Source organism: Mus caroli, unplaced genomic scaffold (assembly GCF_978045245.1).
Source record: "Mus caroli unplaced genomic scaffold, Mus_caroli_1 scaffold_11, whole genome shotgun sequence".
NCBI classification, from domain to species: Eukaryota; Metazoa; Chordata; class Mammalia; order Rodentia; family Muridae; genus Mus; species Mus caroli.
Window position 1 is genome coordinate 110,119,555 of NW_028227266.1, and position 71,859 is coordinate 110,191,413.

At 46.3% G+C, this 71,859-nt stretch overlaps 1 protein-coding gene across 1 annotated transcript; it reads left to right on the forward strand.

Annotated features, from left to right (window-relative positions):
• Positions 1–567: 567 nt before the first annotated feature.
• On the forward strand, positions 568–59,693 carry Dclk3 (doublecortin like kinase 3). Its single transcript, XM_021173300.3, has 5 exons — positions 568–844; positions 36,193–38,030; positions 52,590–52,722; positions 54,853–55,020; positions 58,622–59,693. Exons 1-5 carry the CDS (start codon positions 757–759, stop codon positions 58,765–58,767), a joined length of 2,373 nt encoding a protein of 790 aa, XP_021028959.1. The 5' UTR covers positions 568–756; the 3' UTR covers positions 58,768–59,693.
• Positions 59,694–71,859: the final 12,166 nt, after the last annotated feature.

The window sequence follows — 71,859 nt, forward strand, 5'->3', positions numbered from 1 at the left end:
CCATCAGGTGTTGCTTGACTTCTGTCAGACAAGGTAGAAGATTCATCATCTGATCTCTAAAGCTCCGTCTATTTGACTCTCTTCCCCTGTGTCCTAACTTTGACTCTGGGTGCAAAAAGAACGTTTTGGTGGCGTACCTACAGTTTGGCCTCTGTGCTGCAGGGAGAGGCAGGGTTGCTGGGGTTCCAGGCCTCCTTGACTTAGGAGTCACCCACTGAGAGCGCTGTAGAGCCTCAAGTCAAAACCAGTCCCCTAGTCCCTTGACTGGAACAGCCTTGGCAGAGGGAATAGGGGAAGGAAGGAGGGAAGGAAGGAGAGAGAAGGGAGGTGGGAAGGAAAGGAGATATATGAGAGAGAGAGAGAGAGAGAGAGAGAGAGAGAGAGAGAGAGAGAGAGAGAGAGAGAGAGAGAGAGAGAGAGTTAGTTATATCTTGTGGGGTACTGGCTGTCCAGCTAGCTCTCCTGGAGCGCCCTGCTTGCTCAAGTTCACTGCCAACTCCACCGCCCCCGGGTGGCCTAGGGCGAGGCGGGGCGAGGCGGGGCGGGGAGGGGCGGGGCGGGGCGGCGGCGGCGGCAGCAGCAGCGCGGTTGTCAAGCTCGCGCTGAGGAGACCGTCCTTGCGCCGCCAGCAGCAACCTAAAGGAAGAGGAGACCTGAGTCGCTCTGTGCAGCGAGTAGTCCCAGCGCCTTCCTGCGCCCGCTTGGCCGCCGTCGGGCCACGTCCAAGAGCTGCCACCTGCAGCCAGGCCGCCAACCATGCCAGCCGCGCCGGTCCTGCGCCCGCCGCCGCCGCCCGCGACCCCCGCCCCGCCGGCACCCAGTCGCCCTGCGCCTCCCATTCCGGGTAAGTGCTCTCGGTGACTGTCGGGAACCCCACTCTGAGCGATGGGGCAACAGAGGCAGACCCTACGGGGATGCACTGTGCAGGCATGTGTGCAGGCTTGCGATTTGAATGCATGTGTGCTCTGCGTGTGTTGTGTGCATGTGTGTACTTGTGCAATCCCTCTACACAACGGGAAACTTGCTAGGGGGTGACACCAGCTTGAGCGGTTCCCCTCTGGGCAATCAGAAAGCCATTCCTGAAAAAAAAAACATACTGGGCAGGTACAGGAGGCTGCAGGAAGAGTCACCACAGAGGGAGCTGTCATTGATTAATCTTCATGGGGGAGGCACTAGTCACCTAGAGACCTCCCTCATTCCATCCTTTTCTGAAAGAATCTCTGTTTTGAAGCTCTAGAGCTACCTCCTTGTCAAAGGTCACCCAAGAGTTGTGGAGAGGTTTACTGAACCCTGCTTTCCAGAGCGCTGTTTCTAGCCAGAGAGTCACAGAAGAACAAAGGGGGGTTAGAAAGAAACAGTACAGGCAGAGTGTTTGGGAATTAGCAGGCTAGATCAGAGCGGGAGAAATAGAACCATCAATTCATTTCAAATATAGCCCCACGTTTTCACTCCTTTCCACGTCTGGCTCTGGGGGCGAGGTGTGGTGGAGAAAGGATGAGGCAGCTCCCGGGCTGGGCAGAGGCGTCTGGGGACACCTTCCCAGAGTATGTGCCTGCTGGGAGTGGGGCTGAGAAGCTGTGGAGGGAATTAGGTTGTTACTTGCTCCATACCGTGAGTCATTTCTCTGCCTCACTCCTTCTGAGTCCAGACCATTCTCTGTCCTCTACTTGATGGTTGATAGCCGTCCAGTGGGAGCTAGGTCCCACTCTCAACCGCTCTTATAACATATGCTGGCATTAAGGAGACTGTTTTGGGGCCTGCGGGGGGTGGGTCTGTTGGCTTTTACAGGGGTGATCGATCTATTAGGGCTAGTGTTGGGCTAAGGATCACAGAGAAGCGAGATTCCCAGAGCTCTAGGGAGGGACACGTTATTCCTTGGGGAGCAGAAAGCAGATCCCCAGGGAGGAAACAGGGCTGTGGAGTGCTGGTTTGTCTACTCCCAACTTCAGCAAAGCAAGTTCTCTGTGATAGTATTGTTAGCGTGATGCCACGGGAGGAAGGGCAAAGGGAGGCAGCTGTGATTTCTGAGTTATACTGTCCAGCTCTCTCTCCACAGTCCTATTGTGGCGCATTAGAGCCCCGAGTACTTGGCTCTGAGCTGTAAGTCACCCCCTACCTTCATTGGAGGCTGACCTTTGCGCTGCTCAGCTGCTACATGTTCAGAGCAAGGACTGGCTGTAAGTGCACATCTCTCTGGGGCGGCCCCTGACTGACAACTAATGGGTCTTGAGGACAACATTAGTTAGGTCACCTCCTAGGCTCCTCACTAGGACACTGAGTGAGGCGCAATGTTCTTTGTTTATCATTAAGTTTCTTTGTCATTACATGGTTAACTCCCAAGAATCTTTGAGGGTCTTGCTTCCCTCACTTGGCTTGCTTTTGGGTCTTAGCTGGCTTCTGCAGTTCCCAACCACTCTTTCCTGTGAACAACAACGAATACACTCACACCCTGTCATAGGGATTCCTCCTTGGGGTCTGATTCTGAGAAACAACAGCAAAACCAACCAACCAACCAACCAACCAACCAACCAACCAACCAACTAACCAGCCAACCAACCAACCAACCAACCAACCAACCAACCAACCAACCAACCAAGGAAACAAACCCCAGAACATGGAGTCATTTCCCTCCTGTTCTAGTTTGCTCTTCTTTGCTGTCATAAACACCATGGCCAGAAGCAGCTTGGGAAGGAAAGGGTCTATTTTAGCTTACAGGTTACAGTCCGCCATGACAGGGAATCAGGACAGGAATTCAGGGCAAGAACCTGTAGACAAGCAGAAGCAGGGGTCACGGAGGAATGCTGTTAGTGGTTTGTCCCCATGTCTTGGTCTTATATAACCCAGGCTGACTTGTCCAGAGGTGGCACTGCCCACGTTGAGCTGGGCCCTCCTACGTTAATCATTAATCAAGAAAATGCCCACAGACTTACTATTAGTCTTATGGAGGCATTTTCTCAATTGAAGGTCCCTTTTCCCAAATGACCCTGGTTTGTGTCAACTTGACCAAAATAACTAACCAGCACATGTCGTCGTCACCCCCCCTTCCCTCCCTCCCTGCTTTCTTTCCATGTTTGTTTTTGGAAGGAGGATCTCATGTAAACTAGGCTGAGTTTGAACTATATATGTCCCGGAGGCTGGCCTTGAACTCATGATCCTTCTGCCTCCACCTCTCGAGTGCTGGGATTACAGATATGTGCCACCATGTCTGAGAGCCTTCTCACTCTTCGTGTGCTTCCTCCTCCCACTGTTCCTTACCAGCAGCATTGGTAGCAGCAGCAGTGGAAAGCTTGCTTCTTCTAAGTCGCCTTTGGGTGAATTCACAGTGCCTCATCTTGGCTCATGGTCTTGGTGGCCCAGACCCAGGACTGGCAAACCTCAGCACCATGGCCTCATCAGTGTGCCTTTGGCACAGTGCTCAGAGTTCTGGGTGGGACAGCCCTTGGACTTGGTACTCAGAGAAGCAAAAATAAAGTGGAGAGTTGTTCTGTTGTCCCAAGCTCTTATATCTCTGTGTGTGCATATGCATGTTTGTATGTGTGTGTATGCATATGTTTGTGTGTATGTGCATGCATGTGCCTATGTGTGTGCATGTATATGTATGTATACGTGTGTGAATGTGTATGCATGTTTGTATGTGTATGTATCTATGTATGTGTTCATGTGTGTGTGTCTATGTGTATATGCCTGTGTGTATGTATGAATGCGTATGCATGTTTGTGTTTGTCTGTGTGTATGCATCTGTGTATGTATGTGTGCCTGTGTGTGGGTCTATGTGTGTGCTTGTGTGTGTGTGTATGCATCTATCTATGTGTGTATACCTGTGTGTGCATGTATATGTATGTGTGTTTGTGTGTGTGTGTGTGTATAAAATCTTTCCATTGCCCAGTTAAGGGGAAATTTTTCCTTTCATGTTTCCCATAATGTTTCAGGCAAAAATAGTTTGCTTTTCTCGTTTATACGAGCCTTAGTGTCTTCCTAAATGCAGCAAAGGAAAGGTGCCTTGTGAACCTCCTACTCACAGGCTGCAGTGGTGCCTCACCAGGCTGAGTGACCTAGTGTCCTCCAGCTTGGTCTTGGAGCCCCTTAGGGGCCTTTTCCACAGCAGGTCTCTGTAGCTGAGAGGGCCGCTTTCCTCAGAGGCCTTTGGTTGATAGGAGTTCCCTTATTGGGGTCCAGGGGCTTGCTCTATCTGTTTGTGCCCAGGTTTCCCCATATTCTCAGGTTGCTGCCTGTTAACATCTAAATTTGTTCCATCTTGTGGCAGGCCCTTCTAAAAGTATCTGTGGAGGAGTAACTTGAAAGAGATGTTTCCATGCACTGCCTGGCGGTGTAGGTCAGAAGTGGGAAATCCAGGAAGGTGGAGCAAGAAGACGAAGGCATCTGTCCTGGGAACTGGGGAGGGGCTTTAGGTTCCAATTCTAGGTGTGTGAGGCCTCCCAGAGACCCCAGGCAAGACTTTGAACTTCCCTGGGAATCTTAGAGTCTTCACCTTCCTTTCCTTAATGATAGCCATTCACCTGACCTCATATTGTTTGATGATTAAAGGGGAAATATTTTCATGAACTCATCAAATAGTTATTGAGCAAGCTTATAAAGTGCTTACCTCGGGATGAGAGGCCATCTCCTGGGAACAGTGGCATGTGTGGAGACACCATCGTGTGGGTAGTAAGAGAGAAGAGAGATTAATTCCGGGTCAGTGGAACACGAAGGGTCAAGAAGTCTCTAAAGTACCGGCATTAATCTCAAAAGCTAAGTATTATCAGACGTTTGCGCATGGCAGGTCCCAGTCTGTATGGCTATGGAGTGAGGGCTTTGGAGCCTTTCAGACCTGTCTGGAAATCCTGACTCTGAAATTTCAAAGTCACATGATCCTGTGACCCGCCCACTCTGAGCTTGTTTCCTTTATTGCTAAGATGGGTATGTTCCAGCTGTTCTGAGGAGACAGTGATGTACAACTCTTACCAGATGCTCCAATGGAAGACGACTGAGCTTACTAACATGGTTAGGCAGAAGAGATTCTTTGACTGTACCAAACTTTTAAATAGCTTTGGGTAATTTAACCATCTGGTGAAATAGGTAAAAATGGAGACTTGGATTCAGAATGTCTTGGAACTCAAGATTCCTCTTTTCTTACTGGCACCTAAGTTCTTGGAGGTGTTTCTTGTTTGGGGACCGCACTTTGAATGCAAGGTCCTTAGTCATTTCTTCCCAGGGAAATTCTGAACCCTCATGGAGGCTGAGCAGTGTGTGGGATGACAGTAGGTCAATTCAGGACTCTGGGAAGGATCTGGCTAGGACCTGAGCTGAAGACAGCCAAGGGATGCTGTTATTAGAATGTTGTCTTTGGTGGGTGTTGGATCTAATCCAGCTGCTTTCAGATGTCCTAGAATCAGCCCTCCTGAGTCAGTTCCTTCCCACCAAATGGCCAATACAGCTTCTCTCTCATTCTGGCCTTGCGAATTCAGGAACACACAGGTTATTGGTCCTATCACAGTGTGGTGGGCCTGGGATGATCTGATGTTGACATGGATAATTCTAACCTAGGGAGAAAAGCTAATGGGCAATGAGGGTGCACACTGAGATTCTAGGTCACTCCAGTCAGAACGTTTGTCTTCCAGAAAACAAATAACAGATGTTGGTGGGGGTGGGGGACAACCTTTATGCACTGTAGATGGGATTATAAATCAGTCAAGCACTATGGAAATCAATATGGAAGGTCTTAAAAACAAACAACCCTGAAAATACCACAAACACGTGATCCACTTATACTGCTCATAAATATGTAACCAAAGTCAATAATCAAAATCAGTACATAGTAGAAATATAATATTGGATGCCTGTGTTTATTGTAGTGCTATTCACAATAATCAGGGTATGGGATCTGCATGTCCATCAAGGGTGAACAGATAATGGAAACAGGGTGTGTCTACAAATGTGTCTACAATGTGTCTATAGTGAATTCAACACAAAGAAAGATGAAACGGAAACAAATTAAACTGGGCGTTATCATGCTCAGCAAAAATAAGTCAAGGAGAGAGAGGGAGGGAGAGGAAGGGATGGAGGGAGGGTGGGAAAGGGAGAGAGAGAATATACTGGGTTGGTATGATGGCTCAGTGAAGGCACTTTACAGCAAAACTGATAACCTGAGTCCAAATCCTAGAACTCACAACTGAAGGAGAGAACCAATTCGCACACGTGTACACACACAAATAAACAAAGTAATAATCTTTTCAAAACAGACAATTTATGTTTTATTTCATCCATGGAATTCTTCCTCTCTCTATTTATTAAATAATCACTTCTTTTTATTTTATGTGTATGGGTGTTTCTCTTGTATGTATGACTGTGTCCTCTATGCCTGATGCAGTGGAAACCAGAAGAGGACATTAGCTCCCCTGGTACTGGAGCTACAGATGGCTGTGAGCTGGCGACTGGATGCTGGCAAGTGAACCCAGGCCCTCTGTAAGAGCTGCCAGTATCCTTAACCACTGAACCACCCCTCCAGCCTCTGCAATTTATACTTTTAAAAGAGTCATGAAGTTAGAAGGGAAGGTATTTGGAAAGAGGAAGTAGACTAGTAAGGAACAAGAGATGGCAATGAGGAGGGGGTTAAATGTAATCACTACATTACATTACACACACACATGGCAGCATCCCAAAGAAACCTACTCTTCGGCATAACTGGTATGTGCTGATTGCAAAGAGAGAGGGTTAGGAAATAGAGGACAACTTCCTGGTGCGATTGGATCTGAACCAGCTTCTTGAAGCTGAGTTACAGTGGCCAGGGAGGTGGAGGAGAAGGCAAATGGAAAGTGGTATTGTAGGATAAGGGAACCGCACATTTAATGGGAGGGTGCGGTGGAACAGTGTGGAGTGTCTTCATTGAGCTGGGAGTCACTTGGGAGATGGAGTGTGGGGAGAAGGGCTCGGTAGGAATAGAGCTCTGCCTACGAAGCGGCATCAGGAAGGATGGGCTGAGTGGTGCTGAAGTTTTCTTAAAAGCCGAGGTAAGAACGGCACAACTCTCTCACACTCTCTGCCTCTCACAGGCCCGGCGGGGACAGTTTCTCCAGCTTACCACCGGGAACACATATGTGGCTGTGGAGTCACCAGTGTTGACAGAGCATGAGAGTCCTGCCCTCTGGCTCCTGTGCAGTAGATGTATTGGTGGTTTTGTCTATAGCCTATTTGCCAGAAGTACAATGAGTCAGTGGCTTATGAATTGCTCAGCTCTTGGAGTTTGCAGCCCCATAGGAGGAACAACAATATCAACCATCCGGACCCACTATAGCTCCCAGGGACTAAACCACCAACCAAATAGTACACATGGAGGGACCCATGGCTCCAGCCGCATATGTAGCAGAGGATGGCCTTGTGGACATCAATGGGAGGAGAGGCCCTTGGTCCTGTGAAGGCTGCATGCCTCAGTGTAGGGGAATGCCACAAACGGGAAGTGGGAGTGGGTGGGTGGGTGGATGGGGGAACACCCTCATAGAAGCAAAAATTAAAAATAAACAAATAAGTAAATAAATAGAAGAATTGCTCAGCTCCTTCCACATTTGTCTGAGGCTAGAGTGTCTCCAATGGGAGCAACCCACTGATCTCTTTAAAGGAAGAAAGAAAATGATTTGGTTTCCTAGTGTGGCTTACATTGTTATCATTATAACGCGGCTCACACTCATGGTGGCGCTCAACAGTCTTGATGCTTAGTGCTATTCTGTGACTATAAACCCAACTCAAACATCTACGGACACCATCACGGTAGCTATAAATTGAATAAGTTCAGGACCTGAGTTTGATCTGATGGGCACTGTTTTTGTTGAAACAGCCTCTGGTTCTGTCTCTGAAAGCCCCTTGCAGGGCCTTATGAGTGTGGTGTGCTGTGTATCCTGCCCACGGCCTATGTGATGACTCAATTCTCTCTTCAGTTCAATCTCTCCACATTACCATTTTTCTTTGTTATTTTTTTTTACTAGATAACTATTTTAGTGACTTTTGTGGGAGAAGGCTCAGTTGTAAAGTACTTGCCAAACAGGCAAAAGGACCTGAGTTCAATTTTCAGCACCTATCTTCATAAAATTAAGCAAAATTGGGAGAGGTGGTGCACACCCGTGACCCCAGAGTTGGGAAGGCAGGGCCTGGGGAGGCCAGACAGGCTAGCCTAAAAGGCAAGCTCTGGATTCAATGAAATAGTGGTTGAGAAAGACACAGAGTATTGACCCCTGACCTCCACGAGTATGTGCAAACAAGCACACACATACATAAATACACATGCACATAAGTAAAAATTAAAACCATTATTTTCTCTTGGAAATCAGAGGCAGGGGGATCTCTGTGAGTTCAAAGCTAGGCCATGGTACATAATGAGTCCCAGAAAAGTCAGATCTACATAGAGGGGTCATGTCTCAAATACACACAACACACACACACACACACACACACACACACACACACACACACACGCACGCACGCACACACACACACATGCACACATGCACACACACATACAAACACATTTCCTTAAGCAAATTACATTGATAGTTCAAGAATACATATGGGGGAAATATATATGGCAAAACTTGACCAGAACACAGTCACGTGAATGATTCATAATATTTTTTAAAGGGCATAATGAAAATCAAAGTACAAAGTTAGGGCAGTGTTTGAGGACCTGTGGTTCCTAGTAAGTCAGGCTTTCCTGGGAATCACTACAACTCTAAGCTAAACTCTCAGCTCTGTGGTTGAGAGACATTGCTTTGCCAAGGGCTGGTCGGAGCAGGAAGCAAGGCTGAAGAGACCAGGCTGGGGTAGGTCTGCAATAGGATGAGGTTGGATGTGATGGGGTGGGTGCTGAGGTCGGATGTGATGAGCAGGAGTGATGAGTAGGTGCTGAAGCAGTTGCTATGGGAACGGGGAGGAAGAGGCATCAAATTTAGGAGACTGTCTGGTGCTACAGCAACAGGACTTGGAGACTTACTGCATGTGGGGATTGATGGAAAGGATGAGATTGGGGTGGTTGGTGCTGCTGCTGCTGCTGGAGATGAGAACTACAGGTATCCATGGTGATGATACAGGACTTTAATGAGGACCACAGGTATCCATGGAGAGGATACAGGACTCAAATGGAGGATGAGAACCGCAGGTACCCAACAGCATTTACCATCTATCTTCTCTGACGTGAAATTTCTGAAACCAGTCATTGAAATCCTTGTGCATCTTGTGTCTGTTCTTTTCTTCCTGGATGGATCTGGTAGAGTTACTATCCTGTCTTTTGTGTCTGCTGCTTCTGACTTGTTGGGTCTGAAACACTTTGCCTAATTAGGACTACATTTTTTTTTTTTTTGGGTCTCCTACATTTTTAAGGAAAGTGAAAAGAAGTTGAGAAAATTATGGATGGTTTTGACATAGAAGCTGTCATATCAATGCTGTGAGATTCATTATCTGGCTTCAACTTTAAGAGCCCAGTAAACTTTCCACTCAGTATCTTAAGGCAGAGAGGCTTAAAATTCTTGTGGGGAGTGGCAGATGGAAACTCTACACACTGAGGAAGGGAAAAGAAAGGACAGGAAACATAGAGATAAAATGTCATAAAACAAACCTGTGTGTGACTTCTAGAGAAAAGTCTTATGGTAACTGAGATGTTCAGTATGAAATATTAGGGCTGGTGAGGTAGGTGGCTTAGTGGGTAAATGCACTTGCAACCAAATCTTATGAAGTTGCCCGGCCAATGGCATCTGCCTGGTGAAAGGACAGAACCAACTCCAGCAAGGTGTCCTCTGACTACCACACATGTGCTAGCGTGCGTGTGCATGCACACACACACACACAAACACTGAGAGAGAATAAATTAGAAAATAAAAAAGGAAAATGTTTTTAAACATAGTCCTGTGTTTTCTTTCTCTATAATGGCTAACCTAAAATACCAGCTGAAGGAAGCACCATGCGCCAGCATGCCCAAGTGCCTTTTTCTTTCCTCTTTTCACCAGGGTTGGACTTTCAGCCTCATTGACTTGGGGAGGAGAATCAAAGCAGAATTGCTGAAACTCCCATGAAAGCACGGAGCTCTTTCCTCTGCTTCTGCTGGGATTGGTGCTGGGGATCTTGTGACTGGGCCAGACTGTTTAGCTGAAAGTGACCTCTGTCTGGCTTGAGGGAGGGAATGTGTCAAAAAGGAAAAGAAAAAAACCAGGAAGCAAGTGCATGGGGAAACACCCAATATCACCCTCTGGCTTCCACAAGAGCATGTATGCATATGCATACACACGCACATGCACACAACAGACACACAGACAGACACACATACCCACACACAGACACACAGACACACAGACACACAGACACACACACACACACACACACAGAGAAAAGTCCTGAGATCAAGTGCATACCTGCCTCTCCCCCAAACTGTACACTCCTTAAGAACAGGATCCTTGCACCTTATGTAGCCCACCTCTACCATAGCACCTCTCCAAGGGAGCAGACCCCACAGGCACTGCTCCTGTAGGACTCTACAGGAAGTGTCTTTGGGCTTCAAGGTTGACAGGGTTTTAGGAGTGGCTGTGCAGATGGCTTAGGTGAAGCTGGTAGAGAGTCTCTCTCTCTCTCTCTCTCTCTCTCTCTCTCTCTCTCTCTCTCTCTCTCTCTCTCTCTCTCTCTTTCTCTGTGTGTGTGTGTACTGACTTCAGGTGTGTGCAGCTAGAGCACCCTGGAGCTTCAGTTTCTGTGTGGCAGAGAGAGTTGGGTCTTGCCAGATACCCAAGATATCCTTTCTCAGCTGACACCATGGTTCCTGTCCAGGTCCCTAATCACACCACCTCTCCTGTCTTTTGCTAGCCATCTTGACCCTGTTAGAGGGCTTTCTCTGGTTGCAGGGGCATGGCTTGTCCATGTTTGGTGAAGATCAGAGGAGCTGAGCAGTTTAGAGTATTGAAGCAGCACTCAGCTGCCAAGAGGATGCAGATAGGCATCAGTGTTCCTCTCCTCTAGGCAGGACAGCCATGAGTAGGGGCGTGTCTGCACTTTCCAGAGATTCTCAGCAGATTGAGCCAAATCGATTTAGATCCTTGGGTGGGAATGCTCTGTGTCATCTCTTATGCGAGGCAGCTAAAGGTCAGGCACTACCTCCACTCTGCTCTGTTGCTCTGGCCATCTTGGGGACCGAGTTCCTCAGATGGAGGAGCTGATATGGAAGAAGCTTCGTGATCACCCAGCGACTCATTAGAGAAAAAGCCTACTGTGGTGACCCGCTGGGTTCTGGACATTTATTATCCTAGGCAGTTGCTTGTCTGGCTGAACATCAGGCGGATCCCCTAAGGACTCTGGGGATCTATGACCCACACTTTCACTTTTTACTTTATTTTAATGTTTTATCTATTCATTTAATTTTTTTTTTGAGACATGATCTCATGTATTGCAGACTGGCTGCCCACCAGCTAATAAGGTGACTTTGAACTTCTGATCCTCCTCATAAGTGCTGGGGATGGAGGAGAGTGCCACCCCCCCACTCCCTGAGCTTTGGATGTTCCAGGCAAACCTCTCTGAACTGAATTACATCCCCATCCCTGGCCACTCCTCATCTTTAAAGTGCTCTTTTTTTTGGGGGGGGGGCTAATATTAAAGTAAATGTGAATGATTTTCTGTGTCGCCTGTAATTCCTCCAGAAGACACTTTGGTGTTATTCACAGAATGAAAATTCAGATTCACTCTACTTCCAAATCATTATTAGCCCTTTGTCCTAATATTGAGTTAAGAACGATTCCAGCTTGCCTGCTTGGGATGCAACCAGCTTCGATTCTGTATTAAATTATAGTATGAAGTGGCGGTTAGTTGGAGGTGGTAGTTTTGTGATTTCCTTGAGTCTCTGAAGCAGAACCGTTTTGATCATCTCTCTGCAGTGAGATATGAGAATCTGCATTACAGATTCTTAGAGAGTGCGTGTCAACCCACACAGGGTTGTGTAACTGAATGGGGGGGGGGCGGGTCACAAAACAGTTGGCAACAGAAAGGTTTCTGAACATACAACTAAAAATTAATTCAAAAGCAAACAGGTGACAAACCTGAGGTGTTTCTGGCCGTGTCTGTGGCTGTTTCCTAATGTGATGTCACTGCAGGGTTGGCTCCTAATACAAACCATGTACACTTTGCCCTTCGCGTGCTGCCGTGACCTTTAACCTTGACACACCTTGAGTAAAACACTGTGGCTCTGATTCAAGACTATTATGCTTTATGAATTGTAGTGCTTTTTTTTTTTTACATTAAAGCTTTTCTGCTTTTATGAAAGCACACAATTCAATTACAAAAACCTAAAGGCTTTTTAATTTTTTCATGTTGCTGTTACTCAACATCAAGTATAAAATTAGTAATATTTGTAATGTTTTGGAATGATTGACTTTAAGAACGGTTTAAATTGCTGGCTCGAGTATCATAAAGAATAATTCAGTGAAATTTGACTTGGGATTGGGACAGAATTTCTAACAGTTTCTGAAACGACCCCCAAATACAGTGTTGCCATTTTTCTATGTATTTATGCAAAAATAGCATCCTGGGTATTGATGATTATAAAATCAGGACATCTGTCAACTATTTTTTTTTCCGGGACAGGGTTTCTCCGTATAGTCCTGGTTGTCCTGGAACTCCCTTTGTAGACCAGGCTGGCTTCGAACTCAGAAATCCGCTTGTCTCTGCCTCCCAAGTGCTGGGATTAAAGGCGTGCACCACCACCACCTGGCACATCTGTCAACTCTCGAGAGACACCGGGGAAGCCTGTGTCCTACACAATCAATGCTGGTAGCAGGATTCTTGTGACTGGGCTAGAGAGATGGCCCTGTTGGTAAAATGCTTGCTGTGTAAGTCTGAGTACCTGAGTTTGGTTCCCTGGCAGCCATGAAAGAAGCTGTGTGTGCACACGTTGGTAATCTCAGCTCTGGGGGGATGCTCACAGAAGGAGCCCAGGGGGGTGGAGGGGCTCCCTGGCCAGCCATTTTAGCTGATACTGAGCTCCAGCTTTGGTAAGTGACAGTCTCAAAAAGAAAATAAGATGGAAAAGACTTGAGGAACATACCTGATGCCAACCTCTGGCTTCCACATCTACACAGATATGCCTTCTCACCACATGAACGTGTGTGCACATAAATATACACACATGTATGCACATGCACACATAAACACACACACACACACACACACACACACACACACACACACACACACACACACCCTGTGATCAAGGGCACACCTGCCTCCTGAGAGACTGTTAACTCCCTGAAGACTGGCACCGTGCCCCTCATCTAGAGTCTCCATTTGTGGAACATGTTCCAAGAAGCAGCTCCCACTGGCATGTGCCACAGGAAGACTGGAAGAAGTTTAAGAAACCCGTGTTCTACTAGCCTCTCTCCTTGTTCTCCCTGGAAACTTACATTAATTAGTGTTAAATAGCCTCACACCTACCAGTTACAATGGGGAAGAACTAGGAGCTGTTTAGAGCAGCCTTGACTTCTTATGGTATTACCGTCTGCAGTGGATGGCCTTTCTTGCGACTCTTCCAGTACCTCTCACGGCGTGCCTGGGTGTGTGCATGTGTGAGTGCGTGTGTGCGTGTGTGTATGTGTGTGTGTGTATTTGAGTTTATACTAGAGGACAACCTTGATGCTTATTCCACGGTAGCAACTTATTTTCGAGACACTGTTTCTCATTTGTCTTGGAACTGGACAGTTAGGCTAGACTGGTGAACAGTGGGCCCGAGGATCTGCCTTCATCTGTCTCCCCAAGTGCTGGAGTTACAAGAGGTACCACTGTGCCCAGCTTCTTACATCGGAGCTGGGGATCGAACTCAGGTCCTCAGACTTGTGCAGAAAGCACTTTGCCAATCAAGCCTCTAGGCCCCTCTTCTCACGGCTGTGTGCTGTTCCTTACATTGATCAGATACTAAGAATTTTTAAATGTTGAAAAAAAAACCCAGCTTATTGAAGTTTCTGAAGGAAAGCTGGTATGTGTATAAACTTTCCAAAATACATTAAAATTAATGTATAAGAAAAATGTTATTAAATATTTTTGCCTTATAGCTGACTATTTTTAGATTGAATTTTGTAGTAAAGACATATAATAAAATGATTTTGTGAGCTCAAGTTGTTTTTCTAGGTAGTTCAGAATCAATAAATAGGCGTGTCCTAGAATTAAAGTGAATCTGTAGAGGAGAGAGGGAGCGAGGAGACCACAGAGGATCTGAGCATGACAGGGTCCTGTTCTCACAGCCAGGCAGAGTTATAGGTGCCGTGAAGACAAACAGCTTGGATCCAGCATTTCATTTCTCTTTGAAACATAACCTCTCACACATATAAAATCCATCAGTGTCTGGTCAGAGAGAGACTCCGGTAGTCCACACATCAAAGGTTTCTTGAAGACAATTGACAGTTTTCAGTAATAGCATTGCCTGTGTAACAGCAGATGATGCCAGGGGTAGCCGCCCCCTCACTGATGCTAAAAAAACGGGCCCGGCAGGCCAGACCGGTTAACATGAAAGCAAGCGTCAGGACCTCATACTCCAAGTTGTGTTCTTAACCTGTGTGCATGTTGAGAAAACCAAAATGACAGGTTATACTTTAAAAATAAAAAGGAATCCGAAAGAAGTTGGTGTACACGCATCAGCTCCCTCTGTATTTTGGGACCTTGGGGTCACCTGAAGCCCCAGGATTGCAGAGTCTCAGACTTAAGAGAAAGTTTCGGTCTGTGGGTGGAAGTGTGCTGTGTATTGGCTATGGAAGCTCTTTTGTGCGCTTCCTTGAGCATTGCTTTAAGTTAGATGTCTGGTGATTTGATTGTTTTATGCATGGATTGGACAGCTGAAGACGTTTCCCTGCTCTTGAAGAGGGTGTTTTATAGACAGACACATTGACACCATGAAAGGAAGACATTTGCCACACTCACAAGGAGAGAGTCTGGTAACTAGTTGACAGTCCCAGGATCCTATGTCCCCAGGCCTCTATGTAGGTTACTTCCTGTTTTCTAAACCATTTGGTCTGTTACAAAGCCCAAACTCCATGGATGCTGGGTTCTCTGTTTAGTTATTTTTGCTTCCTTCGTGGCCAGTGCCGAGCAGTGAAGGATGCTGGTAGAGGTGCAAGGAATGGGTATAGAAGCAGACTGAGCCTCCTCCCCTGAGCCCCAGAGTGCTGTCTGGGACAGTGTGTGGGTTTTCAAATGCTCCTAAGGAGTGCGGTAACAATTAGGGAGAAAAAGAAGGCTCAGCTGGTAAAGTGCTTGCCGTGCACGAGGCTCTGAGTTTGGCTCTCCAGTTCCCATCTGAGAAGTCATATATAACACCAGCTCTTAGTCGCTGTGCTGGGCTGGGGAGAAGGACAGGAGGCACTCTGGGACCTGTTGGCCAGCTAGTCTCACCAGTGAGTTCTAGGCACAGTAAGAGATGCTGTCCCCAAAAATAAGATGAAGGGGCTGCTGAGAAGGCTTGTCCTGAAGAGATACTTCCATCTTGAGCCTGGTGACCTGAGTTTGATTCCCCAGAACCCACATAAAAGTGAAAGAGAGGGTCAACTTCACAACATTTTCTGACCTCCATACTCACACCATGGCATGAGAGTACACTTGTGCATGCACACACACACACACACAAACACACATACACACACGTGCTTGTGCACACTACTACTACCAAATAACAAAGTGGAGGATGGCTAAGGAAGACATTGGTTCTCTCTCTCTCACACACACACACATGCACACACACACAGTAATAGTAACAAATAACGAAGTAGAGGATGATTAAGGAAGACACTGGCTCTCACACACCCAGACACACACACACACATACACACCCCACACACATATCATGAGTGATGGACTTTTACTTGGAAGGATGGAATAGAACATTAAATATCTGTTTCCATTTTATATGGAAAAAAAGGAAAGCTTTGCATTTGCCTAATGTAACTGTCAGAAACTTGGCCTTTCTGGTGTACAAATAGTCTCCATCTGGATGTTAGCATTGAATTTCTTTAACCTACAATTAGTTACCTTCCTCTATAACCCAGCCGGTAATAGGCATATTCTTCCTTCCTTTACTATTTTTTTCATACATGTTTTCCATTCTTCCCCTAATCTTGCCAGTATCTGTTTTAGTGTAATCGCTTTAAAATCAGGTACTAAAGCAATCACCGATGATCACTGTGAACGAGCCACTCATTCATTCACGTGTTTATTGAGACTCTACTACGTGCCACCATGTTAGACACGGTGACATCATAGTAGCTGTGGTATTAGAGCTGGAGGGCCTTGGACAGAGGTGAAAGCATATCATTAATTCCTCTGTTGGGGCTGTACAGTGGGGTGGTACTGAGAGAGCAGATTGGGTCCTCAGCAGATGGGTCAGAGTAGGACATGGGGTCTGTAGCAGGCGTGAGCGAAGAAAAGGTGTATGAGAGAAGCCTCCGAACAGCACACCAGGGAGGTCTGGAGAATCATCCACTTGTGTGTTTATAAACTTGTCTCTAGAGGGGCACATATGGATGTGAGAGTCTCTGGAGAACTCCAGTGCATGCCTGGCACCTTGGAATGTTCACTTGGGGCAGCTATCTGTCTGTCTGTCAGTCATCTATGGTCAAGCCCGGTGTAAATATAGAGCAGGTGTGGGACTCATGGGGTGAATGGAGCAAGTTCAGGCAGCAGAAGATAATCCATGGGAGAACTGGGCATGGAGGGGTCCCCAGGGCCAAGACAGCAAGAGCAGTGGTTAGAGGCCACTCAGTCGCCTGCTGGGTCTGAGGGGCACTGGCACCAGCCAGAGGTATGTTGTGTTGGACCTGCAGGAAGCTGACTGGGGAGCTTTAGATAGCACGTGGGGCAGAATAGCGGGATATGAAGGCCCACACCTGTAGAAGTGACTTTTACTCTCCTGTAGTAATTGTTGTCTTGGAGGCTTACTGTCTCAGTCAGCTAACCTAGGACTAGTCCTGGAAGCCTTCCTACAATCTTATCTAGGCCTAGAATGTTTTCAGCCTCTGAGACTTAATGCTAAATAGGCTCACCCCCCACCCCCAGCCCCTTTTTTTCTTTCTGAGCTCTGGCGGGCTGGTTCAGTTCAGTTGTTCTGGCTCAAAACTTCTCTCCCCACTGTCTGATTCAATCTGGCTTCTCTCTCACTGCCTCTCCTGAAGTGCTCTGCTTGGCCTCATAATTACTTTGGCAATTTGCTCTAATCTTCTGGCTCCTTCTCATTCTCTGACTTGTTCTATCTTCACCTATGCCTACCTTGTTCTCTCTTCAGTCTGTCTCTGTAAAACTCTCCTGGTAAAACTGCCTCTTCATCTCTCTGCACTGCCCCTCAAGTAGCTTCCCTTTCCTCTCTCTTCTTGTGAGAGTTGGGCATAGCTTATTATGTCAGATCTTTCTTTGATTCATCACTTTGTCTGCCACTCAATTATACATCACTTTCAAACATGGATGCTTCCTTCTACAAACTAACTTGACCTTCCTTGTTTGGAATTAAAGGTGCGTCCTAAGGACTGAGCCACACCACAACTAGAAACAGATATTTTCAGTAAATAACACAACTTCAGGGTTCACAATGTGATCAAATATCTTACAATACACATCTTTAACTGCAGCACTTGGGAGGCAGAGGCAGAAAGATCTCTCTGAGTTTGGGTCCAATCTGGTGTACATAGCAAGCTGCAGGATAGCCAGAACTACACAGAGAGACCCTGCCTCAAAAGAAAGAGAAGGGGAAAGAAGAGGAAGAAAGGAGGGAAGGAAGGGAGTGCAGTGAAACAAGAAGAGAAAATCCCATGTCTATGGGTGGCGTGCTCGCCCAGCACATGACAAGTTGTTTTCCTCAATACCACTTACAGCTTCTCTCACATAAAGCCATTTGCTACCAGCCTACCTCGGCCATGGCTACAACTTGATATGCTTGGAATCTTCCCAAGCAAATCCATTTATTTAGTAGACTCCACTGCTGCAAGCCATGGTTCTGCAAAGAAACAGTATTGTTTTGCCTCCCCACCCAAAATCTTTCTTACTCTTCACTCCCCAGGGAAGCCAGGAGCTGCCAGGGGCAACTGGAAGTTCTGAGGTCATCTGTATTTGATGCCCTCAGAAAGCGGAGTGGGCTTTGTGGGGAGTTGTTCTTGCAGGGAAGCCAGCCTGCCTCAGTTGCACTGTAGTCACAGTGTGGTGAGTGTTTCCTGCACACAGCAGAACTTATGGCTGGCACCTTGCTACCATATTTACAGGGTGTGGGAGGCACCATCGAGGGAGGATGCTGGACTCAGCCAGCAACTGTGATGATATCCTGGCCTCTGCTTCTCTGAGTGGGTACTGGGATGGTTCCCAGAGCTCCGAGGACACCTGTGGTGTCTTTCCAACCACACCTTTCCTACTTTTAGAAGAAAACCAAACCCAGTTTGAGTCCCGAGATGGAAGAAGTGGTCGCACCTTAATCTGCTCTATGCCAATATTCTTCTTTGTTCGCTTTAGAGAGTTTGTTTTTTAGATCACGCTGTCTGCAGGGACTTCGGGGGAAGCTCACCTGTTTAATATGAGCTCTGGGAACACAGTGTGACTGTACTTCACCCAGTGGGCTGCCAGCTGGCTTTACAACTAGGGCAAGGCTGTCTTGCTAGGCGTTGATGCCCACTGCTGGGCCTGGTGTCTGTTCTGTTTTCTCTGCAGACCCTAAAAGTTTGCTTTATGTTGTGGTTACAAAGGACAAGCTAAATGTGCCAGTGCTCTTGTGCCAAAGAACTCAGGATCCAGGAAAAGTCGTTTTCGTGCCTACTGCTGACCTGTGTGGTAATTGCTGAGTGTTCATTTTCTGTATAGATAGTTGTATATTTATTAGGGGTTGCTTGCCTATTGGTAGGTGTTTTCATATACAAATATTTGTATTCAGACAGCCTTTGCACTTGGCACAGTCCTCCTGAGATTGGATCTGTGACTTTACTTTTGTTTACAAAGGATTTCTGTTTCAATGCAAGCTGTTCTTGAGAGGTTTTATCGGGAAGTCAAGTAGATCACACCATCAGCCACGATGCTGATGAATATTTATGAGAAGTGTCTTGTCAGTTAGGTGTACCGAAGACTCAGATAACAGCACAGTGAAGTCAGACAATATTTGTTGTCCATGGAATGAATGCATTTCATTTATATTAGTTATGGGCACAAAATCATTCAAAATATTTCTCTGTTACTTATCTTATATAGTCAACCCCACTATGTCCCATATTCATTTCTTGTGAATATGAATAATTTTAAAAATTATTATATTTTAAATATATTATAAATAAAAATATTTATTTTTAATTAATGTGTGTATGTGTTTATGTGTGTGTATGTGTGTATGCATGTGTGTACATGTATGTGTGTGTTTGTGTATATGTGTGTGTATGTGTGTATATGTGTGTGTATATGTGTGTATGTGTGTATATGTGTGTATATGTGTGTATGTGTGTGTATGTGTGTGTGTGTGTATGTGTGTGAGCACATGAGTGTAAGCCTCTGTAGGTGAAGAAGAGGGCATTGGATCCCCTGGAACTGGAGTTTACCTTGTTTGTGAGCAGCAGATTGGGTGCTTGGACCTGAACTCTGGGCCCTTTCCAAGTCTATCAAGTGTTCTTAACCACTGAGCCGGCTTTCCATCCCCCTAAAGCTGTGTATTTCTGAACTACCTTTCTTAACATCACTTTAATTGCTCACTATTTAGTTATTTGGGGCTCACAGAAGTGGTCTTACTAATTATTACTTAAAACTTAGAATTACTTTTTTTGGGAGGGGAAACAAGGTTTTGAACTTAGAAAGTCAGAATGGCTTTCAACTCCTGGCAATCCTCCTGCCCCGATCTCTCCTGCGTACTGTGACCACAGGTGCACACCACCACACTCAACTCTTAAAAATGACCATTTAAGGACTCTGCAGGCGGTGTCACTCTTCTGTCTTATACAGTGGCAGATGAGGAATTCTCACCTGCCCAGATACACATACGACAAATGGGAAATCCGAGCTGCAGAGGCTGAAAGAGGGTTCACGTGTCCTCACATGCATCTAACTCCATCCAAACAGAACAGTGGAGATACAGAAATGAGCAAAGGAAGACATGTGAGTTTGCTCTTAAAACCTGGGATGCTGTGGATAGACTCAGGCACACTAGGCAGGTGCTCATGGAGCCGACGACCCAGCAACCCACAGCCCAGCCCTGGTAGTCTGCCTTCCTCCTGTTCTCTCTAGCCTCACCTATAGGGAACGCATTTGTTCCTTTTCTTTTTTCTTTTTCTTTTTCTTTTTCTTTTTCTTTTTCTTTTTCTTTTTCTTTTTTCTTTTTCTTTCTCTCTCTCTCTCTCTTTCTCTTTCTTTCTTTCTCTCTCTCTCTCTCTCTCTCTCTCTCTCTCTCTCTCTCTCTCTTTCTTCTTTTGGTTTTTCTTTTTTTTTTTAATATTTTTATTACATATTTTCCTCAATTACATTTCCAATACTATCCCAAAAGTCCCCCATAGCGCCCCCCACTTCCCTACCCACCCATTCCCATTCTTTTGGCCCTGGCATTCCCCTATATTGGGGCATATAAAGTTTGCAAGTCCAATGGGCCTCTCTTTCCATTGATGGCCGACTAGGCCATCTTTCGATACATATGCAGCTAGAGACAAGAGCTCCGGGGTTCTGGTTAGTACATCATGTTGTTCCAACAATAGGGTTGCAGATCCCTTTAGCTCCTTGGGTACTTTCTCTAGCTTCTCCATTGGGAGCCCTGTGATACATCCAATAGCTGACTGTGAACATCCACTCCTGTGTTTGCTAGGCCCCGGCATCGTCTCACAAGAGACAGCTATATTTGGGTCCTTTCAGCAAAATCTTGCTAGTGTATGCAATGGTGTCAGCGTTTAGAAGCTGATTATGGGACGGATCCCTGGATACAGCAGTCTCTAAATGGTCCATCCTTTCATCACAGCTACGAACTTTGTCTCTGTAACTCCTTCCCTGGGTGTTTTGTTCCCAATTCTAAGAAGGTGCACAGTGTCCACACTTTGGTCTTCATTCTTCTTGAGTTTCATGCGTTTATCAAATTGTATCTTATATCTTGGGTATCCTAAGTTTTGGGCTAATATCCACTTATCAATGAATACATATTGTGTGAGTTCTTTTGTGATTGTGTTACTTCACTCAAGATGATGCCCTCCAGGTCCATCCATTTGGCTAGGAATTTCATAAATTCATTCTTTTTAATAGCTGAGTAGTACTCCATTGTGTAAATGTACCATAATTTCTGTATCCATTCCTCTGTTGAGGGACATCTGGGTTCTTTCCAGCTTCTGGCTATTATAAATAGGGCTGCTATGAACATAGTGGAGCATGTGTCCTTTTTACCGGTTGGGACATCTTCTGGATATATGCCCAGGAGAGGTATTGCTGGATCCTCCGGTAGTACTATGTCCAATTTTCTGAGGAACCGCCAGACTGATTTCCAGAGTGGTTGTACAAGCTTGCAATCACACCAACAATGGAGGAGTGTTCCTCTTTCTCCACATCCTCGCCAGCATCTGCTGTCACCTGAATTTTTGATCTTAGCCATTCTGATTGGTGTGAGGTGGAATCTCAGGGTTGTTTTGATTTGCATTTCCCTGATGATTAAGGATGTTGAACATTTTTTCAGGTGTTTCTCTGCCATTCGGTATTCCTCAGGTGAGAATTCTTTGTTCAGTTCTGAGCCCCATTTTTTAATGGGGTTATTTGACTTTCTGGAGTCCACCTTCTTGAGTTCTTTATATATATTGGATATTAGTCCCTTATCTGATTTAGGATAGGTGAAGATCCTTTCCCAATCTGTTGGTGGTTTTTTTGTCTTATTGATGGTGTCTTTAGCCTTGCAGAAGCTTTGTAGTTTCATGAGGTCCCACTTGTCAATTCTCGATCTTACAGCACAAGCCATTACTGTTCTATTCAGGAAATTTTCCCCTGTGCCCATATCTTCAAGGCTTTTCCCCACTTTCTCCTCTATAAGTTTCAGTGTCTCTGGTTTTATGTGAAGTTCCTTGATCCACTTAGACTTGACCTTAGTACAAGGAGATAGGAATGGATCGATTCGCATTCTTCTACATGTTAACAACCAGTTGTGCCAGCACCATTTGTTGAAAATGCTGTCTTTCTTCCACTGGATGTTTTTAGCTCCCATGTCGAAGATCAAGTGACCATAGGTGTGTGGGTTCATTTCTGGGTCTTCAATTCTATTCCATTGGTCTATTTGTCTGTCACTATACCAGTACCATGCAGTTTTTAATCACAATTGCTCTGTAGTAGAGCTTTAGGTCCGGCATGGTGATTCCACCAGAGGTTCTTTTATCCTTGAGAAGAGTTTTTGCTATCCTAGGATTTTTGTTATTCCAGATGAATTTGCAGATTGCACTTTCTAATTCGTTGAAGAATTGATTTGGAATTTTGATGGGGATTGCATTGAATCTGTAGATTGCTTTTGGCAAGATAGCCATTTTTACAATGTTGATCCTGCCAATCCATGAGCATGGGAGATCTTTCCATCTTCTGAGATCTTCTATAATTTCTTTCTTCAGAGACTTGAAGTTTTTATTATACAGATCTTTCACTTCCTTAGTTAGAGTCACGCCAAGATATTTTATATTATTTGTGACTATTGAGAAGGGTGTTGTTTCCCTAATTTCTTTCTCAGCCTGTTTATTCTTTGTGTAGAGAAAGGCCATTGATTTGTTTGAGTTAATTTTATATCCAGCTACTTCACCGAAGCTGTTTATCAGGCTTAGGAGTTCTCTGGTGGAATTTTTAGGGTCACTTATATATACTATCATATCATCTGCAAAAAGTGATATTTTGACTTCATCTTTTCCAATTTGTATCCCTTTGATCTCCTTTTGTTGTCGAATTGCTCTGGCTAGGACTTCAAGTACAATGTTGAATAGGTATGGAGAAAGTGGACAGCCTTGTCTAGTCCCTGATTTTAGAGGGATTGCTTCAAGCTTCTCACCATTTACTTTGATGTTGGCTACTGGTTTGCTGTAGATTGCTTTTATCATGTTTAGGTATGGGCCTTGAATTCCTGATCTTTCCAAGACTTTTATCATGAATGGGTGTTGGATCTTGTCAAATGCTTTTTCCGCATCTAACGAGATGACCATGTGGTTTTTGTCTTTGAGTTTGTTTATATACTGGATTACGTTGATGGATTTCCGTATATTGAACCATCCCTGCATCCCTGGGATGAAACCTACTTGGTCAGGATGGATGATTGTTTTGATGTGTTCTTGGATTCGGTTAGCAAGAACTTTATTGAGGATTTTTGCATCAATATTCATAAGGGATATTGGTCTGAAGTTTTCTATCTTTGTTGGGTCTTTTTGTGGTTTAGGTATCAGAGTAATTGTGGCTTCATAGAATGAGTTGGGTAGAGTACCTTCTGTTTCTATTTTGTGGAATAGTTTGTGAAGAACTGGGATTAGATCTTCTTTGAAGGTCTGATAGAACTCTGCACTAAACCCATCTGGTCCTGGGCTTTTTTTAGTTGGGAGACTATTAATGACTGCTTCTATTTCTTTGGGGGATATAGGGCTGTTTAGATCATTAACCTGATCTTGATTCAACTTTGGTACCTGGTATCTGTCTAGGAACTTCTCCATTTCATCCAGGTTCTCCAGTTTTGTTGAGTATAGCCTTTGGTAGAAGGATCTGATGGTGTTTTGGATGTCTTCAGGATCTGTTGTTATGTCTCCTTTTTCATTTCTGATTTTGTTAATTAGGATGCTTTCCCTGTGCCCTCTAGTGAGTCTGGCTAAGGGTTTATCTATCTTGTTGATTTTCTCAAAGAACCAGCTCCTTGATTGGTTGATTCTTTGAATAGTTTTTCTTGTTTCCACTTGGTTGATTTCACCCCTGAGTTTGATTATTTCCTGCCGTCTACTCCTCTTGGGTGAATTTGCTTCCTTTTGTTCTAGTGCTTTTAGGTGTGTTGTCAAGCTGCTAATGTGTGCTCTCTCTAGTTTCCTTTTGGAGGCACTCAGAGCTATGAGTTTTCCTCTTAGAAATGCTTTCATTGCGTCCCATAAGTTTGGGTATGTTGTGGCTTCATTTTCATTGAACTCTAAAAAGTCCTTAATTTCTTTCTTTATTCCTTCCTTGACCAAGGTATCATTGAGAAGAGTGTTGTTCAGTTTCCACGTGAAGGTTGGCTTTCTATTATTTATTTTGTTATTGAAGATCAGCCTTAGTCCATGGTGATCTGATAGGATGCATGGGACAATTTCAATATTTTTATATCTGTTGAGGCCTGCTTTTTGACCAATTATGTGGTCAATTTTGGAGAAGGTACCATGAGGTGCTGAGAAGAAGGTGTATCCTTTTGTTTTAGGATAGAATGTTCTGTAGATATCTGCCAGATCCATTTGATTCATAATTTCTCTTAGTTTCACTGTGTCCCTGTTTAGTTTCTGTTTCCATGATCTGTCCTTTGGTGAAAGTGGTGTGTTGAAGTCTCCCACTATTATTGTATGAGGTGCAATGTGTGCTTTGAGCGTTACTAAAGTTTCTTTAATGAATGTGGCTGCCTTTGTATTTGGAGCATAGATATTCAGGATTGATAGTTCCTCTTGGAGGATTTTACCTTTGATGAGTATGAAGTGTCCCTCCCTGTCTTTTTTAATGACTTTGGGTTGGAAGTCAATCTTATCAGATATTAGAATGGCTACTCCAGCTTGTTTCTTCATGCCATTTGCTTGGAAAATTGTTTTCCAGCCTTTCATTCTGAGGTACTGTCTATCCTTTTCTCTGAGACGAGTTTCCTGTAAGCAGCAAAATGTTGGGTCTTGTTTGTGTAGCCAGTTTGTTAGTCTATGTCTTTTTATCGGGGAGTTGAGTCCATTGATATTAAGAGATATTAAGGAAAAGTAATTGTTGTTTCCTGTTATTTTTGTTGTTAAAGTTGGCATTTTGTTCTTGTGGCTGTCTTCTTTTAGGTTTGTTGAGGGATTACCTTCTTGTTGTTTCTAGGGCGTGGTTCCTGTCCTTGTATTGGTTTTTTTCTGTTATTATCCTTTGAAGGGCTGGATTCGTGGAGAGATAATGTGTGAATTTGGTTTTGTCGTGGAATACTTTGGTTTCTCCATCTATGTTAATTGAGAGTTTGGCTGGGTATAGTAGCCTGGGCTGGAATTTGTGTTCTTTTAGTGTCTGTATAACATCCGTCCAGGATCTTCTGGCTTTCATAGTCTCTGGTGAAAAATCTGGTGTAATTCTGATAGGCTTGCCTTTATATGTTACTTGGCCTTTTTCTCTTACTGCTTTTAGTATTCTATCTTTATTTAGAGCATTTGTTGCTCTGATTATTATGTGTCGGGAGGTATTTCTTTTCTGGTCCAGTCTATTTGGAGTTCTGTAGGCTTCTTGTATGTTCATGGGCATCTCTTTCTTTAGATTTGGGAAGTTTTCTTCTATAATTTTGTTGAAGATGTTTGCTGGTCCTTTGAGTTGAAAATCTTCATTCTCATCCACTCCTATTATCCGTAGGTTTGGTCTTCTCATTGTGTCCTGTATTTCTTGGATGTTTTGAGTTAGGATCTTTTTGTATTTTACATTTTCCTTGATTGTTGTGCCGATGTTCTCTATGGAATCTTCTGCACCTGAGATTCTCTCTTCCATCTCTTGTATTCTGTTGCTGATGCTCGTATCTATGGTTCCAGATTTCTTTCCTAGGGTTTCTATCTCCAGTGTTGCCTCATTTTGGGTTTTCTTTATTGTGTCTACTTCCCTTTTTAGGTCTAGTATGGTTTTGTTCATTTCCATCATCTGTTTGGATGTGTTTTCCTGTTTTTCTGTAAGGACTTCTACCTGTTTGATTATGTTATCGTGTTTTTCTTTAAGGATTTGTAACTCTTTAGCAGTGTTCTCCTGCAATTCTTTAAGGGATTTTTGTGCTTCCTCTTTATTGTCTTCTGCCTGTTTAGCAGTGTTCTCCTGCATTTCTTTAAGTGTGTTATTAAAGTCCTTCTTGAAGTCCTCTATCATCATCAGGAGATATGCTTTTAAATCCGTGTCTAGCTTTTCCGGTGTGTTGGGGTGCCCTGGACTGGGCGAAGTGGGGGTGCTGGGTTCTGATGATGGTGAGTGGTCTTGGTTTCTGTTAGTAAGATTATTACGTTTACCTTTCGCCATCTGGTAATCTCTGGGGTTAGTTGTTATCGTTGTCACTGTTTAAAGATTGGAGCAGAAGCTGTGTTCCACTCACCAGCAGTCTCTAAATCCTGCGGCCGGGGTCGTGGGTAGCTGACGGTACCCCGGTGCTGGTCCAGCCGGAAGAGGCCTGTGGTCCTACTCAGGCCGTTTTTTCTGCTTCCCTAACTAATGCAGTCTCTGGTCCCGTGTGCAATTGGATTGGAGCAGAAGCTGTGTTCCACTCTCCAGAAGTCTTAAGATCCTGTGGTGGGTGTTGTGGGTAGCTGGTGAGTGTCAGCCGACCCTGCGCCCCAGCTGCCCAGGTGCTTTTCTGACCGGAAGAGGGTTGTGGCCCTATGTAGGCCGGATTTCTCTCTCCCCAACCAGAGCAGTCTCAGGTCTCGCGTGATTGGACTGGAGCAGAAGCTGTGTTCCACTCACCAGCAGTCCCAAAATCCTGTGGCGGGGGTCGTGGGTAGCTGGCGGGTGTCAGGCAACCCTGCGCTCCCGCTACCCCTGCGCTGATCCGGCCGGATGAGGCCTGTGGCCCTACTCAGGCCGGTTTCTGCTTCCCTAACTAATGCAGTCTCAGGTCCCGCGCAATTGGATTGGAGCAGAAGCTGTGTTCCACTCACCAGCAGTCCCAAAATCCTGCGGAGGGGGTCGTGGGTAGCTGGCGGGTGTCAGGCAACCCTGCGCTCCCGCTACCCCGGCGCTGATCCAGCCGGATGAGGCCTGTGGTCCTACTCAGGCCGGTTTCTGCTTCCCTAACTAATGCAGTCTCAGGTCCCGCGCAATTGGATTGGAGCAGAAGCTGTGTTCCACTCACCAGCAGTCCCAAAATCCTGCGGAGGGGGTCGTGGGTAGCTGGCGGGTGTCAGGCAACCCTGCGCTCCCGCTACCCCGGCGCTGATCCAGCCGGATGAGGCCTGTGGTCCTACTCAGGCCGGTTTCTGCTTCCCTAACTAATGCAGTCTCAGGTCCCGCGCAATTGGATTGGAGCAGAAGCTGTGCTCCACTCACCAGAAGTCTTAAGATCCTGTGGCGGGTGTTGTGGGTAGCTGGCGAGTGTCAGCCGACCCTGCGCCCCAGCTGCCCCGGTGCTTTTCTGACCGGAAGAGGCTTGTGGCCCTATGTAGGCCGGATTTCTCTCTCCCCAACCAGAGCAGTCTCAGGTCCTGCGTGATTGGACTGGAACAGAAGCTGTGTTCCACTCACCAGCAGTTCCAAAATCCTGTGGCGGGGGTCGTGGGTAGCTGGCGGGTGTCAGGCAACCCTGCGCTCCTGCTACCCCGGTGCTGATCCGGCGGATCTCTTTTGGTTTTTCGAGACAGGGTTTCTCTGTGCAGCCCTGGCTGTCCTGGAACTCACTTTGTAGACCAGGCTGGCCTCGAACTCAGAAATCTGCCTGCCTCTGCCTCCCGAGTGCTGGGTGATGCCATAAAACATCTGACAGGGAGCAACTTTAGGAAGCAAACATTTGAGTTGCCTCACGGCTTGAGCAGATACCATCCATTGTGGCAGAGAAGGCCTGGGGGCAGATGACCCCTTGACAGCAGGAGCAGGTGGCAGCCTCTTGCTTACATCTAAGCAGAACAGGCGCAGGCAGGGCCTCTCAGAGATCTACTTCCTCCAGTGGGGTCCACCTCCCCACCTCCCAGAGGTTCTGCAACTTTCCCAAACAGAATCTAGCTTAAACAGAATCTGTGTTTAAACAAATTGTTTAAAGAATCCATGGTGCATGTCTGTCTTGTCTTTAACCCCTTCGGAGGAAGTGTGTTAAAGCTCCATTTGGCTTGGTGTGTTTGAAGTGCTGTATGGCACTGGCCAGTGGGCTGGAGAATCTGGAGTCACTAGATGGGACAAGTCTTAGCATGTGGGTGGCTGGAGGGGCATGCAGAAGGCAGGGTGAGGGCTTCCAATAAGACCCCCATCAAAGAGACCCCCTTATCTAGCACTCAGCCCGAGGCAAGGCTGCCGGAGAACTTCCTCTGCCAGCATTGGGTTTAACAATTCAGGTCAGGAGAGACAGTAGCTGGGCCTGGAAACTGCACCCTTCTGTGATTTCACTGAGTAGGTGGCAGAGCCTTGGGGATGAAGTCGTAGGCGAACTGGGAGGAAACATTAAACCCAGGGGCAGGAAGGAACGGCCAGCCGTCCCCAGGGAGAGCTGCTGGAGGCTCAAAACAGGCCAGCTTCCTCAAGTGTCCTAGAGAGAGACCTCGTGAAGGCAGGGTAGATTGGCATGAAATGATGCTGACAGGTCTGTTCAAGAAAAGAGTTCGGGCCACTTCGGAACCAATGCGAGGGAAGAGGGGCTGGGGAGTACGTGCCAGGCAGTGGCTGGAATGCCCATCGAGAGGCAAGGGAGCCAGAGGGAAGCATCACCATTACAGTCAGTTCTGGGAGTAAGTGGGGCCATGTTAACATCAATGCTCAGTGCACTGGGTCCCGGCTGCCCTATGGCTCACACAGGCCCTCCACCTACGACCGACCTACCGCAGTCCACAGGGCATTGGGTAGCTTAGGTTTGATGTGGCTCCTCCTCTTCCCCCAGTTGCTATGCAACCTCTGTCCCCTCCTCCCTCTGTTGTCCTCTGGCTGTCTCCATCTCAGAGGCTTCAGCTGAGCCGGAGCAGGGCAGCAGGCAGGGTGGTTCTTCCTGATCAGGCTTATACAGGATCACCTGGGGCCCAGAGGTCACTCAGGCTTTGGGAACGTAGCCCCTTCCCACTTCCCTTCTCCCCGTAGCTCAGAGGTTCTTGAACCAACTCTCTAGGACTTGTGAACAGGGTCGAGCGAGCGCCGAGATGTTCCCCTTTCTCTTTCCTTTCTCTCTTTCCTTCCTTCCTTCCTTCCTTCCTTCCTTCCTTCCTTCCTTCCTTCCTTCCTTCCTTCCTTCCTTTCTTTCTTTCTTTCTTTCTTTCTTTCTTTCTTTCTTTCTTTCTTTCTTTCTTTCTTTCTTTCTTTCTTTCTTCTTGAGACAGGGTTTCTCTGTGTAATCCTGGCTGTCCTGGCACTCACTTTGCAGACCAGGCTGGCCTTGAACTCAGAAATCTATCTGCCTCTGCCTCCCAGTATGAGTACACAGTAGCTGTCTTCAGACACACCAGAAGAGGGCATCAGATCCTATTACAGATGGTTGTGAGTCACCATGTGGTTGCTGGGAATTGAACTCAGGACCTCTGGAAGAGCAGTCAGAGAGCAGTCAATGCTCTTAACCACTGAGTCATCTCTCTAGCCCTTGTTCCCTTTTCTTCCTTTGAGTCAAGGTCTCAAGCTGTCTGTAAACTTGCTATGTGCTGGAGGATACCACCAAGTTTTGCATTCTCCAGTCTCCATTTCTCAAATACTGGTTTTACAGATGTGCAACCCCCTTCACTCAGCTTATGCTGTGCTGGGGTAGAACCCAGGGCTTTGTGAATGCTAGGGAAGCACTCTTCCAGCTTAGCGACACCCCAGTTTCTGTTCCCTCTTCAGGCATTCAGCTGGCTATCTTCTCCCAGGATCTCTGGAGCCTGTGTGCAGTAACGCCTTCCCTGGTAATCCCTAGCCCTCTTGCTCTTCTGGTAACTGGTGCCAATAGAGGTGTACACTCAGGTCTGTGCCTGCTTGCTGTTCCCCGTGGAAGGGAATCACACGTGTCCCTCATCACTGTTCTGGGTACCATGTTTTTGTTCCTCATTATAAAATTAGACACTTGCAGACAAGCCACAGTCCCAGGAGACCCTGGGTTTGAGTTTGTCCTTGCTTCTCGGAGTGTGTGACAGGGACCAGTAACATCAATTATGAGAAATGCAAATCCCGGGGCCCAACCCCCAGAAGATTGACTGGACACCCATGTATGTTTAACAAACTTTATGCGATTCCTGTGTACTCTGATATTCAGGAAGGCCTGCACTACAGAATGCAGCAAATTGGAAATTAATCAGCAAGCTGCTGGCTTAACCATTAACATAGTCACTCAAAGAGGCAGTGGGTACTGCCGGGGGAGAGTTCAGAGCCTGCTTGTCAGTCTTTTGTTTTTGTTTAGGGTTGGTTCTTCTTCCCCCTCCCATTCCCCCCCTTTTCCTCTCCCCTTGCTGTCTTGGTGGTGACTCTAGCTGAGACTCCTAGCAGTGGGTGGTATGGATCCTGAAGTGGCCACTTCTTGCAGACAGGCAGGACACCCAGTGCAGGGACAAGTGCAGCACCCCACCTCCAAAACTGTCAACCCCAAATGTGTCATACCTGTAAGATGTGCAGGGACGAAGGTGGGACAGAGAGATCCTGTCCTTAGAGAAGGTCCCCAGGAACACTGGAGGCAATACAGGAGTCACATTAGTTCTACCACGGCTGTTCTGAGCAGCTTAGGAAGACGTATCTGCCAACAGTCAGGCAGAACAGGCTAAGGACTGGCAGGTGTCACTCTCAGGGACAGCGAGGTGCTTCTGTGCTTGGAGGCACCTAGGGAACCGGTGACCAGATCAGCAGATAAAACCAATGCAAAACTGAGGCACTTCTAAGATAAGAGCAGAAAAACAAATTTAATCTCCCTCAGGGTGGCTCAGTTAATGTCATGATATAAAGACTTGGTAAAGACTGAGGTGGTAGACTGAGGTGTCACCAGTGTTGAGAACATAAAGCAACAAGGCACTCTGGCTTCCTTTCTCGTCAATGCTTCCAGCTTCCATGATGGGAACTCCGGGTGGGCTTCCAAGGTACAGAACGGCAGCATCTCTGCCATGTTCCCAGATTTTAATTCATTTAGAAAACTCTCCTTGGGATGTTTGCATTACCAGAAGGGGACTGCACAGATGTTTCTCTGGTCTCATAGCCACAAGTGAGCAGAATGTGTTTGTTCCCAAATGGCGCCTGGAAAACACCCAGAACAAACGACTCAGTCAAAAGGGAAATTTCTCCCAGTCCTGCTTGCCCCCCCTCACACACACCCCAACCTCCCACCCCGGCCTCTTAAGTGAATAGTCTCAGTATCAAGTCTGGAGGCAACTGCAATTAATCCAGGGGAATCACCAGGAACAGAGAGGCTGATAACACGGAAAATAGTTCAGGGGGGAATTTCCCTGCTAGGGAGAGCAAGTTAATGATGCTGTGTTAGATGTGGTAATTTTAAAATTTTTATGTATTTATTTTCTATTGGATGTTATAGGATCTTTTTAAGACACCAATTTTCATTTTTTTTCCCCCACATAGCCTTTAAAGGCGTCAGAAACAATCAGGCATTGTTTGTGCCCTGTAGCAACTGGTTGTAACTCTCTTCTTTTCTTAATAAAAAAATTAAAATTTTGTGTGTATGGTTGTCTTGCTTGCATGTATGAATGAGACACTATGGCTGTTTGGCAGTGTCTGACTTTTCTTTCTATTGCCATGATACACACCATGACCAAAAGCAACTTGGGGAGGAGAGGGCTTCTTTGGCTTACCTACCCTGAATCACGGTTCATCTTTGAGGGAAATCAAGTCAGAAGTTCAAACAAGAGCAGAGGCAGGGACCATGGAAGAACGCTGTTGACTGGCTTGCTCCTTGGCTCACGATCAGCCCTTTTTCTTACACATCCCAGGCCCATCCACAAGGGATGGCACCTTCCACAGTGGGCCTGGGCCCTCCCACTTAGACAACAATCAAAAGAATGCCAGCAGATGTGCCTATGGGCATTTCCTCAGTGAACTTTTCTCTTCCGAAATGACAAAGTGACTGACAGACAGAGAAACAGAAACTCAGAAGGATCCTAGGGTGTCCCTGAATGCACTCAGATAATGAGACTAAGGATTTAATGGCGGCCTTCTGATTCTACATTCAATGTTCAGCTGCAAGGTGAAGTTCTCTCAAACTCTGAGCAAATGGACCACTCTTGCTTGGTTGTCCATTACACACTTTCCTTGGTGGTTTTCCCTGTGGAAGACAAATGTCTGTGATCACAAGTTTGCCCTTCTGTTTCAGCCCATTCAGTGGTTCCATCAGTGATGATACCTGGTGCACAAAACAGCAACGTTGTTGTTTGTGGCAAAAGGTGTGCAGCTGTTGATCTCGATTGTCAACTTAACAGGGTCTAGAATCACCTAGGAGTCAAATCTATGAGTGTGTTCTGGAAGACGTTTCCAGGTCAGGATCACTGGGATGGACCGATCAACGTAACCGTGGGTGGAACCATTCCGTGGGCTGCAGTGCTGGGCTGAACAAAAAGAGCAAATTGAAACACCAGCCTTTCATCTCTCTCTGTTTTCTGACGATGGATGGAAAGTAACCAGCTTCCTCACCCTCCTGCTTCTGTGACTTTCCCCACCATAGTGGGCTGTATTCCTTGAACCCAAATAAACCTTTCCTCCCTTGAGTTGATTCTGTCAAGTGTCTTGTCACAGTTATAAGAAAAGCAACAAACACAGTAACTAACACAGCTGCATTTTTCCTAGGGCTCCCTCATTCCTTGATGTACTTAGAACTCTGTAGGGCCATGTTGCTAGGACGGTAGGGGGCTGAGTTCTCTGTCTTCTTTCAGACTATGGAGCTTCCAATCAATGATCTGGGTGTCTAGGTAGTGCACTGAACAGAAAAGATGCTCTGTGGTGGAAACGGAACTGCTCTGTCTATACCTTCTTCCACTTGACTGTGTCCTGGGTTGTCTCCTCAGTATATTGTTATATATTCAGAGATGACAGTGCCATCAGCTTGTTCTCCTTACTTCCAGGGATCCATGAAAGCTTTGGGCAGAGTCTTCTGCAAATGTCTCAGTAGAGCATCCTGACAATCCACCCTCTTCTTTCCTCCAGGCTTGGGTACCTTGGGGTCAAGCTGCCCATCAGAAGATCTGTATCATGGCCTTTCAATGTCTGTGCTTGTGAGGTTGCAGGTCCCACTATGGCTCACATCTCCCTAGGTTGCTCTCCAGTGTGGAGGGCATCCAGCCTTGGTCCTCTTTCATGAGCATTGCTCTATACCACCCTGATGCACCATCTAAGACCTCTCTCTCTCCGGGGTCTTCCCAAGCCTCCTTCCATGCTAAGTATCCATTGCCACCAATGCGTTTGTTGTTTCTTTGCCTGGCTGTCAGGACTTTCCTCTCCTCTTACTTGCATTAGAGGATGCTTCCCTTCCAAAACCCATGGCTTTTGAAGGCAGGGCTAGGAATTTAGCTTCTCATGGCTGCCACAGAGCTTGCTATTATCCCACTTCCTGCTCTCCCCCAAGAGTTTCATTCCCTTGGTTTGACACTGTCATGTAGAGACTGACCATTTCTCTAAATAACTGGAATTTCTGCTGCACCCTGGGTTTTTCACTTATTTGTAGTAACCTTAGGACCACATGGACAATCTTTCTAACTCCATGGCTGGGTCCTGGGCCCTTAGTAGGGGACTCAACCCCACTTAGTGCTGAAGGCTCAACTTAACTCCTGTCCTTCAGTCATTCTGGATGCTCCTTTCTTCTGATATTTGCATCTGATCCATCTCTTTCTTGACTTTTTTTGGGGGTGGTCTCTGGCCTCAGCCAGTATTTGATCCTTTAGGCTATCCTTTCTCTACCTCACTTGGAAAAGTTCCTGTCTGAGATATTGGCTGAGATACAGTTGTCGGTTCCTATTCTTTGACTTTGCAACCAAGGGTTTGATAAGTCTTAATCAAGGTCCTACCGTATATGAGGACCCTTAGTTTCTTTTACTCTTTACTCATCCTTCACACACATGTGTGCATTTCATGGCCACTTTCCCTTATAACCTTCCTCAGCTCCGTGATACAGGCAGTGTTCGTGCTGCCTACGACTGGGGCAGAGTGATTGCGAGAAGATATAACAGATGTCCATAAATAAATCCCTTGACTGTAACTGTGATTGTCAAGCTCCTAAAGTCACGGCTTGTGGGAAGCTCAGCGCTAGCTGAGCTTTGTCATCTGATCGACAGTGTGCCTAGATAGAAATTGTCTCAGAACAGATTGCATGTTATAATTAAAAAACAAAACACACTCTGTGTGGCCATGAGGGCCAAGCTGTCTATCCCAGCACAAGTGGGGTCTCTGCTGTGGTTGATTCAAATACAAAGTGATTTCAAGGTAATCACTTTGAAATTTTAAACAATATAGTTACTTAAAAATATTTTTGCCTTTAAAAAATATTTGTGTGTGTGTGTGAGTGTGTGTCCAGTACCTACAGAGGTTAGAAGAAATCACTAGACCCCCTGGAGCTGGAGTCACAGGTGGCTGTGAACTGCTTGGCACCGATGTTGGTCCTCTGCAAGACCAGTTTGTGCTCTAAACCACTAGAACATTTCTCCTGCCCCATGCTTATGGACTTTTAAAACTAATATTATTATTTTACTTTATGTGTATAGGTGTTTTACTGCATGTAAATATGTGTACCGTGTGTGTGTGTGTGTGTGTGTGTGTGTGTGGTGTGTGTGTGTGTGTGTGTGTGTGCACACGCTCGTGCATACGTACCTGATGCTGGAGGAGGCCAGGAGATCTGTTGGATTCTCTGGAACAGTATGTTTGTGAGCTGCTCTGGGCAAGCTGGGAATGAAGCACCTAGAGCCTTTTGGAAGGTCAGCCTTAACCATCGGCCATCTCTCTAGCCATACCTGTGGTGTTTTGTTTTGTTTTGTTTTTGTTTTGTTTTGTTTTGTTTTGTTTTTGATGCAGGTCTCAGCTGGCCTGAAGCTCACCATGTGGAACAGGCTGGCCTTAGACTCACAGAAATCCACCTGCCTCTGCCTCTGCCTCCTGGGTGTTATGATTAAAGGCTTGTGCTGTTGTGCCTGGCGTGTTTATCTGAGACTGGGTCTCATTTTGTAGCTTGCTAGCCTGGAATGCATTGTATAGTCCAGGCTCTAGCCTCAGATTCATGGCAATTTTCCTACCTCAGATGCCCATTGCAGGGGTTACAAGCTTGTGTAACCATACCTAGCTCTCTCTCTCTCTCTCTCTCTCTCTCTCTCTCTCTCTCTCTCTCTCTCTCTCTCTTCTTTTTGGTGCTGAGATAGAATCCAGGGCTTTCTTTGTACATTGCAACTCTTAAACACACATTGTAACACAGAGATGAACATTATTTTAGATATGGAGATAAAAATCTTCTAGAGATGAGGTTTCTCTACTTGGATTAAAATCCTCAAGATCTTTACCCCAACCATTTATGCACGCTTTCAATAGAGCTTTAGCACCGCCTCCCCTCCCCCCCACCCCCACATTGGCCTGGCAGTGTTTCTGATGCCAGGCAAAGCTATGCATGTAGACTTGTGCCTTAACTGAATGAAATAATAACACAGAAGCCAATACTAAGATTATAGGGTAAGTATTTTGTTAAGTGAACTATGAACACGTTCCTATGTACTCTACAAAACTGGGAGGGAAATGTTACCTTCCTATTGTTGTAGGGGGAAGAAAAAGAGGAAGCACAAAAACTTGCCTGAGTCTATAGAAATAGTTCGGAGTCACTCCAGGATGGAAGTCCTGGGCTGCCTCAATTGCTACCATCATGCCATCTCCTCATCCAGCTTTCCTTGTAGGAGATGGAAATCTAGCTGTGAAAAAAGATGAGAAGGATCAGAGACCCCTAAAGTTCTGAAATGTTTAACTTCATGTTGCATCTGAGGCAGACAGTTTGGGGCTTTAACTTGTGTTCAGTGGGCCAGGCCCTGACTCTAGGTTTCCCAGGTGTGGCTTGGCTCAGGGAAGGCCTCTCCAAAAGAGCCACCTCTGCCTTCTTTCTGTTGGTTCCATTCTGGGCTCCCACAGAGGAGACTGAAGTTAAGACATAAAGCTTAAAGGCTCTGTCATTTCACATACTTAAACAGTGACCAGAGAATCTCTATCATCTATCTATCTACCTATATATATATCTACCTATCATCTTGTTTGTTTGTTTGTTTGTTTGTTTGTTTGCTTATTGTGGCTAGGAAATGAAACCCCTCTCTTTTGGTGTGCTGGCTAGCTGTTCTGTTCTGGAGTTACACTTCCAGTGCCTCCTTCAGTCAACCCAGAAGTCCAAAGGATTCTCTAAACCCACGTTGACTAACCTCCTTTGTGTTTTTCCTGTTGCAGGCCACCGAGGCCCATGTGACCATTCTCTGAAATGCTTAAGCTCCAAGATCTCTGAGAGAAAGCTGCCAGGCTCCTGGCTACCTGCGGGACGAGGACCTCTGGAGAAGCCAGTTCTGGGGCCACGTGGTGCCGTCATGCCGCTGTTCAGCCCTCAGAGCAGCCTCCACTCAGTCCGCACAGAGCACAGCCCACTGAAGCCCAGGGTGGTGACGGTGGTGAAGCTGGGTGGGCAGCCCCTCCGTAAGGCCACCCTGCTCCTCAACCGGCGCTCAGTGCAGACCTTTGAGCAGCTCCTATCAGACATCTCTGAAGCCTTGGGCTTCCCACGCTGGAAGAACGACCGTGTGCGGAAGCTGTTCACCCTCAAGGGCAGGGAGGTGAAGAGTGTGTCTGACTTCTTCCGGGAGGGTGATGCTTTCATAGCTATGGGCAAAGAGCCGCTGACATTGAAGAGTATCCAGTTGGCCATGGAGGAGCTGTATCCTAAGAACCGGGCTCTTGCCCTGGCCCCTCACAGTAGAGTCCCTTCCCCAAGGCTGAGAAGCAGACTTCCCAGCAAGCTTCTGAAAGGAAGTCACCGCTGTGGCGAGGCAGGAAGCTATAGCTCAGAAATGGAGAGTAAGGCAGTCTCTAGGCATCAGGGCAAGACTTCCACAGTGCTGGCCCCGGAAGACAAGGCGAGGGCCCAGAAGTGGGTAAGAGGGAAACAGGAGTCAGAACCTGGTGGCCCGCCTTCACCCGGGGCAGCCACTCAGGAGGAGACTCACGCAAGTGGAGAGAAACATCTGGGGGTGGAAATCGAAAAGACCTCCGGGGAGATCATCAGATGTGAGAAGTGTAAGAGAGAAAGAGAGCTGCAGTTGAGCCTGCAGAGGGAGCCTTGCCCGCTGGGAACCAGCGAGCTGGACCTGGGGAGAGCTCAGAAGAGGGATTCCGAGAAGTTGGTGAGGACCAAGAGCTGCAGGAGGCCTTCTGAGGCAAAATCTACAGATGGAGAGGAAGGGTGGAAGGGTGACAGCCATCGGGGCAGTCCCAGGGACCCCCCTCAGGAACTGAGGAGGCCCAACAGCAACTCAGACAAGAAAGAGATCAGAGGCTCAGAAGGTCAGGACAGTCATCCTCAGGGGGCACCCAAGGCCCAGAAGGACCTCGTGGAAGGGCCACCAGCTGTAGAGGAGGGGCCGGCAGACATGAGGAGAGACGACCGGCACACATGCAGGAGCAAGCATGCGGCCTGGCTCCGGAGAGAGCAGCAGGCCGAACCCCCACAGCTCCCCAGAACCCGAGGAGAGGAGAAGCAAGCAGAGCACGAGAAGAAGCCAGGCGGCTTAGGAGAGAGGAGGGCTCCAGAGAAGGAGTCTAAGAGGAAGCTAGAAGAGAAGAGGCCAGAACGACCCAGTGGCCGGAAGCCGAGGCCCAAGGGTATCATCTCAGCCGATGTGGAGAAGCACTATGACATAGGTGGGGTCATTGGGGATGGCAACTTTGCCACCGTGAAGGAATGCAGGCACCGAGAGACCAAGCAGGCTTACGCCATGAAGATTATTGACAAGTCCCAACTGAAGGGTAAAGAGGACATTGTCGACAGTGAGATTTTAATCATCCAGAGTCTCTCTCATCCCAACATAGTGAAACTGCACGAGGTCTACGAGACGGAGGCGGAGATCTACCTGATCATGGAGTATGTGCAGGGAGGGGATCTTTTCGATGCCATCGTTGAAAATGTGAAGTTTCCAGAGCCCGAGGCTGCAGTCATGATCACAGACTTGTGTAAGGCCCTCGTCCACATGCACGACAAGAATATCGTCCACCGGGACGTGAAGCCGGAAAACCTCCTGGTAAGTCTGGAGTTTTGCTGTTGCAAGAGGGTGGGTGGGGGTGGTCTATGAAAAGGTGGAATAGGATGAATATCAACGGCTTCTCAATGTGCGCTGGCTGGTTTTGTGAGCCCACTTGACACAAGCTGGAGTTACCACAGAGAAAGGAGCTTCCGTTGGGGAAATGCCTCCATGAGATCCAGCTGTAAGGCATTTTCTCAATGAGTGATCAAGAGTGGGAGGGCCCCTTGTGGGTGGTGCCATCCCTGGGCTGGTAGTCCTGGGTTCTATAAGAAAGCAGGCTGAGCAAGCCAGGGGAAGCAAGCCAGTAAGCAGCACCCTCCCTGGCTTTTGCATCAGCTCCTGCCTCTAAGTTCCTGCTCTGTGGGAGTTCCTGTCTTGACTTCCTTTGGAGATGAACAGCAGTGTAGAAGTGTAAGCTGAATAAACCCTTTCCTCCCCAGCTTGCTTCTTGGTCATGATGTTGTGTGCCGGAATAGAAACCCTGACAAAGACACACTGTGTTAACCTTTATGTTCAAGAATATTCCCTTACACTACTTTAACATGCTTATTTCAGTAATTAAAAATTTGGTTATAGTTCCTAAATTGCTGAATAAATCTGTTTTGATTGTTACAAAAATATGAACCTTTTGAAATAAAATAAGGCAGAAAACATTTCCTCTTCCCTAGGAGATACATGTTTGCTTTGATGGCAACCATGTGACTTAATTTATTGAACGTTTACATATCCTCTGACATAGACTGTGAGCATCTACTGGTGGCAGCTTCTCCCTCGAGTTTTGCATCGACCATCTGACCCTCCCTGTGTCCTCTTTGAGGACAATGCTATGGCAAGGAGTTCCCAGCTTGCAGAGCTGGAGAGACATGTGTGTGGATCATAGGAGGCTGGTGGGGAAGTGTCTTGGACTCTGTTGCTGTGGGGATATACCGTGATAAAAAGCAAATGGGAGAGAAAACTGTTTTATTTGGCTTGCACTTCCACATCTCTGTTCATTGAAAGAAATCAGGACAGGCACTCAGACAGTGCAGGAACCTGGAGGCAGGAGATGATGCAGAGGCCACAGAGGGGTGCTGCTTACCGGCTTGCTTCTCTTGGCTTGCTCAGCTTGCTTTCTTATAGAACCTAAGTCCTCTAGCCCAGGGATGGCACCACCCACAATGGGCTAGGCCCTTCCCCATCAATCACTGATTAAGGCTTGCCTACAGCCTGATCTTATGGAGGTGAGGTTTCCCTCCTTTCAGAAGACTTTAGTTGTGTCAAGCTGACATAAAACTAATTAGCCCAGGAAGGCAGGTCCCCCAAATTTGCTTCCTGGTTTTCTTGGTTTCTTTCTTTTGATTAAGGCCTTATCTTTTCTGGACCTTAGTGTTGAATGACTTTCCCTAGAGAGACAGGAACAAAATTCAATGCAGTCTAGACAGGGCACAGATGCCAGATAAAGAAATGATGCCAACCAGGTTTAGCTTCGTGAATCAATGGTTTTATTAGAGTTACTTAGGGGAGGGGAGTGTGGATAACACAAGGCAGCTGCATTACTGTTCACCCCTGCAAGGATGCTGGGGATCCACCCAAGCTGCATCCCTGGGACTGTCTGCCCAACCTGCAGGCAGCTTCACAGGAGAGTCTCTTCTGCAACAGCAGGACTTTGCTGTCTTTACGTAACCTTGGGGGAAGGAACCTCATGAGCCTGATAAGTTTCTAAGCATCATGAGTCCTAAGAGCCTTTCTCTTTGACCTCTCGAAGAATGAAGGCTTTGCTTAGAAGCAAATAGCCATATAACATGCAGTTTTCTGACTTTTTATTCTATTTAAACATTTTTATTGGTGCTGGGGAGATGGGTCAGTGATTAACGGTGCTTGCTGCTAGAAAACTTGAGCTGAGCACCCGGGATCCATGGTTGGCATCTCACAACTGCCTATCCCTGTAGCTCCAGAGCATCCAACATTCCTTTTCTAATATCCGCGGGCATCTGAACACATGCACACATGCACACACAGACAATACACTCACACATCTGAACACATGTACACATGCACACACAGACAATACACTCACACATCTGAACACATGCACACATGCACACACAGACAATACACTCACACATCTGAACACATGCACACATGCACACACAGACAATACACTCACACATCTGAACACATGCACACATGCACACACAGACAATACACTCACACATCTGAACACATGCACACATGCACACACAGACAATACACTCACACATCTGAACACATGTACACATGCACACACAGACAATACACTCACACATCTGAACACATGTACACATGCACACACAGACAATACACTCACACATCTGAACACATGCACACATGCACACACAGACAATACACTCACACATCTGAACACATGCACACATGCACACACAGACAATACACTCACACATCTGAACACATGTACACATGCACACACAGACAATACACTCACACATCTGAACACATGCACACACAGATAATACACTCACATATGCACATGATTAAACAACCAAATACATCCTTAGCTGATGAGGGTGTGTGTGTGTGTGTGTGTGTGTGTGTGTGTGTATGTGTGTGTGTGTGTGTGTGTGTGTGTGTGTGAGAGAGAGAGAGAGAGAGAGAGAGAGAGAGAGAGAGAGAGAGAGAGAGAGAGAGAGACAGGTGAGCATGGAGCATGCATGCGATGGCACCATGTATAGAGATCAGAGGACAGCTTTGTGGAATCAGATCTCCCTTTCCACCTTCACTTGGTTTCTAGGGATGAAGCTAAGCTATCTAGGTCAGTCTGGCCAGGATCTTTACCCAGTGGGCCATCTCTTTGGCCTTAATTTCCTGATCTAATGAGAATAGAACACTAACAGTAGTGCTGTGGATGACTAGGCTACAGTAGACATGAGAACAAACAGCAGCTCCCTGACACACAGAAGCCAGCACGTTAATCCCTGCTTGGTTTTGGCATGCTCCTGCTCAACATAAAAACATCACAGGATGCCTGCCTGATTCCCGTAGGGCCACTGTGTTTTGGGTGGATCAAGAAAAAAAGAATCCTTTTTGTAATAATGTCAGGATGCATTGTTTAAGTTGTGAATGTGGTCACATGTCCCCATGACAGCTGTCAGAGAGTGTGACCTCCTTCTCCTGCCTACACATGGGAACAAGACACCCCAATCAGTCAGTCAGATGTGGTGCTATGTGCCTGTAGCCCAGCACTTGGGAGGTAGAGGCAGAGGGATCAGGGCATGAAGATCACCCTTGGCTTTCTCCAATGCTGGAGCAACCTGGTCTTTTAAAGACCCTGTCTCAACAGAGACACCACAGAACTATTCCTACCTCCCCACCTGCCCAACCCAAAGCATCCTCAAACTGTCCCCAATTCAATCTTCCCAATCTGCCAATCTGCTGAGAGTTTTGAGTGCTTTCTGAGTTAGACAAAAACCCTAGCTGAGTGTGCTCTCTCTCATTGCAGTGAGTAAGGAACCCAACCTGTCTTGTAAGTACATTCCTGGGAGTCTTGGTCACAGCAACAAATCTCACACTGTCACCATCTGGCATCTCTGTTCCGTTTTCTTCTTCATAGCTGTGATTGCCACCTGACACATTCCGATCACCACCTGGCACATTCTATTTCTTATTTTTAAGGAAAATTATTGGGGGGCTAGAGAGATGGCTCCGTGTTTAAGGGTACTGGTGTTCTTTCAGAGGACTTGGGTTTGATTCCAACATGGTGGCTTCCAAATGTCTGTAATTTCAATTCCAGGGGTTCCAATGTCCTCTCCTTGCCTCTTTGGGCACCAGGCATCTACGTGGTATACAGATAAACATGCAGGCAAAATACCCATGCACATAAGCAAATGAATTATTTTAAAATGAATCACAGCTTTATTTCTGGGTTGTGTGCTGAGGGATGCAGGTGGCAGGTGGCTATGAGCTGCCGCCTTCCCAGGGGGACAACTTGGAGGATGGGTTTTCTCTTTCTGCCCTATGGGTCCTGAGGAAGGCACTCAGGTGCTCAGACTTAGTGGCAGGCATTCTTTTACCCAAGTGAGCCGTTTCATCAGCTGTGATGAAACGTGAGCAAAAGCAAACTAGGAAGGAGGGGGCTTATTTGGCTTACAAATCCTGGGTGGTAGTCCACTGAAGAGGGAACTCAAGGCAGGAGCCTGGAGGCCGTGACCGAAACAAAGACCACAGAGGGGTGCTGCTTCCTGGCTTGCTCTCCCTGGGTTTCTCAGTCTGTTTCTCATACAACACAGAACTATGTGCCCAGAAGTGGCTCCTCTCACAGTGGCCTAGGCCCTCGTACTTCAGTCATTAATCAAGAAAATGCCCTATAGATTTGCCCATGGGCAACCCAATGGTGACATTTTCTCAGTTGAGATTCTTTTCCCAAATAACTCTAGGTTTTTCTTTCTCTCTCTCTCTCTCTCTTTTTTTTTTTGTCAAGTCAACAAACCTGACCAGTACATAGTCCAATATTCAAATTAAAAATATTTATCTTCATCATCATCATCATCATGTGCATGAGCTGTGCATGTGTGTATATGCTGTGCATGTGTGTATATGCTGTGCATGTGTGTATATGCTGTGCACCCGGCATGATGTGCCCATGCAAGTCAGAGGTTAACTTTCGAGAGATGGTTCTCTCCTTCCATCTTGTTGGAGTCGTTTTTGTTACTGCTTCTGTGTTCTACAAGGCAGCTGCTCCTGGAGCTTCCAGATACTTCCCTACCGTGCTGCAGTCGTGCTGGGATTCCACATGTCTGGATTTTTATATTATTTCCATAGATTTCAGTCACATCATTAGGCTCGCACAGGTCTTTTTACCCACAGAGTCATCTTCCGTGGCTCTACATTTCCTTCCATTTCTTCCTTCTCTCCCCGTAAAGACAGGTCCATGAAAGCAGGCACAATTTTATTCAGACTCTACCACGGAACCGAGAACGGTTTTGCTACATGGAGGACAGTTAACAGACATGCGTCGGATGCCATCATTCACTGCTGTCTGGGAAACAGCAAACACTCCATTTGTTGCTGATATCATCGAGATCAGCACATTGAAAGGACCATGGTGCCCAGGCATTTATCATGAAGGGCCACTCAGAGCCTAGTTTGCTTCAGACGAAGCAATAGCAGATGAGACAGTTATGCCAATAAGTCACATTTCTTTTTTTCCGGACAGGGCAAAGGGGCCAGGAACGGAGTGTGCTCTTTTTAATTCTCCAGGCTGCAGAGCTGTGTCTGTGAACTGCCCCCACGAGTGAGCAGGCTGAAGGCAGACTGAGTCAAGCTCATTTTCCGGTGAAATGAGGTTTATGTTGTCCATTAACTCAGGTCCTCCTGTTTTTGCCAACTTTAATAGAATTGCAAGAATAATTTGGCTGTCTGCCTGCATGGTCTGAATTAGCCTCCGATAACTCTCTCGGTGGAAACTGAATTTTTATATTCGCTGGTGTTCTTGTCCCTTCTCTATTGCTTTAAAAAAAAAACACCTTTATTATTATTATTATTATCAAAAATTTTTTGGCTAATATATTCACTGACGTATCCCAGACTTGCCTCAAGCTTGCTGCGTAGCCCGAGGATGACCCTGAACATCTTGCCTCCATCTCGCTTGTGCTGGGGTTATAGGCGTGTGCCACACCTGATTTATGGGAATGAAGGCAGGATTCCAGCGTGCTAGGCATGTGCGCTGCAAACTGAGTTACAGGCCCCATTATTCGGTCTTTTTGTTGTTTCTGTCTTCTGGGTCTGAATGGAGGCATTTTCCCCACTTGATGACCAGACTCTGAGCAGAGTCTTTGTTCTTTCCTTTGCTGTTTTTCCTGAACCCTTTAAGCAGGAGCGATTCTTCCGAGAGCTCTGGGTAGGTCCTGTGAGCTGGGCGTTCCCTACACATGCCGACTAAGGCAGTCCACCAGTTACCCACGCCCACGGTTTCCACATGCGAGATTAGGGGTACCTAGGGATTATTTTTACTTGGGGACAGTTGGTTTACCTTGTATTTTCTGACCAGGACAACGTCCTGGGATCTGTCTGTGGCTCAGCTTGTTCTCACCGTGCGAGGGATGGACCAGGCAGCAGTGTGTCACTGGAGAGTGAGCTCCGTGGCTGGTTGAGAATGGGAAGTTGCTCTGGGAAGTAGAAACTGTAAAGGTGATGGGTTCAGTGTAGACAAATATCTCTGAGAGGTTAAGCAGATGCAGATCTTTGTAGAATTAAATATCACAGCTGAGATCTTTTAGTGGTTTGAGGCAGTGGGGTGTGTGTGTGTGGAGAGAGAGAGAGAGAGAGAGAGAGAGAGAGGGGGGGGTAATGGCAAACTATAGATTAGCTGTAATTTTTCTTTTTAAAAGTTTTCATCATTCATATTTACATGCATGCATACAACATATTAGGAGCAGATTCATCTCCTACAAGCATCTTGTCCCCTCCTGATGCTGCTCACTCTATTCTTCCCGACTAGTCTCTCTCCCTGCCATATTTATATATTTTTTATATGTGTGTATACTTGTATGTGTGTACAAGTCTTGTGTGGGTGAATAGCTATAGTATTTTCAGCTCAACACACAATCTGTTCATGGCTACCAGACCAGTTGGCATTTAGAACTTTTTTTGATTTTGATTAAAAAAAAAAAAAAGGTCTGTTTTATTCTCTCCGAATAAACTTTGGTTGGCATCAGGACCTCCGAAACCTGTGACATCACATCGGCGGGACCCACAGACCTTTTCCCAAGGCAACAGCCACCATATTCTCAGAATCCACTTGGCTCACCTCCCACCTTTACCAGTGTTACATCATTACCCATACATAAAGAAAGCTCCCTCCCATCTTTTTCTCTCTCTTCCCCACTTCTCTTTATGCTGCCATCTTCCTTGCCCCTCTCTCTCCCAATAAACCTCTTACATGTGGAACTGTTTTGGCCTGGTGTGCTATGTTCAGACTCAAGCTGCTATTCTAATACATCAAATTTTATGCATGCACAAGTATATATACATGTGCGTGTGTGTACATATGTACATGTACAGCTTCAAAAACAGCAGAAAGCTGTGTGTGAGCCATCTTTTGGGTACGAGGTAGTGCCTTGCTCTTCCTGGGTGATCTGTCGGTGATCATTTGTTGAAACAGGTGTCTATCACACTCATGAAACACGTTTGTCCTTTTTCAGCCTAAGTCAGTTTGGCATATCATGTCTAGAGTCTAAACGTTATCCACTGCTAGGCTTTTGGTTTTCTTCAGACAAAGATGAGGCTTCTGCTGGACTTGACAACTTCTGTTGTCTGGGCTTAGACGGATACCATTTCCGAGCTTGTTGATAGAGAATAATTATGTTGCAAATGTGTTTGGTTTTTCCAAGATTCAGTATTCACCATTGTTGCCATGGTGACCAGCATCCATCAGTTGGTGTTCTTCACTTACCTACATGTGCTGTCAAATCAACACTTCCTTTCTTTAAGAGATGGCTGCTGGCTCTCTATTAGACCTCTCTTTGCTAAGCCTGGGGGATGCTTATTTTAACACCAACTTCTGACTGACTGAGCAATGGATTGTAAGTGCAGCTGCTTTTTACAGACATTTTCTGTGCACACCGAAAACTCTTAATGAATGTAGCTGCTTCTCATGATGTTTTAATCAACAGAAATATTTACATCTGATAATTAGGCCCGGGAGTAATGTTTCAGGTCTCCTGTATGGCAAGTTCATCTGGTCGCACTGATCTCATTTCCTGATATTAGGATTCTTCTACCCTTAGGGTTATTTAGACTCCTGAGATCTTGCAAAGAAAGTTTTAATTATGAGACTTTCCAGCTTGCAGAAATATCCATGTTAATTGCTTCTTCTGCCTATATGAGGTCCCCTGGAGGGAATGGGATTGTGTTGACTGAATCCCAGGGAAGGAGGGAGGAAGCCACAGGAGCCTGAGAAAAGGTGGTAATTAGACTAGCTCACCCAGGATGGGGAGTGTACAGGCCAGGTATCCTCAGCCAAGACATCTGTGTGAGCGGGCTGTGATGGAAGGGACGTTAGGCTCAGGCAGATTCCAGAATCATCTCCTCCAGTGGGGGTTGGGGGGGGGGAGAGTCGAGTCTTCTTCAGGGGAGGAGCTGGGAGGGGTGAGATGGGCTGGCGATCAGTTGCTCCTCTCCCTGACGTGTGGAGTGCCGCCTTTCCCGGGTCTTGTCACTGTTCCCAGGTGCTACAGCTTTGAGTGCTTGGAGTAGCAGAAATGGAAGTGGCATGGTAGGGACAGGTCACAGCTTGGGTGAAGACAAAGTCAGATCCTTTCTCATTGGTTCCAGGATGAAGTAGGCTTGTCTGGCCATCTCACTACTGACTATGGCTGGGACTGCACACTGGTAAGTATGTGTTCTTGAGGGTGATAAGGAAAGCCTCGGGCGAGAAGGACTTACAGGGTGAGAAGGACCCACACATCTCTTGCCCATTCTTCTTCTGACATAAACGGCTTCCACCATTTTGTTGACCTTAATTCTCCATGTCCTTTTCCCCTCTCCCTTCTGCTACGATATGCAAGTTGGTCTCAGTGGTAGCAATTCTCCGTGATCCACAGGCATTTCTTCTACCAGCTCTAACTCTCTCTCCTAAGCTAGAAGCTAGGCATGCACTCCTGTTTTCTTATTAATGCCCCACGCATTAACAATTTTAAACACTGGTAATAACCACGGCGGCGCATCTCATCAGGTCAGACTTCATGAAATTAAGAAACACAGATTTCAGCAATAACATGGAGTCACAAGAGACAGAGTTAGACGAAACAGGGCTTTAGTCCAGGTCATTTTGTTAGCGAATGCTAGCGATATCTTGTGGCCACCTTCCTAGGAGAATGTGTTCTCGGGAGCCCTTTGAAGATTGGAGATTGAATTTCTCAAGATTCTTTGAGTTGGAGAAAGCAGCTAAGTAGATCTCTTCTGTGAGTTTCTGAGATCTAGCTCTCCCTAGGCTCGGTTGCTTCTGGAAGAGCCTGATTCATCTTCTGGAAGGCCTGTCTGTTGGGGGTGAGGTAAGGTCAGGGGAGGAAGCAGGGAGGGGGGCTGGGACTGAGGCAAGCTCCCTGTTGTGTTTTGGCATTCAGCTGAAGTGAATGGGGCAGGTGACCCTCCCTGTGGATGGCTTGGGATGGTGGGCAAGGAGAGAGGACTCTGGTGTCCTGACCTGCAGCTAGTTAGTGTGCAACTCATCTTTTTGATGGAGGAAGAAGACTCCAGGGTAATTATTGCAGCGTGAGCTTGACTGAGTTCAGGGGACCAGGGATGGTGAAAATATGCATGTAGTAGATACAGATATCTGTTTCAAGATGCATAATGCATGTGTGTGTGTGTGTGAAGGAGATCACAAAATTGAACAGTTGCTGAAGGGGTGTGTAGAAATGGACTGTGTGTTTTTTAAGTGGGGAGGTTTGGCTGTGTGGTGATGGAGCCAGTCTACGGGCTGGGGAACTGACTCCCAGAGAGAGCAGCGGGGCGAGTGAGTGGGAAGCCGCTGTTCTCATCTTTGATTCTCATCTTCCTTCTCCAGTGACACAGCGGTGATGGGAAGTACAGAGAAATATGAAGCTATCAGATTCAATTTAGGAAACAAGGCTGTCTGACTGTCCTCCTTCAGCAGGCTGCCCTCAGCTAAAAACACAAGTGGCCTAGAGGCTGCTGTGCTCTGGCCTGCATGGCTCCCTGGCCTGGCCATTTTCAGACACCCTTTGTTTTTGTTGATCGTCCTTTCCCACACCCCTCCCCAGAACCCCCATCCTCCTCTTGCTGGTCCCCCTCCTCCTGGGTATTTTATTACTTTCTTTACCTCCTGCCTCTTGCTCCCCAGGGAGCCTCTTTTCCTCCCCTGGTATGACCTGTACTCACCCTCTCTACACACACATACAAATATGGAAGTCTAGGATCTGTATTGGAGAAAACATGTGCCATTTATTTTTCTGAGTCTAGGTTGCTTTGTCTAATGGAATAATACCCAGTTCTGTTTATTTTTTTCTACCAATGTCATGATCCCATTCTTCCTATGGCTGCATAAAGTATTGTTGTGTAATGAGCCACATTTTCATTCCTGTTCTTTGGATGATGGACACCTAGGCTGATCCCATTTCCTGGCTACTGTGAACAGCATGGCTGTAAATGTGATGGTCAGGGGATCACGGTGCCTTTCATGTCCCAGTGTCAATTAGTTTGTGGCACTGGCATTTTGATATGATGTGGCTTCTAAGATAAGATCACTTCAGTCCTTGTTAGTTGGAAATGTGCTTTGGAAGGAAACGGCCTAAAGAACCGTGAAGATTCAAGCAGGAATTTAGCAGAGATAAACAGGCCTCTTCCAAGCCTCCTGTTGAAGGGTGCCTGGTTGCTGGTCTGTACTCTGCTGCCCCCTTCTGCTTAGAGATTAAATGTACATTTTAGATTTTATTTATTAAGGCTTGTTTGCTTGTTTGTTTTGGAGATAGGGTCTTCTTTGCTGTACAGTGGAAAGTGGCCTGGAATTCTCTACCTTCCTCAGTGCTAGGCTTACAGGCGTGCACATCATAACTGACTGCATAACCGTGCTTAAATTGATGAACTGTGGAAGGGCAGAGTGGAGGCCAATTGCTGACAACATAAAGATCTCTCTTGAGGGACAGGGATGTAACTCAGTTGATAGAGTACTGGATGCATGGAGCCCTGGGTTTGATCCCTAGCACTGTGTTAACTAAGCATGGTGGTGCACACCTATAATTCCAGAACTTGGGATCTGGAAGTGGGAGGATCAGGAGTTCAAGGTCATCCTGAGCTACCTGGTTTGCTCTACATGATACCCTAACTAAAAAAAAAAATTTTTTTTTCTTCTTGAGATTTTGAACTTGAAGTTTTGGGGCACATATGGAGTTATCCAATCCTTCCATCACTAATGCAGACCACCTGGATTCCAAGTAGGACACTCTGGTGTGCCTGGAAAGGGGGGGCATAGACAGACAGACCAGTCAGTCATTCATGCTGTGTGCAGCCATCACTTAATATACTGTCTGTCAGAGGCCTGGATCAGCCCAGCAAGAACATGGCTTAGAACAGCAGGGTTTGATAAACTTGGAGATGTGGGTTGGGGGTAAGCTGATTCACAGGCAAGTAGATCCAGGGCAGGACGGCTTCCAAACCCAGGGAAGCCAGAAAGGCTTCTTGAGACATAGACATTGAAGTGGACATTTAATGGGGCTTTGGCTGCTTGGCCATTTGAGAGTCCTGAGTGTTCCCTATCTCCACAGCCGAAACCAAACCACATAAAGGACTTGCCAGGAGTCCTGGGATCATAACTTAGAGAATTCGAAAAGCCAGTTTGGGGTTGGCGTGAGGTGGGCGATTCATGGTCCTTGCTTCCCATCTTTGGAAAGGATGCATCCCTATTTACTGTCATCCCAGAGGGGATACTGAGAAAGCAGATAGGGATGGACTCATGGGTCAGCAGGAATGGATATGTGATGAACTGGTGTCTGGTGGAGAGATGTGTTAGACAAGTTTCCTGTTTGGGTGGAGGTCTGACTTGAAGGTAAGACAGGTGTTAAGGTGAAGCAATATATTAAGGTGCCAAAACACTCACACATGGCAAAGCCTTAAGTGGAATGAAGCTGTTTGCATAGCGAAGCCAGCGACAGCCTAGAGAAGGGATGAGGAGACAGGTCACTGGGTAAAAGTGCTTGCTGTGAAGGCAAGAGGACCTGAGTTCAAATCCTTGGGACCCACATAAATGCTGGCCATGACTGTGCACCTATAATCGATGTGTTGGAGAACAGAGACAAGTGGGTACCAGGAACTTGCTGGCCAGCCAGCCTAGCTGAAACTAAGTTCAATGAGAGATCTGTCTTATTAAATAAGATGGAGGGGTGGGGCAGCCAGTGTCCTCATCCTTGCATGGATATCTGTATCTACACAATACATACCTGTATCTACACAATACATACCTGTATCTACACAGGTACATGCCAGATGTATTGCCTCTCACAAAAAATAAATAGATAAACACAGAAGAAAATAATAATAGACAATACTGAGACTAGTAAAGAAACCATGCCAGTAGAACCGGAGTCTTTAATACACCAGTCCTTCCCAGCAATGGGCGGTGTTCCAGGTGGGAAAAGCTGAACTCTGAAGAAACAAGAACGTGATATTATGTTTTAGACAGGCTCGTAGAGTCATTTAAAACTGATGTGCTGTTTTGAAGACATATACAGGACACCAAACATAAGACAATCTTAGATAAAAGCTTGAGTTTCTGGGGTAGGCTTTGGAATTGTGGGTTTCCAATTACTTTTTTTGATAGAAGCACCCATTTTATTTTGATGTATTGAATTGGCTAGATACTTTTGATTCTGATCATTTGGCTAGAAATATTTGCAAATATTTTTGCGGGGAACATTTTTTTCTCAACAATTCTGTAGTCATATGATGGTTGGAGACGGTCCATCTGGCAGTTCCATATGGAATTGCCAACACTATTTTGTGTTCCTTTCCTTCCCAACTAGACTTTCTAGCCCAAATTATTCCATTGTCTCTTTCAGGCTGCATCTGCCTCTGTGCACAGAGTGAGCAGAACTGGGCTTTGGGTCCGAAACTATGGTTTGTTCTTGGCCAGGTTAACTTAGGAGCCAGTGATGTGAAGAGGCTTGGAAGGGGGCTGCAGGACACCCTTACTGGGATTCCCAGGTTCTCTAGCATGGAAATGGATCCGGAATACACAGATAGTGGTAGAAACAGAGAGAGTTTATTAAGGAAGAAAAGCACTTTATAGAATGGAAATGAGCCGGAGTTAGGTAAGGGTCAGAAGCCCAGTGGCTCCCGGATGGGCAGGCAGGGACGTGTGCACCACATTCCATGCTTTCTTAGCTGTCAGCCTTGTTGGGTTTTTCAGTCTTCCCCTTTGTCATTGTTTCTGCTCATATACCAGTCTTGACCTGGACTCAGCAATTAAGATACATGCAGCTTGTGGAGACGTCAGTTCTGAGGTTGGGGGAGGTGGGGTGGGGGTGGGGGCAGGAACCTCATGTGTGACACTATGATGTCATCAGGATCTCCCTCAAGCTGCATGCATTTTGAACTTGGAGCAAGACGGTACTGGGTTTGACCCTCATCCTTTGCTCCGTGTGGAGTGTAACGTACATTTGTTTATCTGTAGCGGGGTGGGAGCATGTGCTGCCATCCTATGTGGAGGGTAGAGTCAGGTTCTCTCTCTTCCCACCCTATGGTTCGATACCCACTGAGCCATCTCACTGTCCCTCTAGACCACTGCTTGTTCTTAGTTTATGTTCAGAGTGCCAGGACTCCTTGTTAGAACACAGTGGTGTCTGGTGGAAATGGTTTCCATCTGCTCTGTCCAGCACGGTACCCAACTCACATGTGCCCAGTGCAGCTGAGAAACTGAGCTTTAATCAATGAATTCTTAACATCGCATTTGATAACACATGAAGCTGAACTGGATTGTTCAGTGAGTCTGACTCTGGTCCTTTGGTTGAAAATGTCAGCAGCTACTTTGACTTGGATGCACACACACACTACTGTCTCAGTGTCCCTGGTTGTGCACACACACACATACTACTGTCTCAGTGTTTCTGGTTGTATACACACACTACTGTCTCAGTGTCCCTGGTTGCACACATACACACACACATACACACACACACACACACACACACACACACTACTGTCTCAGTGTCCCTGGTTGCACACACACACACACACACACACACACACACACACACACACTACTGTCTCAGTGTCCCTGGTTGCACACATACACACACACACACACACACACACACACACACACTACTGTCTCAGTGTCCCTGGTTGCACACATACACACACACACACACACACACACACACACACACACACACACACTACTGTCTCAGTGTCCCTGGTTGCACACATACACACACACATACACACACACACACACACACACACACACACACACACTACTGTCTCAGTGTCCCTGGTTGCACACACACACTACTGTCTCAGTGTCCCTGGTTTTACACACACACACACACACACACACACACACACACACTCACACCTGTCTCAGTGTCCCAGGTTGCACACACACACACACACACACACACACTCACACCTGTCTCAGTGTCCCTGGTTGCACACATACACTATTGTCTCAGTGTCCTAGGGTGCACACACAGACTATGGTCTCAGTGTCCCAGGTTGCACACACACACACACACACACACACACACACACTACTGTCTCAGTGTCACTGATTACACACACACACACTCACACCTGTCTCAGTGTCCCTGGTTGCACACATACACTATTGTCTCAGTGTCCTAGGGTGCACACACAGACTATGGTCTCAGTGTCCCAGGTTGTGCGCACACACACACACACACACACACACACACACACACACACACACTACTGTCTCAGTGTCCCAGGTTGTACACATACACACACACACACACACACACACACACACACACACACTACTGCCTCAGTGTTCCTTCTTTACTTCCATCGCAGTTTTAATGCTTTGAACCTTTTGATCCCTTCTAGGTTCAGCGAAACGAAGACAAGTCTATCACCTTGAAGCTGGCTGATTTTGGCTTGGCCAAATATGTGGTGAGGCCTATATTTACTGTGTGTGGGACGCCAACATATGTAGCTCCTGAAATTCTTTCTGAGAAAGGTAAGTGTTACCTTTTGCTCTTTGGTACTTAAGCTTTGCAATTGACAAATGCCTTACTTAGTGTTTCCAGCAAGGACCTGTTACAAAATCTCAGAGAGCTGGAACTCAGGCTTGATAAATATTTATTTATTTGTTTATTTATTTATTTAATTGTTCACTTGCTTATTTAATTGTATGCATGCATGCATCTTTCTCTCTCTCTCAGTCTCCATCTCTGTCTTCATCTCTGTCACTGGCTCCCTCTCCCTGCCCCTCCTCTGTGTGTATGTGTGCGTGTGTAGGCAGGACAATGACAAAAAATAGAACGGGGGAGAAATCTACTCAACGAAGGCCATTTGTACCCAGGTCTAACACTATGGGGGAAAATGGAAACATTTCTTATGCTAAAAGTTTAAAAATTCCTTGGTGAACTTCCCTTCAAAGGCAAAAGAGATCTCATTTCAGACTTCACAAATATCCATTCTTCATTTGTATAGATTCCAGTGAACTACTTTGGCAAAATAAACAGAAAATATTCAGAAGATAAATTGCTGTGGCATTATGAAGTGAATTTACCCGTTAGCTGAGATAGAGATTCTGGGTGGCTTGAAAGCTTGGTCATGGGTGGAAGGCAAGGGTAGTTCCCAGGAGCTGTGAGGAGGAGACAGAGCTTGCGTGAGGTTACAGTGGAGACTTGAGACTAGTCTTACTGCCTTTAGAGTCAGTGGGTTGGGTAGGTGGAGCCTAGACTTATCCCAAGCAGGAAGTGTTTAGATTTTGAATGACAGGTGTCTGAGAACAGTGGAAGACATAGGACAGTGTAATGCAAGCAAAGATGAATTAGATAAGAGACAAAGCAAATTAGTGTGAGTGTGTGGGGAAAGCACACCGGCTAAAATGGGGTGTTGGGAAAAAGTTCTCTGAGGAAATGAGGTGGGAGGAGTTAAATTTTCATCACACCGATCAAGAGACATCGGCACAGACCCACACTGTTGTCCTGTCGGCAAGGAAGGGATGACCTGGATCAATGTATCATATTGGGATTCTTCCATCTGATGGCTAAACTGGTCAGCTGGTGGCTCTGCCGTGACATCAGAGTAGGGACACTTAAGCTCTGATTCAGGGAAGTCACAGGTAGGAGGGAAGGCAGTCAGGAGAGAGCTGGGCTGCATGGAAGATGGGATTGGATTAGGGACGCACAAGTTACAGAGGCAAAGGGAAAATCTTAAGAGGCAAAAGAATCTGTCCCTTAAGAATCAACAGTCCTTGAGAATTGAACACTCATCACTGAGCTGTCCCCAAAGGGGCCATCAGGAACTTTATTTGCTTTAGGCTCTTGCTGACTTGTGTCTTGATAAACCTGCCCCAAGGCTTCTAATGTCCATTTAAAGCTGCCTGTTGTGTTTACTCCTAAAGGTGAGCAGTCAGAAAGTTCTTGAAAATGTGTCTATGCCTGTGTAGGGAGGTACATAGGTGATGTACATAGAAATCTCAACTGGATGTCACTGTTCCAGTTCCATCCTGTTCCTATGGCACATACCATGAGCAAAAGTCACTTAGGTAAGGAAAAGGCTTATTTTATCTTGCACTTCCAGGTCACAGTCATTCACTTATGGAAGTCTGGGTGGGCATGCAAGGCAGGAACCTGGAGGCAGTCTGCTTGCTACTCCAGCCAGAGAACTCACTCACAACCAAGGCATTCTGCAGAACCCAAGGAAGAATGATGCTTGATAGCTTGCTCATGGACTCACATTTAACTAGTTTTCTTATTCATCTCAAGCCTAAGGATGGTACTGCCCATAGAGGGCTTGGCTATTTTACCCACATCAATTAATAATCAAGACAGTTCTCTACAGATATTGTTCGTAGGCTCACATTCAACTGGGACCCCCTCCTTAGGGAAGTCTAGGCTATGTCAAGTTGACAATTATAGCTAACTAGGACAATTACATTGTATAACTCATCTCTAAAGAGTTACATTATAATCAGTTGCTGCATTTGTTACTTTTATTTATTTATTTATTTATTTGCAACAAAACACCAGACAAAAGCAACTGAAGGGAGGAAGGATCTTTTGCTTTTGCTGTTGTTGCGCAGTTCAAGAGATGAGAGTTTCTCACCTTTGATCTGCCTGTCTCTGTGTTCTTGAAGGTTACGGCCTGGAGGTGGACATGTGGGCAGCCGGTGTGATCCTGTACATCCTCTTGTGTGGCTTCCCCCCTTTCCGAAGTCCCGAGAGGGACCAAGATGAGCTCTTCAACATCATCCAAGTGGGCCAGTTTGAGTTCCTCTCTCCTTACTGGGACAACATTTCTGATGGTGAGATTTAGGGGTTCCCTGTAATCAGAAGGAAGGCTATGGGCCTCTTCCTGCTCCTTTAAAGAGTGGTCTGGAGAGGTATTTGGAGGGTGTGGGTGAAGTTTGAGTGGTACTCAACGGTCCTTACACATAAATGAGAAACTGGGAGGAGTCTCTGTTTAGATGTGGTCTTCCAGTCTGGGATGCTCTTGGGGTTTAGAAGGGATATGCTATGTTACCTTTTTCTGGGAGAGATATTTATTGTCCTGAGCATGGTATGCCAGTAACATAGTTAAACACATACACTTGTGTCTCCTCCCACCATGGCAGAACTTAGTAAGTAAAAATAAATGTACAAAGCAATCTTAATGGTAGCAATTTGCCAGATTGGTAATTGGGTCAAGGTTAACACAGGTTCTTTTTATTCGAATCTTAATTACTAATATTAACTCTCATATCACATATCACAGGGTAACCACACACACACACACACACACACACACACACACACACTGAATAGATGCACAGGATTAAAGGGGGTTGCAGCAGAATTTCATGAAGTTTCAGAAGTAGGAAGCTAGGAATGTAAGTGGAATCTGTATTGATAAGCCAAGGAACCCAAGGAGACAGTTACAAGGCCGCCAATGCCAGTCAGGCTGCTGTGACTCATGGGGTTTGAGAGTGAAGTTGTGGTGTTGAGTTTAGATAAGAGGTTGAAACACAGGATTGGGTCTGTGGCTAGAGCTGGTGGATGGATACATGGCAGGTCCAGACAGGCAAATAGGAGGATGGGCAGGTAGGCAGTACCAGCAGTGCGGACAGGGCTGAACTGAACCCCAGGGACAGCTGGGAACACTCTCCCTGTTGGCCCTTGAAGCACATTCCAGGTATCAGATGACAGGTTGGTGGGGACTCTTGCCATTAGGCACTTTGGTCCAAATTAGGGTGTTGTACCCTTTCTCAGGCTGGTGTGTTCATGTCCTTGGGCCTTGTTTTCTTGATATGATCTTAATACTCTCATGTTACCCGATGGACTCAGTTCACTCCAATTTATTTCAAAGTGGCACATTTTCTACTCCTGGAAATAAGTAACAGGCCTGTGCCTCATGACTGGTGCTGGGCAAATGGTCCCAATGAAGTGTTCACCTAGGTGTACAGCCTTCCTCTATTCTCAAATTGGAGTCAAAATCTACTTATAAAATGGAATCTCTCAGGGCAAGGCACAGTCTGAAAAAGCCATTGGTTTCATTAATACGGAGCACCATGCGGCCTGGTTTCAATAGACAAGACCAAACGTCTATCTACTCCAGATCTACCCAAAGACAGACCAAAGCAACAATTCCATAAAAGAGGGGCTTGGGGGACCAGTGAGTTTATTGAATTTACTTAAATAGTATGGGTGAAGGGTAACTTTCAGGAACAAGGGTGAACCCAACCTGGTTGCATCACTGAAGAGTCCTACCCCATCATGGGTGATGAGCTTGTGGAAGATGCATTACGGAATCAGCCTTTCTGTCAGCTTTCTTTTTCTGTATACTCTAGCCCCTCCCAAGATCACTTGTAGTTGGGGGCAGGGTGAAGGAAGTAATGGCTGGACTCCCAACGCTGGTTCCTTCTCTTCCCTCCTTCTGCTAGAAGCCATCAGTAGCTACCGCCATCGGTGAGCCACCTACCCAAGTACTGTTCTGCTCGGTTGGTTGCAATGGTTACTTAGACTAACGTGATCTGCACTTCAAACTGGCCATTGGATGATTAGGTTAAAAAAGCCTTATTATGACAGGATGATGCAGAATCTGCCCTGCTTGAACCAGGCAGAACAGGAGAAGTCTGTGGCTTCTGGACGCTAGACATTGCTGGAAGGGCACATGGGAGGGGTTGACGGGTGTGGGAATGGCTGGTAACTGAATTAGAGGCACCTTTCAATAAGGGAGAGAAGCTGGGTGTTTTCTTCTGTGTACCATGAATCAGGAGGGAAAGGCTGCAGAGTGGGTTGGGAGGGCAGAGGGTGTTCTTTTGTCTGCGTGCCCACTACTCTGTCTGATAGTTAGGTTTGGGGGTGGGGAGAGAGGTGAATGTCAAGAGAGAATGAAGTCACGTTGAAGCATGACACAGTGGAGATCTGAAGCAAGAGGCTCCAAGGCCCACCAGACAAAGACAGTTTCTATCTACATTTAAAGGTTTCTGGGGAGGGGAAACGGGGGCTGGAGAGAAGGGGGTTCCCTACGCTGTGTGACTGCCTTCAGGTTGCCTTTGATTCCCAGGCAGGGGAGAGGGGGCTAGGTCTTTAGCGAAAGGGCAGGAAGGCTTGCAGCTGCTGCGGGTCTCTTTGCAGCAGCTGGATGTGACCTGTCAACCTTACACTGCGGTGGGGCAGGTCCTTTCCCTGTGGCACCTGTGGAGTAAGGGTGGGTGAGGGGTGGAAGGTGGGATCTGCCTTCTAATGCCTGATCCATCTCCCTAGGATCAGCATGGACTTGAGCAGGAAGTGGAATTCATTTGATTTCATGTTAATGACTTCTTAGGTTTCTTTACTTGTCTCTCAGTTTCGTTAGTACTGAAATAGCATATTTATTAACTTAGAAAAGGGAACATCTTTTATTTAGAAGTTTGTTAGTTTGTTGTAAAACTTTAAAATACGGAGAGGTGGTGCTCACTCTCTGTCTCCTTGGCCTGGGTGTGTGGATGTTAGAAGTGGGTCCTGCACAGCTGTGCTCCTTAGCCCCGGTCACACACAGCCATTCCAACTGTGACTTATTTCAGAATCAATAGAATAAGGTCTTACTACTCAGCACCACTAGTCAGATTTCTCTTCTCCCTTCTCCTTGTCTTTCTTTTTCATTTCTTCTTCCCTTTCCTTCCCTATATCATTTTCTCCTTCTTCCTCCCCCTTTTCTTTTTCCTGCAGCCTTTCATTCCCCTTTCTTCTTCTCCCCTTCTTTTCCTCCTCTCTCCCATCCACTGTTGTTTCCTTCCTCTTTCTCTTCTTCTTCCTCTTTCTTTGTCCTTTTCTTCTTTCTTCCCACCTTTTTCTTCCTTTCCTTTCTTTTCTGTTTTCCTCTCTCTCCCTCCTTGTCCTCCTCTTCCTCCTCGTCCTCCTTGTCCTCCTCTTCCTCCTCTTCCTCTTCCTCTTCCTCCTCCTCCTCCTCCTCTTCTTCTTCTTCTTCTTCCCTCCTCCTCCTCCTCCTCCTCCTCCTCCTCCTTCTTCTTCTTCTTCTTCTTCTTCTCTCTCTCTCTCTCTCTCTCTCTCTCTCTCTCTCTCTCTCTCTCTCTCTCTCTCTCTCTCTCTCTCTCCCTCTCTCAGACTGGACCTCACTCTGTAGCCCAGGCTATATCTGGGAGCTCACTATGTAACTGTAGCTCACCTACACTAGCCTCAGCCTCAAGTAATCCTGCTTTAGTTTATCCTGATTGCTAATGCACAGTGGTCGTGAGGGGCTGGAATAGGTCTGGGACTTTTCTGCCTTCTGTCATGTTGCCCTGGACAAGGAAAGCTTATTAGTCCTCCCCATCCCCACAGTGCTAATGCGGATGTGTGGGCCCCTACCTCATGTGTTGGAAGGAGGGAACTCCTCAGAGCTACCCTCATTCACCATGCTTTCCCCAATTTCTCCCCTTTCTACAGCTGCCAAAGATCTGGTGAGAAATTTGCTGGAGGTGGACCCTAAGAAGCGGTACACGGCCGAACAGGTCCTACAGCATCCCTGGATTGAGATGGTTGGGCATCCCAACACAGGGAACTCACAGAAGGAGGAGTCACCCAACAGTTAGGATCACTTCCAGAGCCAGCACAAGAAGGTTGCAGAGCAGATGCCATAATCCTGCCTGGGACATCTGTCCAGCCTGGTCTCCTTGAGGACAGAGAAGAGAGGGGATGTCTAGTCTACAAGCAAGGCTGTGCAAGACCCTTCTCCACAGAGTTAGGGAAGGAGAAGAGCCACCTGGCATATTTTAAAGAGTGTTTGAAAGTAATGTTCTAATGTTGAATGATGTATGATATTTTTAGATTTGTATATCTGAAGTCTTTAATACCTTTTGGGTAAGAATTGCTATGAATGAGGAATTTTGATAATAATGACAGATTCTGTTTTCTCCTTGTATTCACATCCATGGTAGGCTACAGGAGTGTGCTTCACATCGCTCAAGCTCCCCCACACAATGAATGAGGTGATTTCTGGCTTTTTTTTTATCTCAATAAAACACAATGAATAACAGAGAAAGATCTGCCTTGTTCAATGGTGGGGAGAGCTGAGGAAGTAGTTCAACCCAGCTGTGTTTTAACCTTTGACAAAGAGACCAATACATATGGTTCTATGAACTGAAATTCCTTGGAAAAAAAACCCAACATTTTTTTTTTAAATAATCTGCAGGTTGACTGATTAGAACTTCATGATTATGGAGAATTGGAATGTAAAGATTGAGAGTCAAAAATTACCTTGGGTTATCTTCCATCCCCTTAATAGCCATGTATCACCAAACTGTATGTCCAACCTAACAGATAAAACTGTTGGAACGTATTAACTCAGCTGAGCACTAGCTTCTACTAACCCAAAGCTAAGATGTGATAGCGCCCAAAGCCTGCAGAAGAGACATCTCCGCTTTGCTGTAAGCTGCCTGCCTGACTACACCACCAGTATATTTGGTAAATTCATTGATCTGAGACTTTGTTTTATCTGACGATAATAAGAATAATAAAATCATGTAACCATTTCTAGGATGGGGTGTGTCATTTAGGACAACATGAATGAAAGCTGCCAAGTTATGGTCACTCATGTAATTTCACTCACACTAATTTCTGTTTGGTACAAGAGCTGTGTTTTGTGTTGACAATTCTCATACTACTTTACAGATGGAGAAGCCAGGGCATAGGATGGCCTGATCTGCCCATGCTTAGTTTACAGTGGAGGTGGACCTCAGTGTTGAGTGATCCCGCACCCCCTGTTCTTGTCCCTAGCTTCTATTCTTGTTGTATTAATTTTACTGGGGACTTAAAGAAGCATTGATTCCCCATTAGGTAGAGAGGGAAGAGGGATTTGAGGGAGGAGAAATAAGGAATTACTATCCCATTACCAGAAAGGCATGAGCTCTCCACGAAGGGCTTATAATACTTCTAATACACACTCTCCACATTATGGAGAGGACCAGGCTGTGCCCTGTGATGTGGGGAGATGCATGTATGAGGAGATGCTCTCTTGTAGCATGTTGTGTGTATTCCTGTGTATGTGTGTGTGTGTGTGTGTGTGTGCAGGTGCACCTGCATGTAGAAGCCTGATGACACCCTTAGATGTTGTTCCTTAAGTATATCCATCTCGAGTTTTGAGACCCTGGCCTGGAACTCATCAAATAGCCTAGACTGGCTAGCCAGTGATCCCTAGATATATAGCCACATGTCATACTTTCCAGCACTGAAATTACAAATGCACTATCATGCCTAGCTTTAACATGGGTTCTGGGCATTGAACTCAGGACCCCGTGCTTGTAAGGTAAGAGCTTTACAGACTGAGCCACCATCTCAGGTCACCTGCAGGAACTACACAGAACTCTGGTGAAAAGAACCATGGTCAAAAGACTTGAGAAATCATAACAGAAGGAATTCAGACATCTTGCTTCCATGTTTCTGCTCCCCACGGGCGGGACTTAGTTCTTTACTTTCCAGCTGTGGCCCCTGGCTGCTCCTCACATGTACTCTTGAAGAAGCAGAAGCAAAAACATTTGAAACAAAACAGAACTAGAAGAGCCTCTCTTTCCCCAAAGACATCAGTGAATCTAATTCTATTCTTAGCAAATGCCCAAAGCCAAACCTTCAGACTCAAGAGGGCAATTCCTTTTGCCGTGCACCTCACTTCAAAGCTCCCCCAAGCGGGAATCATCATTAGGAGACCATCCAAGGCTGAGCAGAGCCGCAGAGCGATTCTGCCTGGATCAAATGGCTTCAGCTCTGCACCTGCCAGGCGGACACTTTGAACTGCTTCTCTTGGCTCTCGCAGTCCTACAAGCACTGCTCAAGGGCTGAATATTTGTCTCTCCTCAGCTTGGCTGTCACTTTGGAAAGGAAGGGGCCTATTTACTTCTTGTAAGGTGACCCACATTTCCTGGCTTTATCCCTTTTCTTTTTCCTTTTCTCCTCTCCCCTCCCTTCTCCTCCTCTCCCCTCCTTCTTCCTTCCCTTTCCTCCCCCTTTGCTTCCTTCCTTCCCCTCTCCTCTCCTCCCCTCTTACCCTCTCCCCCTCCTCCACTTCCTCTCCTCCCTTTTCTTTCTCTTCTGTTTCCTTTCCCCTACTGTCTCTTCCCCTTCACCCCTTCTCCCTTTTTCTTTTCCCCTTCCTTGTCTTTCACTGTTCCTCTTTCAGTGTTTCTGTCTCTGTCTTTCTTCCTTTCTTTTAGAGACAGGGCCCTTCTCTGTAGCCCAGTCGGGCTTGGAACCCACTCTATAACTCAGGCTGGCCTCACAATAACCTTATTGTCGGCCCTCTCTTGGCCAGAGCAGTAGCAGCAGCTGTGCGGGCACACATCTCCACATGCTTACTTCTCAAGCACTTGCCTGACACAGCCCCCAGGCATGCTACTTCTCTCTGGGAATCACAGCTTTTGACCTAGGTTCAGATGGGCATCCTCATCCCTCCCTTTCCCCACTGCAGGACAGCTGACTTGGCAGCCCATAGGGTGTGACCCAGAATGAAGAACAGATGCCATGGTGACACTTAGGTGCTGGGAGCCCCCCAGCCTGGAGCAGGTTGAAATGAGACACAGTCAGACTCAGGTGTGGCTTTAAAGACTGATGGTCTCAGATGTTCTAGCTCTCTAACTATACTAAATGCCTGTTGATGGCTTCTAAAAGGTCCTAAAAACTTTCTTGCTTTTCCTGAGGGGTAAAAGCACTGGCTTAGGCGATTAACCCCTGTAGCTTAATGTGGGGAGGGCAGGAGAAATAAGTAAAGTCGCCTTTGTTCTATCTCTGCAGGAACTGCCCAGCTCTAACTTCCAGCCTACTAGGTGAAGTCATAGGAAGAAAAGGGGGTGCACTGGAAAGTGGTTTTAGCTTTTATTTCTAAGTTCTAAAAAGTTTCCTATGAAAGCTCTAAAAGAAAAAGGGGGAAGGGGCTTCTAAGAAAAAGGGGATTAACAGAATCTAAAAAAGTGGGACAAGGAGAATTCTAAGGAAGGGGGGATAAGGAGAATGCTCTCCTCGCTTTGTCCTCAGCACCTACACATCTTTCAGAATACATGATCACATGGTAAAAAGTTCATCACAAGTCTACACATAAATTCAAATCATAAATCGAATAAGAACGTTAAAACAGAGAATGTTTACATGCATATCCACTAGGAGTAAGTTTCTGGCTAAACATCCATCACCTGTCACAGCTCCACAGGTTCAAGGAGAGTTAAAAGCCATAACTAAGTTATTGGTGAAGTTTTGTATGGATAAACCCAGTCAATATTTTATCTTCTGTCCTAGCACCTATAATAGTTAGCTTCTTTTTTATGACCTTTGGTTAATGAATTTTACAGCCTCTTGAAATATACTCTAAGTTGCAAAATGTCTGCTTACTATCTCAGAAGCAATTAACTCATGACACTAAAGACTGGCAGAGTTCTCATTGCAGTTTTGACTGTCAGAAAGGATTTAATAGGGGTGTTAGTAAAAGAACCTAATAATGACCATAAATTTAGGAATTCTTGTAGGATCATCATTAAGGTTTAAGAAACCATCTATTTGTCTATATAGCATCACTGCAAGGCAGTACATCTTTGTAGATCTTCAGAGATCTGCTCAAAAGGGTGAGTTAATACCTAGTGATTGTTATATATGTTTAATAATAACATGAAGAGAGTATTAATAGCAGGAATACTTCCTAAAATGGATTTCTCTTGGGCCTTGTCTATCAGAGCTATGTTGTAGATATTAATCCAAGGCAGACCCATCTCAGAAAGATCACCTGCTAGTTATTAGCTTGTTGGTTCCTGACACTTGGGGGGTAGAAATAGGAACACCAGTCATTTCCTGCCCACTACAAAATCCCATCGCTCTCCCCTGCTGGAGATGTCTGGCTCATATGATCTGCTGTCACCACCAGATCTGGTGACAGGAGAAATGGGTTCTTTTGGCTCTCAACTCAAGACCCAGGCCATCATGGCAGGAAAGTCAAAGCAGCAGGAACTTAGAGCACATGCTCACGCCACATGCACAGTCAGGACAGAGATAGCACAACCAGACATAGCTGGTTGAACTGGAGGTGGACATTTGGCACATCCAGCCAGGCAAACATTATTCCCCAGAATTTGGGAACAGATCCTAGTCTCTCAGCTCTGTGGAAACCACACAAGCATGGGGAACCTGGAGCTGGTGGATCAGGGACACCCATGTTACTGTCTCAACAAACAAGCAAAAAAAAAAAAAAAAAAAAAAACCAACCCAAACAACAACAAAAAATAAACAAAAAAAATAAACAAAACAAAAAAAACCCCAACCCAACCCAACCCAGACCAATAACAACAACACTCATCCAGCCAACCAACCAGTTCGAGTCTGTGGTAGATTGTACAGTTTATCTGCATCTCTACTGGCCTTCCTATGCTTTGTTGTTTCTGAGAGAAGACTACACCTTCCTGCCTTAAGGAAGTCATATGATTTGCCTTAGCCAATGGGATTCAAGCACTTAAGTCTATGCCCAGAGGGATTAGGTTTAATTGCACGTTCAGCTTGGTCCCAGAGCTTCTGCCATCTACCACAAAAAGAGCATGCCCTGGGAATTCCTGGGTCAAAGAAGACAGACCCTTAGAAGGGATCAGAAGCTGGCCTGTACACAGGAACAAAGCGGCCCTATCTGACCTCCAGAACTACCAAGGAGAACAACAGATGGATGTAATTATGAGCCATGGGAACATGGGGGCTGTGAGACATTGTAATCAGCCCTAACCGGACTCATGGTGAGTCCCTTTAGAGGTAGAAAATTCTAGTAAGCCATTTATAACGACTAATGCTGATTGCCAATTAACAGAATCTAGAACATCTGGTGATGGGCCTCTGGGCATTTTGTGGGTATATTATCTTGATTACACTGAGGTGGGAAGACATGCTCACTGTGGGCAGCACAGCTTCCTGGGTTGGGACCTTGGGATGTAAAGATGGGAAAGGAAACTTAAGCAGTGGCCGTCCTCTCTGTCCTGACTGTGCATGTGGGGTGAGCATGTGCTCTAGGTTCCTGCTGCTTTGACTTTCCTGCCATGATGGCCTGGGTCTTGAGTTGAGAGCCAAAAGAACCCATTTCTCCTGTCAGTTTCTTTTTACCAGGGCATTTTATTACAGCAACAGGAAAAGGAAACAAGAAATTCCTCCATATGAACTTTATCCATCTACCTATCCATCCACACCAAATAGCAGTGAATGTGTGTGTGTGTGTGTGTGTGTGTGTGTGTGTATGAGAGAAATATAGAGAGAGGAGAGACAGAGGAAACAGAGACATAGACACACACTCTCACACACACACAGAGATGGACACAGAAACACACAGACAAAGAGAGGGGAGAAACAGAGAGCAATGCACACAGAAATAGAAAGAGATGGAGAGAAAGAATGTTGTATGACTTCTGGAGAGACACAAACAGATACAACAATGGCAAACTAGAGAAGTGATTCTGTCTCAGTCTAGCTTGGTGATCAGTTAGCTGATTAGGGTTATTTCCAGGAGTATGGATGAAGAGTTACTTACAAGAGCATGTGTGTCTCAAAGGTGGCTGCATGGCCGAAGAATCCATTGCAGCATAAGGGATAACTCTGGGAAGCTACATCACCGGAGTTCCCTGCACACGTTGCAGGCAGCTCTCCCGGAGTCCACCTCCTCATCCCTCCCTCTGTTGCTTACCACTTGTAAACATAATCTTACATTTTAGATAGCATGTACCTGAGTCTTGTAACTTTAGTAACTTTCCTAGCTGTGGAAGTTTAGTTTTAAGTCTTTTGAACCTCCCTTCCTCCATCCCTCCTTCTTTCCCCCCTCCTTCCCTCTCTCCTTTTCTCCCTCCCGACCTCTTTCTCTCCCTCCCTCCCTTTAAGGGGAATGTTTCAATTCAGAGGAAATAGCTACACAGTAGTCAGAGAGACAGAGACACAGATACACATAGAGGCAGAGAAACAGGAGAACAAACTAGAAAGAATGAAACCATTTTATACTCTGTAAGTTAAATATTACAGACAACAGGAGTGCACCTTTCTTGTCTTTTCTTCCCTTTCTTTCTTTCTTTCTTTCTTTCTTTCTTTCTTTCTTTCTTTCTTTCTTTCTTTCTTTCTTTCTTTCTTTCTTTCTTTTCTCTCTCTCTCTCTCTCTCTCTCTCTCTCTCTCTCTCTCTCTCTCTCTTCAACACAGGGTTTCTTGAAACCCTGATGGGACACACTCGCTCCATTTCTATGGCCAGTGTGAAGCGTGTAGCTGAATTCTTGGGCCTCTGTTGATGTGAATGCCTCCGAAGACATTAGCTGACCTCTGGCAGAATTTCCCACTATCCCCTAAAATGCAAAATAAACCCTACGTTGGAATAAAACTTTCTCTATTATCAGTGTGATACTTGGTGTGTATTTGTGTTAACATATTTTCTTTGGATTATTTAGACAACAAACACCCTCAAATCATTTAAAAATCTTGCAGAGAACTTGATTATGTTGATGAGGAAGGACAAACTGGACTTTCCATATTTGAGCAGCAGGTGGCGCTCCTGGCATTTGGAATCGCATTGGCGCAGCGGCTGAGCGCGCTGGTGGAGGATGCAGTTTGCTGCTGGCGCATTGCAGTGGGCAGGTGACGCATTTTATTAACTTCATGTTTTGCTTGAGACAAGGTCTTGTTACATAGCCATGTTGGTGTCAAACTTGTAATTCTCCAGCCTCAGCCACCTCAGTATTGGGGTAATCGGTGTGTACCCCACTGGAGTATTGGGTCATCCACATACATTCCAGGCAGGAGGCTGGGCTACTGTTGAGCCTTTGGACTATGTTCTGTATTTGTTCTTTTCAGAGTGAAAAGTAGTTCTAGTTCCAGTCTGGTGGTGGACGGTTTAGTGGGGCAGATCTTTAGACGCTCCTGGATACAAGCAGTTTCCTACGCCGTTCTGTCATCTGGATGCTGGTGGGTAGCCCTAGTGGCAGGGTGAGAATAAGGAGGTCTGTGTTCACGAAAAGGGACCGGAATCAGTGCGTGGGGGAATCGTACCTGGAGGAAGTGACGTGGAGGTCATGAGGTGGCTGTGTGGCCTTGACTGGGTTTTGCTTTGGGAGTCACTTGGAACAGCAGCCTCTTCTTTGCGACACATTTACAGGACGCATTACTTGCATAGTTTAGGGCAGGCACCCCGCGTTTTCCTGTAGAGGCTGGATAGAGTTGTAAACTTGGAAGTGAAGGATCACTGGACTCACGCTCACCCTTTACAGGGAATCATCCAGTGCCCAGAAAACACCCAATGATATCAACGTAAAGATGGAAAGGTTTATTTTTATTTTGACTTCTGGTTTAGCCGCGGTGGGGCCGTGAAGCCGCCGGCCACGTTGTGTCATAAGTTAGGAAGCAGAGATGGATGCCGACGCTCCTCTCCCTTCCTCCCTTTCTCTGCTGAATTCAGTCCAGGACCTCAGACCGTAGGGTAGCATTATCTACACTCTCTTTTATTCGCCAGACTAAGACGCCCCCCCAAACCACCTCCCCAACCCCCCCCCCCGGTCCCCCCTCCCCTCAAGGGCATCTCAGCATCTGTCCTTGGTAGCTAGAGTTCAGATACCTGGCCAATGCTCACCCAGCAAAAGGACAAAGCAAAGCTTGCATTTCAGTCCTTACTCCTGAGGTTCTGGTCTCAGTCTCTATTTTATATGAACCCGGGACCTTTCTGTTTCCAGGGATAGGTAGCTGCTGAGACTGCCCCATTGTCCACCCCTAGGGCACCACAGGATCTGGTGAGGCCAGGTGCCTTGGCATTGGGTTCCTGGGTCCCTAGCTCTTTTTGCCCTGTTATTACCTAAGGTCTTAGGACCTCCACATGTCTCACTGTCTGATGACTGAGAGGTTTAGAGATGCTCCTGAGAGCAGTGACTCTGCCTGGCACTGTCGTTCAGCAGCCCCTCCCCCAGCTCTGGGACATCACTATCTCCTCATTGCTAAGGCAGGAAAAGGACAAACTTTGACCCCCAAGTTGGTTCTTCAACTTTTTTTTTGCAAAACATCCTAAAGGCCAAGGAACCCAAAGAGCACCTACAGGAACCCAAGGAGACAGAGGCAACTGGAAGCAGAGAAAGCTAGAGGCTTACAATGAGCCTCCCAGCTGTGGGTCTGCAGAGCCTACTGACCTGCTTTGCCTGCACTGAAGTGGGCAAAGTAGACTACACTAAAGCAGACTACAGAGCACTTTCCAGAACACCGTGTCTGTCTTGTCTGTCAGGATTATTCTGGTTAGGATTGTAAATGATCATGGCTATTGTGAACACTTCTAGCTGGAGGTACTAGTGCCCTATCCTTAACTAAGTAAAGAATCTCTGTGGACATCCTAAGAAGAATCTGAAATGTGTGTGTGTTTCTGTGCCCACGCGCGTGTGTGTTTGTGTGTGGCTGTGTGTGTGTGTGCCTCTGTGTGTGTCTGTGTGTGTGTTTGTGTGTGCCTCTGTGTGTGTGTATGTACAGGTGAGTGTGGAGCCAGAGGATAGCCTCAGGCCCTGTCTACTTTGTCATTTGAGACAAGGTCTCTCAATTGACCTGGGGTCCTATAGGCTGGCCAGCTAATGGGCCCCAGGACCCACCTGCTCCTACCTCTTCAGTGATGAGATGCAAGTATGCACCACCACGTGCAGCTCCTTAGAAGGGGTTCTTGGCTTGAGTTCAGATCTGAATGCTTGCATGGTGAGCGTTTTATTGCCCCGGAGTTCAGACTTAATCTATCTTAGCCAAGAAGCTGAGTAAATTACTTTATTTGAAATTGAACTAGGGTTTTTTGAGTTTTCCCTCACTACCAGGGCCGGTGACATCCTGACAAATGAGCAAGGGTGAACAGGTAGGTATTCCTGATAGACTTCAGGCTGGGCAGCCTGGCAGCTCACCAAATAGCCACCAGGTGGCACTGCAGACAGCACTGCAGGCCACCTTTCCCGTGTGAGTAGCTGAGCCAAGGCTGGCCTTGGAAGTAGCATTGCTTGGATCAGGAAGGGTAGAGTTTTGCTTGTGCACAACAATGCCTAGCTGCTCATGCTCCTGACCTTGTACCCTAGGGCCTGTAGCTATTATTGGTTTCTGACGAATGCTTTTCTGACAATCTGGCTTAGCATCTTTCTCATTTTCTGCCTTGCTGGGTTTAATGTCTCAAATCGGGATATTTCTGTCTGACAGATAAGGACTGTATCATCAGAACAAGATGTTCTTGCGTGTGGTGATAAAAAGCCTCTACAGTGCTTGGCCCTGGCATAGCCTGATTCCATCCCAGGGCAGGGTGAAAGCCAGGGTGGGTGGGCCAGGGGCCAGGGTGGGCAGTGCTGGAGTCAGAGGTGAAGAGGACTTCAGAGGAGGGGCTGTCACGAGAAAAGGCTCACAGTCGGAAGGATGCTTAAGGTTGGAGAGGGGCTGCAGAAGGAGCTTAGGAACAGACGTTCACAGAAAAGTACAAGCATGCTATTTGCATTTTTAAAATGTCTGCTCTGCTATAGACACTGAGCAAGCCAGAGAGACGTGTTCTCAATGTTAAGAGGGATCTGTCAGATTACTTCTTGGAAACAGGTTTTCTGGGTTCAGTAGGGCACACATTTGGGTTGTATTTGCTGTTGGGGATTCTTCCGCAGGGTGGCAGGCAGGTGATGTGGAGCCAGCTGTAAGCTACGGCCACACCCGAGGGCTGCCACATCCGAGGGGTTTGAGTCCTTTGGGTTTATTTGTGCTTATTCTCTGAGAGAAGGAGGGAAAGGAGAGAGGGCGTGAGATAGAAATTGAGATAGATAAATAGAGAGAAAAAGAAGGTTGGGCTTGGACATCAGCCCAAGAGCATCAGTCTTTCTCTCCTTCTTTCCTCTTGTACTTTTTTCTTTTCTCTTCCATCTCTTTCTCTCTCCCTTCTTCCCTCCCCACTGCTCTTTCTTTCTCTCACCCACAGCTCCAACTCTTGGGTCGGGAAACGATTAGATCAGGCTAACTTAGAACTGGCCAGCATGAAGGAAGAGATAAGATCTTCAGATTGAAATGCTCATATTGTACATTCTTTCCCCCTAATAGCAGCTGCTGACAGACAAGAGACCTGTGTACCGCTGCAACCTTTAAAAATAGCTAAGGGTCAGCCAACATCTTAAGATTAGAAAACTAAAATGTGCTAGACATATCCAAAACATCGATTCTATTGATCATAACCCTGGAGCTGTGTTTCCACATGCTGAAAAATTGTTAGCGAATCATTGTATGATGAAAATATGTTTTTATTCCTGCATATGGCAGTACCTTAGAAATGTTGAGATTTTGTGTTGGAGAGATGGCTCCAAGATCACAGACTGCTCTTCTAGAAGGCCCAGGTTCAATTTTCAGTACTGGCATGATGGCTCACAACCATGTGTAACTTCCATTCCAGGGGATCTGACACCATCTTCTAGCCTCCTCACACACTGGACATACACAATGCATAAACACATAGACAGGCCAAGCACCCAGACACATTCAATAAATATATAAATTAAAAAAATCTAAACATTTAGATTTGGAGGTTGTGTTTATGTGTGGTCTAAGGTGTCATAGTTTGGGAGCTTGAAATATTTACTTTCTAAAAATTTTTTTTTCACATTTAAAATTGTATTGCTTTATTGTGTATGTGTGATGTACATGGATGGACATGTGTATGGCACAGCACATATAAAAGCCAGGGAACAACTTTTTGTGAGCCAGTTTTGTCCTTTTCTCATGGGACCTGATTAAGGAAGACCTTCCCTGACGTTGACCTCTGACCTCCACAAACAGATGTGCACATCTGCCCTCACGTGTGCAGGAACATGTACATACAGACAGATTTATTGAGCTCATGCATTGACAGGACATGTAGATACATGGATTAATCTCTGAATGTGTTATGGCTAGGGATTAGCTGATCAAAGGGGGGCATGGGTGGGTGGTCCAGCCTTGGCTGCAGTGATTGAGGAAACTCTCACTGAGACTGAGGGTCTCTTGGGTAGGATCTGTATCCTCCATGGGCCAGCAGTCTCAGCTGGCACACCTCTGTCACTGCAGTATTGAGCTACAGAAGTAAGGCCCCAATGCAAACCTGTATCTCCAGCCTCAGGTATATGCCAGCCCTTGGTGGTCAAAGGGAGTTTACAGCTGGCATCAAAGCCACGGAGCAAGGAATATATTCCACACTCGGGGAAGTTCAAAGACGGGGCAAACAGTATGGACAGATGGAGATATAGGAAATTGGTTCCCAAAATGCAATAGTGCATATGAATGAAACTATGCATTAATCAGAAAATGGCTCCTTTATGTTACTGTTAGCTTGACACTCACACCTAACGTCATTTTTTTTTTTTTGCCATCTTCTAGAACCTTCCTTGCTGCTATCTCCCAAAAGTATCCTGAAACCTCCACCTCCTAGGCAGATACATCTTATGCATGCCCAGCTTTCTCCAGGTAGCCAGTCCTCCCTACATTTTGTATTCTTCAACCTTACCCTTGCTTCACCAATAAATTACAAGTTCTGCATCCTCTGAGATGCCCCGACTTGGTACCAGCTTCTTTCTCAGAACAGCAGTCTGTTCTGAACTTGCATTATTGGTCATCTCTTGGGATTGCTGGTCTTATCTACAGCTGAGAAGTCTCTATGAGTCTGGGGCAGTGCTGAACCCACTATCTGGCTCAGCAGCTGGCTCACCAGGCAATGCAGCGAAGCCAGGGCTCCTGCCTCGCTCATCACAAACACAGCCTGCCCTGTCATTGTCATCCTCCTGGTCATGTTTGGACCTCGCTGAGGAGCAAGTCGCTGGAGGCTCCCAAGTCCCACCCCACAGTCCTGCTACTCACGTCGCTCATTACGCTGTTCGATATTTGATGCCTAGCCACATTGATCTGCGTCTTATTGCTTTACCCGGAGCTGATTAAAAGGCAAGAGAATTGGCTTCTATTAGCTGATAATGAAGTCTGTGTTTATGAGTCAGGAGTCTGCTTGCTTGGAGCATCTGTCCTTCTTTCAGTGTGGTTTCACCTGTTGTCCCCACTCCTGGAGAGCTTCCAGGTGCCTGGAAGAAGTCACAACTCTGTTCTATCCCAGCTTTACACAGGACTTCCTTAGAGTCAGGACCCAAGAGCTGCCTCATCACCCTGGTAAGGGTCACAGTGGCAGTGACCCTTAGCTTTTATAAAAAACTTAAATGGGGGAATATGCTGTGTCTTTGGTGGGTGTCACACCCTTGCACCGACTACAAGCAGGCTTTGATAGCAGAACACTTCAGGCACACTCCCATCAGAAAGAACAGTGAGTGTCCCCTCACCTCCTAGACCCGATGGCTGGTAACATCTTCCGTTTCATGTCTTATTGTTCCCCCACCTTTTATTTCGTTGGGCGATTTCAATTTTTATTGTTATTTTCTCTTCTCTAATTTTGTCATGTGTGTATGTGTGGGTATATTTATGCGTCTACATGTATGTTTCTGCATGTGTGTGGATGCATGACAATGTAAGCACGTGTGCGAATATGTCCACCTGCATGTGAGGCTTCAGACTGATGTCTGGATTTATCCTCCACTACTTTCTTGACTTAGTCATTGAAGCAAGGCCTCTCAATCAAACCCAGAGCTCACTGAGATGACTAGCTTTGCTAGCTAGCTTGCTCTGGGGAGCCCCGTCTTTGCCTGTTGAGGCTGGAATTAGA

What these genes read in the sequence shown, in the direction of transcription:
- Dclk3 (XM_021173300.3), top strand. Translation starts at nt 757, where the DNA reads ATGCCAGCCGCGCCGGTCCTGCGCCCGCCGCCGCCGCCCGCGACCCCC. An exon ending in TGAAGCCGGAAAACCTCCTG is followed by an intron (nt 38,031 to 52,589) that starts GTAAGTCTGGAG and finishes GATCCCTTCTAG; the next exon opens with GTTCAGCGAAACGAAGACAA. An exon ending in CTGGGACAACATTTCTGATG is followed by an intron (nt 55,021 to 58,621) that starts GTGAGATTTAGG and finishes CCCTTTCTACAG; the next exon opens with CTGCCAAAGATCTGGTGAGA.